This window comes from Phaethon lepturus, unplaced genomic scaffold (assembly GCF_000687285.1).
Source record: "Phaethon lepturus isolate BGI_N335 unplaced genomic scaffold, ASM68728v1 scaffold4015, whole genome shotgun sequence".
In the NCBI taxonomy this organism is placed as follows: Eukaryota; Metazoa; Chordata; class Aves; order Phaethontiformes; family Phaethontidae; genus Phaethon; species Phaethon lepturus.
In genome coordinates, this window is record NW_010538201.1 from 1 (window position 1) to 58,297 (window position 58,297).

The 58,297-nt window shown below is 37.9% G+C and overlaps 1 protein-coding gene across 1 annotated transcript; it reads left to right on the plus strand.

Moving 5' to 3' along the window:
* Positions 1–32,411: 32,411 nt before the first annotated feature.
* ZNF831 (zinc finger protein 831) lies at positions 32,412–42,455 on the plus strand. The gene is made up of 5 exons (XM_010286702.1): positions 32,412–36,665; positions 37,514–37,656; positions 39,384–39,547; positions 40,236–40,387; positions 41,601–42,455. Exons 1-5 carry the CDS (start codon positions 32,412–32,414, stop codon positions 42,453–42,455), a joined length of 5,568 nt encoding a protein of 1,855 aa, XP_010285004.1.
* Positions 42,456–58,297: the final 15,842 nt, after the last annotated feature.

The window sequence follows — 58,297 nt, forward strand, 5'->3', positions numbered from 1 at the left end:
GCTAGTCTTGTCTCGGCAGCCAGACGTGTGAGGGTGAAGTTAAGGCCACAGCTGTCACGTTTCTCGAGTTCTGCCCCCTGTAAGCTGAGGTGTGGATAAAAAGTACCGAGCGTCTTACGTCAGCTGAGCTTTAGTTACATTTAGTTACATTTGAAATCGTTTCAAGTTACGCAAGTGTGTTATAAGACGCTCATTTCGTAAATATAACCAGTTAGCTTTTGTAAGGCTTAAGCAGCTAAAATTCAATTAATATGCGTCTTATGCTTAACTCAGACCTTCAGGAGCCCTGCTTACTGCCTTGGGTAAGATAAGCCAACGTCACCCTTGACTGAGTACCACGTATTACACCGTTACGCCACTGTTTCGGGGTAAACCGTTACACCGTTGTTGGTCACGAGAGGGCGCAGAGATCCTCTGAGTCTCACTGGTGCAACAGTGGCACGTGCTGGGTTGAAAGACAGGACACGTATGTTACTTAACTGATACATGAGCAGTCATACCCGTGCCCCACCCAGCTTACTGGTGTCCTTAGACAACTTGTTTTGTAAGTACGCTGTCTGGAAGTTATTTTATAACCAACGGTTACAAAACAGCCTCTTTACTATTTACGTTAAGAAGCACCTTCTGTAACAGGCAGGCTGTTCCAGAATGGAAGGGTTTCAACTAACTGTCCTGAACTGTTTCTCTTACTCACTCTTGGAATAAAACAGAAGTGATTTACAAGATTAATAAAGCAGTAAGAAATCAGTTATAACAACAAACAAACCCACATGCATTTTGTGGCACATCATCAAGCATTCTCTTCTAAAATTCTCAAGATAACAATGTTGAAAATGCCTTGAGTTGTGTAGAAATTGTATTTTTTTCAAACAAGGAGACAGCAGGACAGCATTTAATGGACACAACTCTCAACCAGTGAGCGACTGTTATGTACTCATAACTGCACAGTGATGGCCTCACTGTGAGAGGTTGAAAAGGTTGAGAGGGAAATTTCCCAGAAACAGGTTAAACCGAAATTTCTAGCACCTTTCTGCAGTGCCAGAAATCATAGCCAGTCTGTGGAAAGACTCGGATTCAGTGAATATTCCTATGCATACTTGTTTGCACTGAACATCAAATACAGAAGCTATTATACAGAGAAGCTACTATTTAGTGATTAATGATCAATGATTAAACTACCAGATTCTGTCAGTAGCAAATACTTAAGTGAGAGCTGTTAAGAGAATAAAGTTTTGCTGAAGAGGCCTATCTTGATCTTATTTTTCCAGACTCTTCCACCTCACGGGAATATCCCTAGATATTGTTAACATGCTAGTAATCTATCATAGTGTACAAAATTATTTCTAGAAGATTGCAAGTCAGTTCTAAATCCATTGTAGTCTTAATGCACACTGAGTGATTTTGCAACTGGAGAGTTTTGCAAAGGATGTTAAAAATGCTAAGCATCTTGAGAGGTCTCAGAATGCACTATGTAGTTGTCAAAAATGGTGACCCTTAAACAGACATTGGCAATTCAGCAGATAGATACCCATCTCATATCCATTAGGCTATCTGTAGCCTCTCATCATTTTTTTCTGTAAAAGAAATATTAACTACTGGAAGCAAAGAAAAATGACATGTCCAAGAAGGAAGCACGCCAACATGTGGTGCAAATTAAGTGCTAGTTCAACAGCTCTTGCTCATATAACCTAGAGTTTATTTTAATGGGAGTTTTGTTCAAGTAAGTCTCTGTATTTGAGTGATACCAAGGGCTAAGCTACTTACAAACCTGACTTTTAAAAGGAATAATAAAATTATAAATAATAAAGCCAGACTTTAGGAAAATAAAATGCTCATTTGTAACTGCAGAGGAAAAAGTTGCACATCCTAAACAGTAGAATTCTTTGTTGGTGATGTTGCATCCTGAGAATATTGTGTCCATTTTTATGACCAAGAATTTAATACTATAAAGTTCGATACCTTTTCCCCTATATGTTGACAGTATACGTCTAATAATTGAAATAAAAGAAAACATTCCTTCAGTTAAGTCTGTGCAGTCCCAGGTGCTACCAAGATGATGATTAAGGACCATAATGGACATCTACAAAAAAATATAAAAATCTGTGGAAACCCATCATGAGATTACTTAGTTCATGTGTATCTTTCAGGAGCTGTGTGCTTATGACTCTGTTAAATGCAAGTGATGTGTGAAATGGGCCTTGTGATTATATGCTTCATAGAGATTTTGGCAGAGCAATCTCCTTGGCATGACTAAGAAAGTCTCTGAGGTTACAATGAATTTATTTGCAGAACAAGGCATCATGATTTTGTATTTTCAGACCCATGTTTGCCAGCAGGGAGACGCGAGTTGTCCCCTTTCAGTAGCCTCATAAAATATCCATCGTTTTGACTGGAAAGTATGAATGTCAGGAAAGAGCTCACAAACCAAAAGTTACTTTATCTCCACCGTTAGGTCCAGATCATTCATGCACTGCATAATGGTTACTAAAACCCCAGACTGTCAAACCCACTCAGGCTTAGACAATTGTGGTTTTAGCTTTCAGTAAGAAAAATACAGGTATTGTCTCACACTTAGAAAAGCAAACACCATCCTGGTTCAAAGCCCTAATCCCAGAGATCAACTAGACCACTCTGCAGTACAAAACATCACTAAATTCTAAACGGAAAAGGGATTGGTGACAATGGCAGTGATTCAAGCTGCACTTCTGAATGAAATGAATGCAGGTCAGAAGTGGCATTCATAATGGATCAGCACAACCAAATTTTATGGTGGTGAGATTGCAGATGGCTGACAGTGAAGAGTAAGTGGGTAAAGTTCCATATTTAACTGCTGCACTTCCTTGCAATAAGCAGGGTATGAGCTCTGGTTGCTTACCCTGCTTCATGTATCACAATGCTTCACATTTTTCAAAATAGAATGGAGGCAAGTTTACTATTTTACACATGTAAGAAAAATGTATTTGGTAGTGTATTTTTCCCCCATCATCTTCTGAAATATAGCTAACACTACAATAATACTGCACCAATTCCTTGACCTGAAATTAAAAGCTTTGATGTGTGTGAAATATTGGTATTTGCATGCAGTATTAATGAAAACCATTCAAAGGTCTTGCTCTTTTCTTGAGCTGGAAAAACAAGTTCCCACTCCCTTTGTCAGTCTGGCAGTTGTACTGGCAGAAAACTTAAATTATTGATGTTTTCTTTTCCAGACATACCTCTTCAATGACTTTCATTATACAATTCTTAATGAATACTCCAGATATAAACAATCTTTCACCCTAAGCAGTCAATTCAGCATATGAGGCTGTTAGCATTTGGCTGTATTTTCCTGTATGTACTTCTCAAAAAAAACTTTGTTGGATAGCAAAGCTCTCTTTTCAGTGCTTCCAGAATTTTGCAAGTCATTGGCTTGCAAGCCATACATCTCTGTGAAAAGGTCACCTCAAATTGTACGTTTAATAAGAAAATACCCTTGTTTTCAGAAAGAATGCACAGAAATATCTCAATGTAGGATAGTACCAACTCCTCTAATTTTTGCTTATACTTTAATAGGAGTTTTGTTCAAGTAATTTTGATCCTTCCAGATTTCTCATTAGTATTAAAAGGAGACAGTGATGGGGTAATGCCACCACTACACACTGTATCACATCCTGAAAACATGGTGGTAGCTGCAAATGAGTTTACATGATAATACACTACTAGGTCAGGACAGAGCTCAAACTATATCATGGATTAGCAGCTAGATGCTTCAGTGCATCTCTTTCTCTCTTCAGAGGAACATAGATGGAATAAAAATATATTCTCTTCAATACTGAAAATGTGGTTTCATCGAAACAGCCAGCATTCTTATGTTTTTTTCTCCTCTGCATGGCATTAGCAGTTCCACCACTGATGTTGAGTCCTAACAGCTGCTTCCCACTGCTTCAGCAACCTGGTCTCCCACTCCAAAACATTTCACCTTCCTTCTTCCTAACTGATGTAGTCCCAAATGCCTTGTCACAGCTAAGGTCTGGACTCATCATTTGACCCAGGGTAGAGGGAAGGGACAGGAATGCAGCAAGCAGCATTTAGGACCACTGGAGCTCTATACTAGTTTAAAGCTACATGCCTCAATCAAGGTAGCTGCACTATCAAACTACACTCTATACAACTGATTTCTCAACTTTTGTCAAAGCTGTTTAAGCTGGCTGGAACAGATGCCATCTAGGGTTAGTTACTCCCATTCTTGAACTGCTACTCATGTCGCACCGGAACAGCTGTTCATGTGGCCAGGATGAGCACTATAAGGGAACAATGCAGCTGAATTTCTGTTTTCTACACTATGAACCATAAATGGAGCTGAAAAATCACAGAAAGGTCATACTAGTGTTGCAGAGGAGTCAGGGAGGTTGCAAGGGCAAGTCGTCGGGGCTGATCAAGCAAATGCTGTGAACCCCCAGAATGCCTACTGGAATCATAGCTTGGTTTTAGCTAGAGATTCAAGTTTTCTAAGTTCAGTGCATTTGTTCTTCATCCATAAACAAACACTGACTTGGTATTTGTTAGTATCATGAAATTTGGTGCAACCTAAAATAAAACACAGATCAGCATAAGACAACCAAATGCCTGTATTTGTTTCTATACTTACCAGTCAACCAGGACAGTCTTTTTTCCTATCCTTTAGTAGTTAGGGCTCTTCCTCCCTCAATTTGAAGAAGAATTATATTATAGAAATAGCAAACGAATCCCTTTCCCTTAGTCCCCCATGTTCTGTTGAAAATGTAAAAAAAAATGTACATTTTAAATGAAATTTAATTTTTAAATTTATTTCATTTAAATGAAAATGTAACAAAAAAATTTACAGATTATCATTTTCTGTCCTGAGACTAGTACCTATATCCTGGTTTCAGCCAGGATAGAGCTGGTTTTCTTCACAGAAGCTAGTGTGAGACTGTGTTTTGGATTTGGGATGAGAACTGTTTGATAATGTGCTGATGTTTTGGGTTGTTGCTGAGCAGTCAAGGACAGTCTTGTGCTGGCCTGCTAGCAAGAAGGCTGGGGGTGCATGGGGAGCTGGGAGGAGACACAGCCAGGACAGCTGACCCAGGCTGGCCAAAGAGATATCATACCATACGACGTCATGCCCAGTACATAAACTGGAGTTAGCTGGGGGGCGGAAATCACTGCTCGGGGACGGGCTGCCTATTGCCGGGTGATGAGCAATTGCTGTATTGGGCATCACTTGTTCTTGTACATTCCTTTGTTGGTATTATCATTGTTGTTTCCTTCTCTCTTTCTGTCCTATTAAACTGTGTTTATCTCAACCCACAAGGTTTTTTTTTCTAACTCTCTCCCCCGTCCCACTGGGGGAGGGGGAGTGAGTGAGCGGCTGCGTGGTGCTTAGTTGCCGGCTGGGGCTAAACCACGACAACGTATCATTCCCTAAGAAGAGATGAAATAACAGTAACCATACCAACTTTCAGAGGAAAGATGCAGGTACATGTATTTTTATTCAGAAATGTTTGAATCAATTCATGCCTTCTGTGTGGAAAAACCGCAAGAGGGGGCTAGATTTCCACGAGGTTCTTTCTCTACGTGAAGACCTGTTGCTTGTTATTCCGTCAGAAGGAAAGGACTCGTACTTGCCGTCTCGCAAGCATAGTCACCTCGAAGTATCCACATCCCTAAGCATTGCCATATGAAAGAGGACAAGATCCTTACTCCTGATTCTGTGTCCCAGCAGCAACCACTCCCAAAGGGCTGCCCACATCTAAATCCAGAGCGTATTTTTCTGCAGAAATAAATTCTTCCCCTGCTTCCATGTTAAAATATGATCTAGACAGAAATTCCATGCTGGAAACAAATCAGAAAGATACACTCAGGCCCTTTTTTCCAGTACTTCAAAAATATTAGTGAAAACTCAACATAAAAGCAATGAAACATCCCTAAATAATAATAATAAAAAAGCTCCCTTTTATATCCCCTAATTTGGCAGAATCTTAAACCTACAAAAAAGACCTGACTCACTGCTGGGCCAGTTTACTGATACTACTGGCTGCTCAGCTGTGTGACTTCAGCAGCAGAAAAATTGAGGAGACTGGAACGTATGGCCACAAACTGTCCTTCTGAAAACAGCATGATCTCAGACCAGTTTAAGTCATTCCTGAAAGCACAGCCTACGTAGCCCTGCACATATGCACCACAGTATTTTACACCACAGGAGAGTGCTACCCCTCCAGCATGTCAGTGACGTATACTCATCTTCTGCTAGTGAAAGAACAAAAGGGACTGCAATTGGCAATCCGATCTCTGACACAGGTAGCCTACAATGAATAATAAACATATGCATCCAGAAATCCATTGCTTCTGTCAGTGCCTTCCCAAAAGGACTGAAAAAACCCAGAAGTTTTCACATAACATAAATATAAATAACAATCTTCTAGCATGTTTGTATGCTTACCTTCAACATTTGCCTTCATCACAAGGACAAGTGAAATATAGGCAGCAGGAATCCTGCGAGACTCTTAAGATTCAAAACATCTGGTTGTCTGGCCAGAAAGTTTCCAAACCACTTTTTTATGCCCAGAATTTAAATCACATGCAAACCTATGGAATGGAAATAAAGGACAAAGTCAATTGCTCATGGGGCAATATCAAACCCAGACTCGTTCAATTTGACTATTGCTCACATACGTGTCATTGCAGAAATGAAATTCAGTGCATGCAAACCGTATCATAGAAGCTTGTCTCAGACAGCTTTTCTTGTCTTTTTGGGGAAAAAAGGTGACACAAAGGGCAGTGTGTATAATGAGAATTATTCATTCTCAGCTGCCATATTCTACTTCCTACTTCCTATATCATAAAAAAAGGGGAGCTACACTTTCTTCCTTCTTAACTTAAAGAACTTAAACTTAAAGAATTAAGAACTTAAATTAACTTAAAACCAGTAAGGTACTAACTCTTCTCCACAGATTTATATGCAGATTCAGAATTTGTTTTCCAATACTGATTGCACTAAAAGGGTTCTTCCTGGAGTTTCTTAATATGTTATTTTTCTACCACTTAAATCTTTCATATATATGAGTATGCATGCACAACTGTTATACAAAGCCCATAGTCAAAAAGTGCTGCTGTTCTCTAGCATGGTGATACAGAGAGCTAAAAAAAATAGGGATGTAATTTCTTAACAATACTATTGCAAACCTATTTCCTCTTTCAAAGTTATGCTCATTTCCTTCTCAGACACATCTAAAACATTCTGGCTCCCAAAATAATTTCTAAGCTCTAAAATAACAGACAATCTTTCAGAAGCCATCTGAGATTTGCCTGTGGGAACGAGGTCTCCATACTGGTGTTTCCACTTACTCAGTAAAGCAGGCAAATTGCTAATTCATCAACTTTATTTACCAGGTTGCATAAATTACTTCAACACTGGACAACTATAGTAAATGTGGTTTGGTCACATTTTGCTGAGAGTCAATGAATCCCTCTGTGACAGCAAGTGAACAAAACAGCAGTACATCCTTCTCTGACAAGGCTGCAGACCTCTCTGTCGACTTCTTATCACCTACAATGATTGGCTGCATTTTGGATAGGTGCCAGCCCTAAAGAAAAGGCTAAGTTTGGAAGTCAGTCAGTCACACATGCTTTCTTTGTTCAGTTTTTACCCACTAACACATTTGCTCTGCTCACTACACAGAGAGTTGCATACACAAATCACAGGACTTTGCTGTCAAGGTTTGCATCAAGAAATCTAGAAGGGGTAGAAATTACATTTAATGAACTCACAAATATTTATTAATGCACATTTAGGTATCAAGGACCTGTTATGACAAGTATATAATAAATACCTAAAAATAAACAGATGGGTAATTTTTAACAAATAGTTTTAAAAATGTAGCTTTAAAAGTGTATATGGTAAGTATGTAGCTACTAGGAAGAGGGAACTTTTGAATAACTGGTAACATAGCAGTGCTTCAAAAAGCCGTTTGAAACTCTAATGAGGCAGAAAGTTGAAATTATTTTAGTGAATGAGTAGTGTCAATGGTCTTACATTATCTTGGCTAAAAAGCATTCAGAGCATCTTATTGATTAGGTTTGTAACCATAGCTGAAAAATGCAGCTATTTTCTGTTTTATGCTCTTTTTGTTCTTTGCAATCATAAAGCTAAAATCATATTCAACTTTGTTTAGCATGAGGCTGACCTCATCCATTGCTAAAAAGCATGCAATACCATTTTGCCCTTTCATTTAAACAGGTATCTGCATCTTCTCTATCCAGTCAAAAGAGAGCTGGTGCTACCAAGGTGATACTTTTTAAAGAATGTTTCTGAAGCAGTCAGCTTGAATGCATTGCTTGATAATTGTTTTTAAAGAAACAGCAGCATTTCTGTTCTATTCTTAAGCATCTGATTCCTGCACCAAAGGACTGTCTTAAGCTAAAATAAACACCACTCACAAGTGGAATATGTTGGATTACATGTGTGGTCTATGTATTCCACTTTCTATACATGATGCCTCACATACTCAAGAACAGTCTTTTAGACTTAATTTTCAGAAGTCCACACCTATGACGAAGTAGCTTTTCTTTCCTTTCCAGATACTTGTCACCCCATACACAATTCTACTACATAACTCTCAGTGACCCGATTTAAATAAAGCATGTACAATGTAAAGGCAGACTGAGATTTCAAGACAGAAAAACCTGAGTGCAAGCTTCTACTATAGTATACTGTTGTAGACATGTGCATTAAGTGTCAGAGAAGAGCACCAGGTACTGCAACTGTGGAAATAGAGAAGTGTGGCTAGGATGGCATTCATAGAATGTAATTTAGTAAGCTTTTAACAGAAGGTGACGCATATTTCAAAAAGATTTAAAGTAGTCTTTGGTTGAAGAGAGAATGGCCTCGTCATCTTGACCATGGAATTGACTTTTCTTGGAGAAACTCTGAAAGGCAGAGTTGCATTCAGAAACTGTATGTGAAAGAGATGTATAGAAGATGAGAAATCTTCCATCAGATTCTACCCTGGATCGCCCATGCTACCCACAGAGGGAATGACACACCCCAGAGAACCCCTTTTTATATTTACAGGATGTTCTGACTGCATGTCACAGGATCAGTAAGCAAATTCATTTACTATTCCACTTACACTTGAAGCCATTCTTAACAAGTAAAAAATGAAAAATTTGTGATAAGATCTTTGGAAACCTGTGGCCATCTGACTGTGAAATAATATCATTTTTAGCTAACTGAAGCTAAGAACATCAAGGAGAGATTGGGTTTTTGTTACCTCGCATTTAATATCTCTCCCTTCCCCAAATAACACCCACATCTTGAAACAAAACCCCAAGCCCCACCAGTATCCTCCCCCTGACACCCTCTTCCCCGAGAAAATTCAAATCCAGACATTATCTTTGCTTCAGGCCATTTAGTTTAAGTTAGGGTATATTAAAAATGTGCATTTAATACAATGATCTGGCAGTAGCCCTGGAACAAACATTTGATCACACGCAGCTGGCAATCTCATTGCCTCATCATTCGCATACTGGCCACTCTTAAGTTTAGGTCTTCCACCTGCTCTCTGTGGTGTTTTGTTTTAACATACTCAGATTGGCAGAGTGAAATGATATGCCGTGTTATACACGTGCATGTTTTGCAGCAGAGGTCTTAAACAGGTAGTACACGGCCCTTAAATGGCTTTTGGCTAGTGAATGATTTCAATTTAAAAACTGACTCAAAGTTTGTAACAAGGTGTGTGCTGTGTGACTCACGAGAACCATGAATTTTGACCTTTCCCCCCCCCGCCCCAATCCTGCAGTTTCCTTGACTTCCACAGTTCAGGGAGTTTGATTATGGCTATACAAACAGTTCCATCTTGTCCGTGTCATTAGTGGGAGCAGCAGCTGGCACCGGGTGTTTGACTTAAGTGCAGATAGACAATGGTGTTCAGTTCATGGATGCAATATAACTATTCTGTCGTCTGGGAAACAGTCTCTTAAACTCTGCATAATATGACAGTTACCAGCCAGATAATGTTTTTTCTTGCAAGCATCACAAATGTGCATGTGATTAAGTAGGCAGATGATAATCACATGTTATCACCCACAACTCATGAGCAAGCACAGTAACAGCACAATTAAAGACAAAACCACATATTTTAAAGTACTTCGAAATTGCTGATAATTTTGTGTTGTTTGGAAATAATCATGATTCTCCCCTACATCTGATCCTTGTTTAATTTTAAAGACGACAACATTTCTTATAAAAACATTCCATGCTATCAAACATTTGTTGAATGCAGCTTTCTAATGCAAAACCTTGAAGAACCAGCGATGACAGGTAGTGGTCATAACATATTACATGTTAAATCACAAACACAGAGTTATATATTCACTCATGGTCTTCAAACCTTGCTCCTGTGTCCAAAATTTATATAAAGCCCTTTGTTTCAGAAATCTTGTACTCGATCATCTATCTTTTGACATGGTTTAAAGAAACCGCAATCTGGAAATACAAGTTGAGAATTCTTCATACACAAACTACTGCATGAAAGTGGCTACTTAGTCATCAGTGCTCACATCTTAACTATCACATAGATAATTATCAGATCAATTATAAATCAGTCTTGAGACACCTCTAGCTTACATCTGTCAGTGGCTGACCACGGAGCTATGATGAAGGCAGGCCATTAAATCATTTTTGTTCAAAGTTTGTGGGCCAGAGAACAGGTAGATCCTGGATTTGTCCATTTATGCTGTCCTTAGTACTGGGACTGTATCTGCCACCTCTTTGGGAGGGGGAGGTTCCAGTCTCAGCAATCAAGAACACAAGACCTCATGTCTGGGATTACAGTCCTTGGACCTTTAATAGTAGCAGCAACTTAAGGCCCAGTCCCAACCTTCTCAGCTGGGCTTAACAGAAAAAACAACTCCAAGCTGAAGACATTCAGGTGTTTGGATGGAGTTGACAATCCACAGCGAAACAGATAGACTGAAAGTCAAAAATTGCCCCAGAAAATGGCCCTTCTCCTTCCTGGGATGAGGAACTTTGACAGTTTAAAAGTTTTGATATCTTATCAGGCCAGTGGTAGTTTCCTGCTTGTAGCTTCACTGAAAATACGTATCTTTTCACTGTAGTCTAGTGAGGGTTTTTCATGAGTTTATTTCACCAAACCCAAGGGATAAACTATAAAAGAAAAACAAATTAAATAATATTAATCAAATAGGAGAGTTTAAGATGGAAACATAATGCAAGTATGTTCTATTCAAATAAAGTAATAGAATACTCCTCATGTACAGTTGGGACCAAAGTATTTTCTTTCATGGAACTGTCTAATAAACACTTTAAACTAGTAAACAGATTCCATGAAATCTTCTTTATTGTAAAAATAATAGATTTCCATTTAGGAAAAATCAGAATCAAAATCAAAGGCAGCAGACGGTGTGATAAAAATTAAGTGCCAGAGTCCAGCTAGATAAAATGCCTGAATGTGCACTGTACTGTAACCACTATCTGACACTTACTACAGACTATGGATGTTTTCTTATATACTTAACCGTGAAATCTTAGAGCACTTAAGGAAAAGGAAAGGAATATGTGGGAAATCTTACAATCTTGGAAGTCCTGTGAGAGAACTCCACTACATTCTCCAGTACTGTCCTGATCCAAAGCCAAACACACTTAACAGGCTTGTACAAACCTGGTACATACAGAATAAGAAAATTTGAGTAAAATTTAGGCAACAACTTAAAGGGTATCTAAGAATTTAGTATTATAAGTACATACATGCTGTTAAAAATACATTTACAGAACAGTACTTGAAGTGTTGCATTTTGCGAAGAATAGCAAGTGAATGTCATCACAGCCTTAACTCCTACTTGTACAGGTATATACAGTATACCTGCAAAATCATACACTTCTTTTTCTCCCTACTGTTACGTCTTACTCTGTACCAAGGATGGGAAGTGTTCAGTGCACATGGCAGTTCTTAGATGTGGAATTTAGGCATGGAAACTTGGACTCTTCTAGGCCTTCCCCCACCACCATTATTGTTACTAATTGGTGCAGCTTCATTAGTGATGATTAGCTAGAGGGCACTTAGGGAGACAAAAGCTTTTTCAACATGGTACTACCTACACTTAATGCAATGCTGAAACTAAGCTGTATACTAAGCTGTCTGCAACTTAGTGTTTCAGCAAAAGCAATAATTAAAGAAATAAACAGCATGTATAAATGAAAAAAATGTTCAATTCAAAGCACTGAAAAAGCATCAAACTTACCATAGTATGATTAAGCCAACTTGGGTTAATGCCATCTATCTCTTCAGGATATGTTCTCTGTTATATGCCTATAGAGTCCCAAACTTAACTAACTGAAGTTAAAAATATTTTAAAAAGGAATAAATATTTGCAAAAAGTAATTTTAACAATGACCAGTCTTCTCACAAAACAACCATTGTAAATGCAATTTTTCATACCTAGTTTTTACATAGTGTACATTAAAGCACTTTCTTACTAGTTGCCTCAGTATATTTTTTTCTCTAAACTTGAGTCATTTAAGAACGACTTCAAGTTGCTGCACAAGTAAATAATATTTATATCAGTTCTACTGCACTCAATCAATAGGATATGCATTGTTTTTCCAGCAGGTTCATGACTAGTAAGATGGCAAAATTGGAGTTTGACCTTCTTGGTTAGTGTCAATGTACAGTTTTCATGCTCAGAAATAAGAATAGCTTTTATACACACTTTCTACTGGTGACAAACTCTGAGAATACAGCAGCTCTCTGAAAGACATAAAATACTGTAAATCAGTAATTATTAGAAAACAAGGTCTATAAAAAGGTAAGATGAAGAGTATAGGAGCTGCACCAGCTTTTCTTTTTAATCAAGATATGCATACTATGTATCTTCTAAGTAAGGGGCTCGCAAATGTACAGTGGTATGAGTATCATAGGAACAGAAAAAACAAATACTGTCTGAACAGCTGAACACTCCCTTGAGCATATGGACTCAAACAGGGACTGATGCTGCCAGATAGATTAGCAATGAAAGCAGCAGGCAAGGCAAGTTCTAAGTAAAACTATGATATTAATAAAAAACCTCCAAAAAGCTTAATTAAACACAGAACTTGGAGACAGCAAGCAACTAAAACTTACTTAATTTGGTTACTCCAAAATCAGTGTTTTTTCATTTTATAAATGTGTATTTCAGCGTGTCGTATGTATGTTAATCCTTGCTGATATACTTAAAATTAGAGTACTTTCAAAACCATCTGAACACTCATACAAGGGATCTGCACAGATTTAAACAAAAGTTAACTACAACTACCTTTAAGAAAGACCCTTCTTTATAAAGTGATGGTGAATATTCTTTTTAGTTCAATAATTATTCATCTGATTACTTCAATAATTATGAGAATCAAAAATATGAAAAAAAAAGTCTGCAGAATCAGGACTTAGGCAAACCTCAGATGTTGAATCTCTTCTATGCTTCACTTTCTTCAAGAAGTAATTCCTAGCTCATCTACTTGTAGGCTTTTTTTTAAGGCCTATCTTGAATTTATGGTATGTTGCCTGTTTTTTAATTACTATACTTTGTTGTTGCCTCTTAGAGAATTTAGTCAGCATGAGCACGCATTCCAAAATTGCAATGCTAAAAAATAAATAGCAGAGAAATCTGTTTTCTAAAAAACATGGCTATAAATGGATAGAAGGAGAACAACTGTTAGCCTAACTAAAACACAATTTTTGGAAGACGAACAAAATGGGATTATACCTGTCAGCTTTGTTAGTTAAATTGAGCACATCAATTTATTCTGTCTTTTCAGAAATAATATGAGAAAGCACTGAGAGCTCTGACAGTTCATAAAGAGTACTTATTAAGCCAGTGGAGAATACAGCACTGTGAAGATGGAGTCTTTCAGAGGTAACAATGTGGATTACAAACCCTTCCCTTTGGCAGTTGTGAATATAAGAACAAAATAAATTATGACACCTATCCCAAATAAGAAAGCTTGCAGAACCTAAACAGTTAAAGAAAAAGTTAAGAAAAGGTTACTTTTCTTCAGTATGTTATTTTTGCTTTATTGATTTTCCAAGGGAAGGATGTGAAAGTACTGAGCAATTGCTTGTCCTGACATTCTTTTTCACTTGACTTAAATCTACTTAAACATTTTCCTGGTTTTGTCACATTTGTTCAGTAATATTAGAGAGGCTGGAAATATTTTGAAGGAAAAAAATATCATTTTTGTGTGTTGACATATTAATTGGCCCATGACATATCCCAAAAGTGGAATGCCAACAAGTTTCCCACTGACTGAGAGTTTTCCCGTGAGTTTAGCGCTGGCCTACAAGCTGTGCCAGACCCGACAGCTCTTCATTTCTGTGACTGAGCTCTCAGACTGCAGACAGTCATGCCTGTGTCCAGGGCAGCACAAGCTGTAGTTTGAAAACCTTTTTTCGGGGGTGGAGATTCGATGGACTAATTTTTAATGTTCTTTAAGCTGAATTCAATCACATGGTCTTTAATAGCTTGGTTTAGGAAAGAAAAAGTGTCTAAGAAGTCAAATTCAAGGCTAAATTAGAAGGACTTTAACAAAAACATTGCTCCATTTAAATGATGATAAGAATATTGCTGGGGTATCGTTGCATCACTGGCCTTATGAGGGGAAATTAGCTGGGTTTCAAAACTGACATGTTTCTGAGTAGTTTTTGTTTTCCTGCTTCCCTGAAGCTCAGTGGAGGTACGTGAATTTTACCAATTATTATGTTTGGATGTTATACATGTTAAAATGCTAAAAAGAGATAACAAATGTAGTTGGCATCTCTTCAGATTTTCAATGTTTGGAAATTTTCCCAATACAAAACGTAATAACTAGTATTTTATGTAGGATTCAAGAGGTAGGACACAACCTTCTTGGTACAGATGGTTTTGATTTAAAAAAAAAAGATAAAAGGCAAAGATAAAAACTGCATTTACAGCCTTAAACTGCAGTAACTAAAGAGTATAGTCAATATAATTGGCCAGGAAACTATTTACATCTGACAAGTTAAATGATGAATGACCACTAACTCAAAAACTTGTAATTGTTTATTATATAATCAATCTTATATATCAAGATATATAAAAATCACAGATTCTTCAATGGCCTTATTAAAGAAAATTAAGAAGTACTTATGCCCACAAAGCTCTAGTGAAGTAAGTTAGTAGTAGTAGCTAAGATGTTACAAATACAAAAATGTTGACGAGATCTTCTAAAAGCTGTAAGATCAGCTAAGAACTCAATTCCCAGGAAAAAAATTAGTGGGAGCTGAGCTTCCAACTCACATTTACCTTTTTCAAGATCTGTCTTAGATGGCTTTCTCAAAAGAATGGTTCATCTGTGATTAAAATTTAAGAATTCACAGTTCTGAGTTCAGTCAACTAAGCCACATTTTCTCACTGAACCTTCTTACGTTTTTTCTTTCATTTCCATGCATGCATGCACATGGGAGGTGTATGCAAAGAAGTCCTTGCACAGAACACATGGCTTAAAAATTTGCTTTCCTGAAGTAGTGCTACTAATGTTTGTTGCAGTGCACAGACCATCATTTTCCCCAAACCCTTGCAGATGCTACAGATTTGGAAAGGTAGGTAATTATTGAGAGGGCAGTGTAATTTTAATATTCCTTTTGTTCTAATGCTGTATTTTTAGTTTGGAGCAGCCTTGAGGTGTTTATTAAACTGCTAAATACTTCAGAGACCAAGTTTTTTATTAAAATGGATCCTGAAAGGATAGTTTAGTAACGGACCTTTACAAACACAATAATTGAAATATATAACATGAGGACAGCTGTTAAGATGACTGTTTCCATAACAGCAAACATCTACAGTAAGTCCACAATGACACAGGATACTGTTTCTATGGTAATAGAATGTTTTAGCCTCAAGGATGCACAGAAATCCATTATGAAAAGTAGGAACTAATATTTTAGATTAAGGGGACTTCTTTGTTTATACTTACCTGTGTCTAGCCACTTGTCATCTTTTTCTTATACCTAGACTGTAAACTTTTTAGGTTGGTGACTCTCTTTAGCTTGTTTTTCTAAAGAAATAGGTGATATCTAGTCATTCTGTCTGTCCTCACCTTACCCCTTTATAAACTGTTGTTTTATTTTAATCAAGTTAGGCTGTGGGACTGGTGTATGTCTACTGACTGGGACTCAGTAGACAGAGCACGGAAACCTGGAGTGGTGACACCACTGGTAGGGAGTCCATACGGTGAATTCAGTTGCTTTTGGTTTGGCCTGCTGCTTGGTCAGGCAGCCACAACGGGGTCTGCCTCCTCATTAGGGGATATGGGACAAGCCTTTGCTGAGGCAGAGGCCAGGAGGAACTGGAGATACCAAAAAGGAAGGGTAAGGGAATAGAATATGCATTTATGGTGCTTTGTAGACACTTCAAATAGGCAAGTAAATGGTAACAATTAAGTTAAAAGTGTTAGAAGATGGCATGGTAACAATTTCGGCATGGTAGGAGTGTGCATACGGACACAGACAGACAGACACACACATCAGTCTGTCTAGGGGTTTCAGTTTTTGTCTTCAGAAAACATGAGTTATGCTCCTGCTGAGTACTACCAGTTCTTAGCAACATGGGTGCTCTCAATTCTTCGTGCTTTTTGCATGTTCCTGTATCCAAAGTATGCTAGATATTTACCTGTAAAAATTCTCCCAGTTTATACTTCTGGGGTCAGATTTACAGTAATACGTTAGATGTTGGGCTTAACATCTAGCAATTCGTAATAGAACCTCTGCACTTCTTTGCAGGCGCCCATCAGAAATTAAAACTAATACAACTAAAAAGCAGACTATTTTCAGTAATTTCAGCTTATATTTTATGCCAAGGTGAAGGCATTTTGGGACAGGTGTTTGGTAATTCAGCTTGTGCCAAATAGATGCTGATTCAGGACAGAGTAATTGGAGCTCTCTTCATTACCACCCTTTCACCTGGTACTTTAGAAGCAAAGTATGGTCAAGGAAACTTCCAATTAAAAGTTAATTGCCAAATTTCATTGTGGGTATTTAAGGAATCTTTAGTAACTTGTAACAGAAGAACAAACGGGCTAAATCTCCACAGTTTTGCATAAAACTTACTAGCATGGACAGAAAACTACATTTAAATATAATAACAGATTGCCCGTTCCTGTTAAGAACTCAGTAACTTAAGTTAGAGTACCATATACAGAGTCTGAGTCTGGGTGCAGTGAGTGTGTGGATGCTGAAGGCTTTTCTTAGAACGTACCCAGTATTTCAGGACAAGGAGATAACAAATGTTAATAGCTGAAAAACTGCTGGTACAGTTTTGGTGTCTGCTTTTGAAAATCGGAGCCATTAATGGTGTCAATAAATTACAAAAAGTCATGGTAATCCAATTACTGCTATTTTAAAACACTAAGGTTCCTTTGTAGCTATGGAAACAAAACCGCAGACATTAATGAGCAAGGGGGAAAAAACCCTGGTGTTTCCTTGACAACAGATAAAAGCATAGCTCCATGAAACCCAAAGGAGAGAATGACAGAAATACCTTTTACCATGACATACAACTGAAATACAAGTCCAGTGCAATAATATACTTCACTCTACCAGGAAGCTGCAAGTACTCTTTTCCACGCGACCACCTCCCATCTTTATATTGAAGTTAGCCAGTAGCATGAGGCGTTCTGTATGTGTCATTGATCATCTTCATGAGGGTAAGAATTAAAGTGGCATGTTAAAGCCTGTGATAAGAACTGGAATGCTTCTGTGGCATGCATGGAGCAGGTGAGTGTTGTATATAGCATGCTGAAAGAACATTTCAGACAACAGGTATAAGACGTAAACAGTAGGTGCCAACCCTGAGATTGACCTAGTGCCTTGCAGCGTGGATGCGACTAGTGCACTCTACAGAAAGCTACCCATGGACAGAGTGGGCAGTACTGCTTCACACCCAGGTGTTGAAGAGCAGTTGTTCCCTGGAATGATCATAAATTCTGTGTACATATATATAGCACCTCTTCTCCCACTGGAAAACAGTATAAATATTAGGTAAGATTATGACACAGAAAGAGGGTGCAACTTTAACTTAATTATTATCCCTCAAAATTTAGCTGGCAGCTCTCACACAATCCAAAAACATTTTTGTCAGAGGAAGTCAACATTGTTCAAAGATAATAAAATAAGAGAATTGTGATAGAGGTAAATAACAGGACACCAGTAAGATTACAGGGCTATTTTCCAGTGGATAGCACACAGCATAGCAGAATATTGATAGGTAAAATAATTTAATAAAATTAGTAAATAGAAGAGTTAATTGGCAAATTTCCCATAAGCATTTTGGAAGAACTAAATCTTCAAAAAAAGGTCTTCCTTCAACTCTATCCAACTTACGGTATTAAGAGTATCGCTTCATAGTGGGAAGGAAAGCATATCAATAAGTTCAAAATCCTACATTGTTTTGTGTCTATAGCAATAAAGTGCTGGATACTAAGCTACAACAATGTAGGGTTTCCTTGACAACATGTTGACAAAACACAACTACATAAAAGCTTATGGAGAAAATAAAAATTATGGTTGAGTTGGCTGAATGGTGTGGAACATGGGTTTACCTATGTGACTGGTACTGGTCTGGGGTCAGGGTGATGGGAATCCTGTGTTTCTACCGTTCTAGTTATTAATGCTTCATTTTGCTGTTTTTGACATTGATCTGAAAGTTGGTTCAAATGATCAGTGACCCTGTCAAAGTCTAGTCTCATTTTCTGTAAAGCATAGCTGGTGTTTTTTAGACCATTTCTGAATACTATCAGAAGTTCTGAAATTATCTGTTTTTCTACGACAAATAAGAAGCAGATGGAAAAATTAGTATGACTATACTCTAGTTAGTGCATTTGTAAAAAACAGCTAACCTTGCTGATTTTTTGAGTTGAAACAACTGTTCCTCTGAAGGCTGTATTGCTTTTAAGTGCATCATAATTGTAATTACTCATATTTATGATGTGATATGCCTGAAAATACTGTAGCTCATTACTCCAGCAGTCTAAAAGACCTGGACAGACCCTTCCTGCAAAACATCTATTTTGTAGAAGAGGCACCATAATGTCCTCCACTTTTTAGCCTTTTAACTGTCAGCAAAAGAATGACTTGATCGAGGAGGAGTAATTGGAGCTCTCTTCATTACCACCCTATCGCCTCATACTTTAGAAGCAAAGCTAGACTCACACATCTGCTTTTTCTCTCAGATGTGTAAGTTTTTTCTTGGGTTGTAGACTGTCCTTGTGAATTAATCCATAAAACAGTCCTTCACCAGACCTGCTTATGCTGAATTAACACTAAAAAACCAAACCACATAAAACCCCCAAACAACCCTGTATGATGATTCAGTATTTAGAGCCTTACCTGAAACACTTTAAATCTAAATTTGGAATAAAGGTCTGTGGGATTTAATGGAAGATGGTTTGAGGCTAGCATTTTGGTTTTTTTTTTTCCTTCAGGTGAGTGTCTACATGTACAGCCATGCTGTTGGGGCGTGAAAATAACGCAAGCACTTTAAGGAAGAAATTCAATTCTTGGTGAAACACTTAGGTTGTATGCACAACCAGCTGAACCTTTTCATTTTTGTGATTGCCTTAGCATTTTCTCAGCAGCCCTTGGGTCTTTTCCCTATGGGATCCATTACTTTTGTCTTGTGTTTTCGTTTTTTTCCTTGTACTGGCTTTTCTTTGGCAACTAGACCCATGTTTGCCTCTAGTGAAGCTGTGTCTCTCCCTTTTGCTGTTCAAGCACATTTTTGTCTTTAAGTTCTTTTCACTTGGACTGGTGTTTTTTTTTTTTGGTATGGCCTGACCAATATGTGAGGGATACACTCCTCTTTAGGGTGGTGGTTCTTGCTGTCTTGACAAAACATACAAAAGTACCATATATATCTTAGTAGTTGTTATGCATTATTGATAAGGGCAATATTTGGCTGTCCAATTTACTAGAATGCCTTCATTCATCCTGCTTTGAATATTTTTAAAAATATTCCAATTTTCCCAGATTTTTAATGCTTGCTTTAAAAGATTCTGTCAACTTAGACAGCTGTGATCTTTGGGGGAAAAGAATCATGTTAAGTACCTTGGTGGAAATGTGCCTTTGGTCAAATGAAAGTTGTGATTTCTGTACATTCAAACTTAAGAGTTCACATCTATAAAAGAAATATTGCTATTTGTTACAACTGATAGCAATATTATGTAATGATTCTTCATGGGGATTAGTCCTCAGAGGAGGATTAGGTGCAGTTAGACATTCTGCAGATGTTACTTTATCTGCAGCAAAGTGGCCAATACAATGGCAGAAATGATGAATGCTGCAGTGACTTGGAAATACGACTACTGCAGTCACTATACGTAGGTGTCCATGACATACTGAGACAAAATGAGCAACATACACCTTTCAGAGTTACTGCTTCAGGCTATGTATTTTGTTACTACGCTTTTCAAACTGTGTCAAGAAAATTGTAATTAATATTAAAAAAAAAAAAAAGAATTACAGTACAAGATTCAAATGATACTACTCATTAATAATGCACAGTGTTTAACTGGGCAAAAAGTGTCTTCATTGAGCAGACAGTACACAAAGATTAATTTAGACTTTAGAGAAAGACAAAGTAATAAAAAAGGTAAAACCCTGAATTGTAATTCTTAACATTGTAAGAATGTTGCAACGTTACACTGTAACATTGTAATTCTTAAAAAATTACAATGCTAGGAAAGGTAGTACCAGTTTTACTGAATTCACTTCCGTAATTTCAGTTTGCAATCTACATCACGTTGTACAGTTGCACTCAGTTTTCATGAATGTAACCCTGCTGGGAGCCATATTTCTTTCCTCTCTAAACATGCACTTTTCTGCATCAGCTGAGGCCGCAGACATTTCTCTGGCAAAATTTTCCTGGAGCTGACCTCAGCTGTTAGTTTATACATGAAAGAAGAATTCAAGCTTCTACTGTGGCTAGTAGCCAGACCCCACTGAGTACCAAGTCAGCCTGTACTTCTGTGTATTAGCAGTAACAGCTCTTTGACAGTTTTTCCAGATAGATACGGAATTGAAGATCGCTTTTCATTCACTGCAGTGTGATTCATTGTTTAGTTACCTTTACCAGATTCTTTGTTAAAGGTTGGCATTAGCCGTCTGAAGTCCTCAAGTCCAGTCTTGCAAATTCTGCGATTTGGCATTCAGCTCTAGATCCTCCACGCTGGAGCTCTCAGCTGCTTGCTTCACACTGTGCCAGTGCTAGTGATCCTATGCACTAAATAGCAATATGGGCACCATGCAGTGTCTTCTCTCTTTCCCACCCTCCTTTGCCTATGTATCCAGTTGCCCTGCTGTTCTTTATCAGCAGAATACTGAATGCAATAGAAATCCTGTTTGATTTGGGGCTCATTTGAATATTTGAAAAAATACACACCTAAACCATTACACTCAAGAATGCGTATGTCTTGCATGCAAGCACGTGATTTTCAAGCTGAATGTCTTCTCTCGTGCATACATGAAGATACGCATTTAACAAGTGCTAGTCCCTTACTGTCATGGAGCAGCCAAATCATAAAGGTTCCTTGAAGTTTTCAAGCTCCTTTCTAAAACTGTTTTGGCTCTGTTTCACTCTTCGTGGTCAAAAATATATTTGAGAAGTGTTCTCGCTTGTCTGACAAAAAACTCCCAACAACAGCATATTCATAACCTCTTACATTCACCTTCTCTTGTGCCAGCAATTATATTTCAGCTTAAATAGCATTTTCCTCTCATTCCCTATCATATCATAGAGAACAGCCCTTTTGTCTCACTCCTGCTGGTCGTCTTTATATCCTGTAGTTACAACAAACATCCAAGTCTGTTTTCTGTACGATTTAGATCAGTAAGCCTTATGAATTGCTAGTCTACTGAATAGAAATGGGCTGCCAGGATGTCCCTTTTTTTCTTGGCTGTGTTTTGTGGAATATTCAAGGGAATACTCATGGTCTAAGATTTCCTACCTGGCTGGTTGTGGAGTGACTGCTATGTCTCTCGTACCACGCTACTCAGTGCTACCAAGATTTGGGTACCTATTTAACATGTTCAAAGGCAGAAATATAGGTGTCCTCTGAAGACTTCTACTGTGGAAACCTGGATGCCTTTTGGAATATGGGTTCTTGTAGGGTAATTAAAAAATAGCAGCAAAAATCATAACAAAATATTCACACTACATAAAATCAAAAACCTTCCTAAATACTTAATTTACCTTTTTTAATTTAGAGACTGAGGAAGAAACTTGACTGGATTACATCTGTTAAGTTAAAAAAACCCAACAAACAAAGCTTAGAAAAAGATGAAAGAAAAAAGTAATAATTTTTCATTTTTAATTTCATTTCAGCCTGATGGGGTTGTGTGTGTGTTTTTTTTTTTTTAACTGTTTGCAAATCTTCAGTGTAATGGTTTGAAACCCAGTCGTGTCATTTCTTTACGCCCACACACAGAGCTGCCGTAGTGCAGACACTGTAGCAGGCAAACCATATTACCAGCATCGGCCATTAAAACTCTTCCCACACCAAGCGTGGGCTGACTTCGCCCCCTCCTCTCTTTGCACACACCCCACCACCCACCCTTCCATTTTCAAATGCTTAAAAAAAAGAGAAGAGAAAGACATTGAAAAAAGAAAACAGGATGCTGCTTTTGTTTCAGCGTTATTCCAGAGAGACCTGAACCTCTCCACCTGCCTGTGAATTGGCCACCTAAAGGTTAGCAAGTGTTTTGTTACCATTTTATATAGACAGAGATATAATTAAGACAGAAATTGTAAAGTTATAATTTTTTTAATGTGATGGTTCTTTCACTTAGCAATGAGAAAGATTTTTTCCTAAAACACAAAGCATTTTAGTACTGGCCCCACTTCTGTTTTTAAGAGGGCTTTAATCAGTATTTTTTCATCGTTTAGTCCAACCTCTGAAACTTTAAAAGATGGATTAGGGTTATTATTTTTTCTGCTAGAGCAACCTGTTGATTACAGACTGCTGGCTGGAGGTTGTTAACTCTTTCCTAACAAGGGAAATGCACAGGAATGAATTTGATGAAAGGAAAAAAGAATGGAAATACTTTGAGATTTTTAGATTTTTTAAGCACTAACAATCCTATTTTTTTTTCATTGTGAAGTCACCAACAGTGTTACAAAACCAACAGATGTGTTAGATATGTTTCTTTTTAGAAAGAAGTGGTGTAAATTTAAAATAAAGACATATAATAAACTAGAAAGCAGTTCTTATGACTGGAGCTGAGAAAAGCAGCAGCATGAGAAGTAGAATAGGAAATAATCTCTGATACAGATTGCATGAAGAGATCAAAAGGGCCAATACAATGTTTACTCACACACTAAAATATATTTTATCTAACAATGTTCTTACTGGTCTAAGCCTTTTGAATGTTTTCGTTTATGGATATTCAAGAAAAGGAGAATAAGAAAGATAGAAAACTGTATGTTTAATAATGATCAAAACAGTTCATGCTATTCTAGAATGAAGGAAAGGTATTACAGATCACATTCTTCTTAAAAGGTGTTAGTACTGTATTCTGGTACAGCGTTTACAAAAATAAAAACCCCCACAATTTCACTGATATTACACAGTCATTGGAAGTACAGTGTCAAAAATATTTGTCCTCAGCATAGGGTACAAGAATTTCAAAATTTCATCAGCATATTTGCTGCTTTGTATTTTTATAACATTTGAAGCAGGGCAAAACTTCAGAAACAATGACTTCTTAACGAGTAGCAAAAGATCCCAAAGTCAGAATTTGAGCAAGAAATGTCATTGAAGGGTTTCAGATGATTAGGGAATTACACATTTTCATCCTAATTCTGCAGGAGACTGAGTCTCTCAACTTCGTTGATAAGGTCATAAGCAGTCTGCACACTGCTGGTGGAACTTGCAGTCTTGTAAGTTCAAATTAAAAAGTGAAGTCAGTACTTCTGTTATGAGACATTTCAAGGTATGAAGTCAAACTGAGAAAAGAGCAAAGGCAGAAATAGTTTTAAAGTAAAACAAGGTTAACAGTAATTTCTCGGCTAATCAGGAAATGTATCAGATCTGTTTTGCTAGTTTGAATTGAGGTCTAGAAAGCGCCGGAATTAGGGTACACTCATAAACTTTTCTTTTCCATCAAACAAGTAGTGTTTAAAGTACCTGCACAAAATTTATTTCAGACCCTATGGTTCACTGTTACTTCATTATACTAATATTTAACTAGCAGTTTTGTCCAGTCAGTCAAGGGAGTTCTTCACAGACATTGGCACCTTGTGCTAGCCCTCAGTGATAGATTAGCGACTGGAAATGATAATTCCAGTATCTGCATCTTCTGCTGGCAGTAAGATGTTGTGTGCTGTTCATCATTGCCCTTATAAGAAAAACTAATATTTAACAGTCCTATAAGATACTTTCTTTTCATTTAAGTTTCTAAAGTACTTTAAAACACATAGTTCATAGGATCTTTGAAACCTATTTCGTTAGTAGTGTGAGAAGCATGCTTATTGCTACTTTCACTTGGTCACATCTTTGACAAAAACTTGTAGGTATCTTTGAAGGATACAGGGTTTTAGACACCTGGGAAGGAGCCCTTTCTGCAGATTCTTGGAACCTAGAAATGCATATACCAATGGTATGTGGGTTTATCTCCTCAAATCCTAAGACAGGAATTGAGAGTACAGTGCAATATAGCATCACATACTCCCTACTGTGTAGTTCCTGACAGTAGGCTTACCTTTATATGTAGTTAAAATAGATATTTTTCTGTATATTGAGCCAACTGAAGTTAAGTGGGTTTCTCTGAGCAGGATAATGTTTTGAACTTAAATGAATACAAATAATGTTGCATAGAGATCTTATAGAGGTGGTCGATGCTCCAAGCCTGTCAGCATTTAAAAGGCATTTGGACAATGCTGTAACAACATGCTTCAACCTTTGGTCAGCCCTTAATTGGTCAAGGCAGTTGGACTAGATTATAATTTCAGGTCCCTTCCAACTGAAATAGTCTATACTATTCTATTATATTCAGATTCCAGATTAGGAAGTGACACCCAAAAATAGATTGGTTAAAAAGAGAAAACAAGAATCACCTAAATTCAAATAGAACTAATGCAGTGTAATACTGGTCCTCTGTATTAACTGTACAGTTCAAATTACTTCTAGCCATTACAGCAATCTGTTCATCCATATAAACTGGAAGAAGCATAGGATCCTGTGGAGTCAGTCTGATTCCAGAGTCACTTATTCAAGATTTAGAGATTTCAGACCAAGCTTCAAAACATTCTGCTAAGCCCTGAAACCTGTGTGAGAGTGGCAAACATCCATGCAGTCACTTGCTTTAGTTGCAACTTGCTTTATTGAATTTTTGTTTCCTTAAGCCTCTCAGAGTAAGAAGTTTGCAGTTTTAGTATTTAGAATTCGATATGCTACTGAGGGTTCTAAACAGTGAATTTTAAAAGTATATATAAGTTTTAGAGTTGTTACTAGTTCCAGCATACTGATGGAATTATTAGTACTGTTCAAAATAAGTATTCCTTTTAAGTAAGTTCATCTTAACTTAAATCATAATAGTCAGTCTCAAAGTGAAATAAAATACAATGGACTTCAGATATGTGATAAAAATGAAGAGAAACTAATTTTGACTGGTTATGTAAAAAGCCCATAATCATCCATTTGTATGATTTGATTCATGCCAGTATTCTATTATAAGATGTGCATCTTTTTTTCACCGTTAGTTTGTTGACTGTAGCATGCAATAATCCTCCAGAAGGTCTCACTTATATGTGAGAATCCATTCCTTTAGGAAAGTGTCTCTCAGTAGGGCTGAAACTAGTTGCTGCATGTAGTTTTATCCATATGGACAGAATGAGTCTGTAGATCAGAAGCATGAGTCATTGTAAAGCAGTTCACAATGTCAAGTGGTTTTCTAAATTCACTGATTTTTAAGCATGTGTAGTGCCATTACCAATTACTGGGAGCATTTCAGGGTATAATAGAAGCTAGAAGGATTTTAAGCAAAAAGACTAGGCCCTGTTAAGAGCTTTTTTGCCCCCTGAATAACTAAATGACAGGCAAGAAAGATAGGAAGAGTATGACAGAAATATTTCTCCACCTCCAAAATTAGAGGCCTACTAAAATAGGGTCCAGAAAGGAACTGAAAGCAATACATACAACAAGCAAAACTCTCCAAGATCAGTAACGCTGCGTAGAACGAAAATTCATTCACACCTCCAGCATTAGTCTGTCGTCTGAATTACTAAAAGGAAGAGCTTCCACTGAAGTGGATATTGGACTAACAATCATAATATTCCCATTTCACCATTATCCAGTTTACAAGATACAGGCTGCAGCTCTCTGAATCGGGCAGATGCTCCTCGCAGGAAGTTAGAAACAGATTCAAAGCTACATCTTCCAAAATAGTGTTCCTAAGGAATTTTTACAGGCCAGATATGCTGATTTTGTAACATTATAGGGAATGCATATGCCAGTTTGAGATTGACTTAGTCCAGTGGCAGTGGGGGAAGCAGCCGTTCCAGTCTGTGTGCATAAGGAACAGCGGTCCCCCTGACAGGACACCTTGGCTCTGCCGAGTGCTTTATCTGAGGGCTCTTCATGAGGCCAAGCCACAAACCAACCCGAACTCTTAAAATCATCTTTTCACTTCTCTTGACTGTCCCCTATCCTGTTTTCCCTACCGCTTTTTACAAATTTTAGGGAGGTTTGTTGGGCATGACCTAAGCACTTTTAATGTTCTTGAAGTATTTTCCCTCCTGGTCACTGCCTTCTACCCTCCGCAGGGCACCATTAGAAGAAGCTGGTGGGTAATACCCACATGGGATGAGTTTACCATTTCATACGTAGCAAGTGTCTTCTCTCCAGCACTCTTTTCTTTTCCAACACATTTTAAGAGAGATCTTCACTGTGAAGTTATAAGCAAATTACCTTTAGGGGTATAAAGATCTACCATTGTGTCAGTGTGTTTCACTTAACAATACAATTGCGTGCAGTGTACAAAATGGCTACGTTTTGAAGACAGCTGATTCTGCTTACAGGTTCCTACATGCATAATGATAAAGGATACGAGGAAGATTGAAATGCTACTTCATTTTCTTCTGTTTCACCTCTTCCTGTTTTCTGAAGGTTGTTACTGTGACACCAATGTAAAAAAAAAAGAAAAAACCCAACTTCCTACTTGTAATCTGTTTCAAGTCTTTGTCCTCGTTTCTCTCTGCTTGCATCAAGTATTGACAGGAATGAGACTTCCTTCGCTGAAATGCTTGGCTCAATAAAAGGTATGTAAGCTAAAATTATTTACAGACTAAAGAGGATTGACTTCTGTGTGCTCCCTGGTATTATATTTAAGGTAGGGCTCACCAAAAGATTTTAAAAAAGGCAAAGACTTCTAGTATAATATAGCATACTATGTATGTTCAGAATGTTGAAAAGCTACTTCTGTGGGGTTACAAAAATAAACTATCATGTCTACAGATTATACCTGTAGACCAAGCCAGTGGGCTGAGCACTGCATCTGCTTAAAGACTATGGTGCTCCACTCAACGGTCTTTCAAAAGATTTTATGTAAGTGCAGGAAATAAGTAGTTACATGTTTATTTAATGATTTTATTAATAATGATGGGCAGTTGACAGTGCATTTACATGTGCCATGCAGAAGACAAACATCTTCTGGGTGTATAATCCAAGATAATTATAACAGTGCTGATAAAATGAAGCAAATTCTATAAAAATATATTTGAAATTAAGGAAAAAATTATATAGAAGAAAAGAAGAACACATGGGATTTAAAATGAGTTTTTTATACCAGCCCGCCTTATTAAAATACTTTATACTTATTGTTATATACAGAATAAGACAGTTTCTGCTGTGCTGAAACTACTCCACTTTTTGATTTTTCAGCATTCCACAGACCTAACTCTGGTGTGTACCTGAGGGTATAATTCAAACTAGGAACAAAATAATTGTACTGCGATGGAATTTTATTGACCAGTTTTGATAGCTTAAGAAACTAATTTAGAAAATTTTGGACAGGCCAAATCTTGCTTTCAGTTTTGTTTGTTGGAAATTTTTCCTCTTCTAATTAGAATCAAGTTTTTATACTAATAGTTCGATGCTACAAGTTATAAACTGAGTTCAGAACATCAGGTAGAGGCTCAGTAACAGAGCCTGGAGGGTAATAACAAAGGAAGTTTTTCTGCTTTAAGCAAGGACTACCCAGAATTAGCCTTGCAGTAGAATTAGTTTGAGATAAGCTATTTTCGTCAACGTACGAAGAAATATAGTGGCTTTTTTGTGTATAAACGACAGATGTGAAAAGTGTGATCACATTCGCTACAGTAGAATACAAGCCACAGAAGTTTCACTTAGGAAGAAAGTATCTTTTGTTTGCTGTGAAAAGCAGCAAACTACCACAGCTGGTAGAAATGTATTCTTAAACTCTTAGAAGTAATAAGATTCTGTATCATAATTTAGTTTAATTGTTTAGCATTAGTTAAAACTTTCCTTTAAATTTTCTGTAGTAATTTAAGTATTTTCTTTGTAGAACGTTACAGAGCACTGAAACGATTCTCAGAATTATACTGTATTTTGGGCCCCAGAAACTTAACAGAGTAAGCGAAATTACAGAGTCTGGTACTTTGGAGCCCCAGGATTCACATGAAAAAAACCCTGTCCACTGCAAGTCCTGCTGACTTACAGGTGGGCCTTGAAGGGCCCATCAGCTACGTGTGCGCATGAGGATGTTCAAAGGCAGGATGTAGTTTGTGACACTGGAACAGGCTTATTGGGTGCAAATGTAAATTCCGCATTTCCACACTTCTCTGACGGGGAAGGAGGAGAGCATGGATACTATGACTTGATTAGACGTTCTAGCTGCATGGTATTCAGACTTCGCTTTTCTTCTTTGAGTCTTGTCTCCACAGCATATTTTTTTCCCCTCCACTTTTCTTTATTTTCACATCTTTGGAAAAACTACTGGATGCTCAATTTATGAGTACCATTGGCCTATGTCTTACCACTTGCTGCTGTTTTTATTGTATGCTGTTTAAATTACTATAAATAAAAGTGACTGTATAGCTTAAGAACCATCTTAAATGGACTTGAAATGTCTCTAACCTCACTTTGCAGATTAGAGAAATCCACTTTTATCCCATAATGTTAACCACATTGCAGAATACGGATAATAACTTAATTGCTTTAACAAGCCATATTCTTTTAACATTCTTTTATCAATACAGTCAATACCTATATTAAAAAGCCACTTAAGCAGTTGTTCCATGTAGAAATCTCTGAAGTGGACAATAGAAGTCCATGCTTGATAACTCAGCTTGATTTATAAAATTCATGAGAAAGGCGAAAAGGCAAAGTCTACCACATTGCTATGCGCAGATCAGTTAATTTTACAGGTTGTTTTCTGGGATTTTTATTACACTAAAATCTTTGGGTGAAGAGAAAGAGTCCCAACAGGCACTGATACCTTTCCCATAAATGGTCTAACCCTGAGCCTACTGCAGTTGGTAGCAAGCTTCTCAGTTACTTCAGTGGCTCATCAGCAGTTTTGTTGATGCATGTAATGTATGCAGAGAAGCTAATGGCTTTGCTCGTGACCGGAAGGAAAGTCAGAGCACACCTCCCAGGGACTGCGTTGCTGTTTGTTCCTCCACTTTTCCAATTCGTGCAATAAGCAAAGCAGATCAGAAAGAAACTGGAAGAAGCGTTGGCTGTAAAACATAAGCTTCCAGCCAGCAACAGAACTTCCAGAAGTGGTACAGAGTGAGGAGTGCAGAGTAATAGGCACCGGGTTCTTGGTGTGTTAGTTTTCTGTTGCTCAGGGAGACAAGTATTTACAGTTGCACTGTGACCTACACATAGGGATGAAATAATCAGTGGGATTAAAGGCAATACCCCAGTATGCAAAGCCTTTTCTTTCGCACAAGACTGATAACCAAGAGGGTTGTTCTATCTTTCAGTTTCAATGGTGCACACATTTAATATGAAAACTACCTGAATTCCTACCCTATTTATTGAGGTGCTAATTACATTTATGACGGAGCACATAACTCGTTGACCTTAACCTGTTCCATCTGATCATTCATAGAAAGTTATTTTCCCATTTTTTCATGTGACATGAGTGAGATGCTATCATTTTCAGCTGTGAAGTAACAGAACTTCTCTTGGATCTCCATCCAACTTTATATCAATTTGCCAGCTTTATTAACTGCTCTAACAGTAACTGGGGAGTACTCAAAAACAATTGCTTTGAGTTTGCCATTGCTCCTTTATGTGAATTATTTGCAAAATTCTCAGTAACTACATGCAACACAGATTTTGCTTTGAATAACAGTAACATAGTCTGTGTGTCATATGGAACCAGTCCAAATTTCAAACAACATTTCTAGGTAAATTTTTTTACTGTTTCCCAGTAATGATTATGTATAAAAATGATCTAAGGAAGGTACAGAAACACCACTACAGGTTATGCATTAAGGCAAGAAATTGCAGATTTTTCATTTAGCCACCGATTATATTATTTCAAATGGGGGTTTTATGACTGTTTCAGTGAGAATGGCCTATTATTTATAACAGCCAATGGATACAGAGTTGTGAATATAGCTGAATAAGAATTTGAATAAACATTCACAGATCACCTTCTAATTTTCATCCAAACTATAATTACAAAAGGTTATGCTGATGCCTCTAACTGCTCTTACAAAAATAATTTTCAACTAGCTTATTTTGATAGTATCGTAGTTTGCTTCTAAGAAACAAAAAGTCAAGACAAATTTTTCTTAAAGTAAGAAGTAGTCTGGACCAACACCAACCCTGAATATATTTGGACACAGTTCTAGGAAAAGGTTAACTTTTTCCAAAAACTGTGTCTACAAAATGTTTTCATCTGGGATTGAAAGCATCTAAAAATAAGTAGTATACGATAATATTGCCTTTAAGTAGATAAAATTAATTTGGGCTACACAAAAGACACTTTATCCCACTATTTTGCTCTGATACCATCTTTTCTATTTTGCACATATTTATGTAAATCTCACTTGTAAAACAGGACATCAGGGGTTTTTTGTTCACATATTTTCACTTTGTACCACTCATTGCAATGTGTTTAGCCTTAGCTCACTTCAATTGGGTAAGCACAGATAATATGCAGCCGTGTTTAATGTCCTCTGTTTGTGTCGTGGTTTAGCCCTGGCCGGCAACTCAGCCCCACGCAGCCGCTCGCTCACTCCCCCACAGTGGGACGGAGGAGAGAATTGGAAGAGTAAAAGTGAGGAAACTCATAGTTTGAGATAAAGACAGTTTAATAGGTAAAGCAAAAGCCGCGCACGCAAGCAAAGCAAAACAAGGAATCCATTCCCCACTCCCCGTGGGCAGGCGGGGGTTCAGCCATCTCCAGGGAAGCCGGGCTGCATCACGCGTAATGGTTTCTTGGGAAGACAGACACCATCACTCCGCACGTCCCTCCACCCCTTCCTTCTTCTTCGTCCCAGCTTTATATATGGAGCATGACATCATATGGTATGGGATACCCCTTTGGCCAGCCTGGGCCAGCTGTCCTGGCCGTGTCCCCTCCCAGCTCCCCGGGCACCCCCAGCCTGCTCGCTGGCCGGCCAGCACGAGAAGCTGGGCTGTCCCTGACTACTTAGCAACAACTCAAAACATCAGCACGTTATCAGCATTTTCTCATCCCAAATCCAAAACACAGCCTCACGCTAGCTTCTGTGAAGAAAATTAACTCTATCCTGGCTGAAACCAGGACACTCTGGAACAGGTTGCCCCAAGAAGCTGTGCAGTTTTTATTCTCAGAGACTTACAAAACCAGACTGGATAACATCCTGAGGAACCTCATCTGACCTCAGTGCAAACTCTGCTTTGAGCAGCAGTTGGACTAGAGACCTCCTGAGGTCCCTTCTAACCTTAATTGTTCTGTGCTTCTGTATTAACATTTATTAATGAAAATTCTTAAATTAAAAAATATGGTATAAATATGTAATGGGAATATGGTTCCAGAAAATTAAAATTCTATTATTTCTGGGGTGCTGAGCACCTCCATTTGCAAATCTGATACTCAGATTTATTTCTGTTTGGATACTCACTGTAGGTTTTAAGTATAATCTTCAATGTTCTTTACACTGTACTGAACTTCAATTCCTAGCTAAGAAAGGAAAGATGAATCAATTTAATTGGAAAATGAAGTAATTATTGTCTGTATAATGCCTCTATATAAGATTTGTGATATTCTTAATTGCTAACTCTCCCAGTCTTGCAGGTGAAAGTGTTTATTTTATTTGGCTATCTGAAGACTCCTACTTGTTTTGTTTCCCCTCCCTACAGATACATGAGCATATGGCAGATAATCTTTGAAATGGGGGCGCAGAAGCAGCCTGGTTTTACAGTTGCGCTAGCAGATCGACCAGTTCCAAGCTCTTCTCTGCAGCCCGCACAGGGTTCTTCAGATCTCAGCCAAGGCAGTGTGATTCCTCAACGGGAACAAGCGCTGTCCCAACCTGTGTATCTAAAGGCCCTTACCATACCACTGTATCAGCCTGTCCAGACAGGATGCTTTCAGCCAAACAGCCAGTTAGTGACTGGCAGGAGCTGTGTAAATCTAGAGAACAGTAACATACCTCTAATCCTGAATCCTCTTGTTCCTTCTGAAGGCACAGATCAGCCTCAGTCAGCTTTTCATAAACAACTTGGGCAAACTCTAACATTGAACATAGTGAGCACTTTTCCAGTTTTATCACCACAAAATTCTTGTGTAAATGCATCTATTGGAAGCCCAGGGAAATCAAAAAAAGCTGGGAAATATATCTGCAAACACTGTGGACGAGATTGTTTGAAGCCAAGTGTCCTTGAGAAACATATTCGCTCTCACACAGGAGAGAGGCCCTTTCCGTGCACCACTTGTGGTATTGCATTTAAAACTCAAAGCAATTTGTATAAACACAGAAGAACTCAAACACATGTCAACAACACCAGGCTGCCCTCAGACTCTGACAACAGTGGCATATTGGAGCAAAATGAGAAATCAACAGAGAACATCACGTCACATCAAGGTAGCAAACTACTTAGTAGCACCTGTGAAGACAAGGGGATACAGATAAAACAAATGAGTTCAGAGACCAGTGCTGTAACAGACACTAAGAAACTTCTTAATGACCTTTCACTGCTGGCAACAAGCAATTCACCCTTTGCCTCAGCAAATCGAGAAACGACGAATCGGTCCTTTAGTTCAAAGGCTAATCAGGGGGTTCCTGAAAGGGAACCTCGAAGTTTATCATCTCCAGGAGCCTTGCCAAATGGTCAGTGCCAGAGAAAGAAGATACAGGAGCAAAGAACTCCAACTGCCAATAAGCATATTCAGTTGCAAAGGCAGCAAGCAACCTCTTCAGAAAAACAGTGGGATTACAAGCCATTTGACTGCAAACTAAAGAAGTGTGAGAGCACTGACTCAGGGTATCTGTCACGCTCCGATAGTACAGAACAACAGATGGCATCATCCAGCCCGTTGCACAGTCTCTGTGAACACAGCACAGAACTGGAAAATGAAACTGCCTTCAGCAGCCTAAGGTGTACCTCCGGAAGCAGCGCAAAGCTAGATGCAGCTGAGAAAGCTACAGCCTTGATGCTAGAGAAAAAAAGGCTGGAAGAACACATTTCAAAACTTATTTCTCATAACAAAAGCGTGGTGGATGATACCCAGTTAGACAATGTTAGGCCCAGAAAAACTGTCCTTTCTAAACAGGGAAGCATTGATCTGCCAATGCCTTATACATACAAAGACTCTTTCCACTTTGACATCAGAACTTGCGATGTAAATAGGAAAAAGAATCTTTCCCTTTGTTCAGCAAAATCTACCTTTGCACCCCTAGAAAAATGCAAGCCAATGTTTTTTCATTCCGTCCCCACCCAGTTCTCCACAACAATAGATACCGTGCCCGTTACACGCAGCAACTCTTTGCCATTTGTGGAGGGCACAAGGATGGTACATGACAAAGCAGGTTGCTCAAAACCACTTTCTCTTACTAAGCAGTCTGTAAATACAGGCGCTGCTAGTCTGCTGCCTAGCAACAATCTTGCTGCAAATTCAGTGGATTTTGCTAATAGCCATCCCCGAGCTCTAGTCAGACAAACAGCAGTGGACGATCTGCCACTAAGTAATGTGGTTGATCATCCTCCTCCCTCGGAGGAGTTGCAAGGAAGTAAAAAGCTTGGGGCTGGAGAAGTAATCAGTAGTAAAAAGAAGAAACACAATCAGAGGAAATTAAAGATGTTCTCTCAAGAAAAATGGCAAATGTATGGAGATGAAACATTTAAGAAAATCTATCAAAAAATGAAAAGCAGTCAAAATGCCAAGAAAATGAAACAAAGGGGGAATAAGATTACAGATATTACAAGCTTCACTCCTGATTCAAAGGAATCAGTCAGCAGTACTGAAATCACTGAGGAAAGAGATGGCAGGAGCTCTGTAAGTGACAGTGTTTCCTCCCTTGTGACAACAGGTTTAAACACTGGTAAATCAGAAACCTGTACTAATGGTAATCATCTTCTACAGAATGTGTCCTCCGAGGAAACTGCAGACAGTGTCACCTACGTAATGGAGACATCACATTCAGCAAACGCTAGTGCACGTACTGTAAGGAGCAAAACTTCCCAAGACCTCAGTGGCAGCGACACAGACAAATACGCCGGTGGCAACAGCACAGTACTAGCTCCAAGCAGTTGTGAGCTCAGGCTTCCAAATACTCCGTGTCAGCTGAACACTAACAGAAGGAATGATGACTGCTTGCCAGTACAGAGTAGCAAGTGGGAAAAACCATGCCCTGGGAAAGAATCTAGTACATTTGAATCAGATTGTAAAAGCACTTCAGACAATTATGGAAACCATAGCAGGAATAAGGAAACTGGCCAGCGTGCCCTGACGCCCCCGTGGGTCCATTGCAACAACAACAGAGAAGCTGCAGGGAAATCCCAGAACTTACCATCAGAAAGAAAAAAGCTGAAATTTGAAGTGGAGAAGATACAAAACATTATTTCGAAGTCCTGCCCTAGTCCCAGTAGTGAAAACAACACAGTAAATGAGGCAGAGAGAGTCTGTTGCGCTAGCACTCAGTGTCTTTCCACAGCACTGGTGAAATCCTCCAGCAAAGCAGAGGAGAAAAAATTAAGCACGGGAATTAATGAATCCACTGGAGGTACTGAGAATGTGGAGTATATGAAAACAATCAAACTCCTCACAAAAGCTCATAATGATAGTGATGTTAACCTTCTTTCACACTCAGCAGGTGTGTCAGAAGCTTCATTTGTGGGATTTTTGGGGCCAGAATTAAGGGGAAGTGATGGCAATTCTTTTGCCTTGCACGATGCAACAGACGAAGATGTCAAAACATGTCTTGTGAAAACAGGAGCAAAAGTACCACTTCTCAGTGACAGTGCTGATGACATGTCTTCTAGAATTCATTGTCTGCAATCTGGTCATTTAACTCCAGTCCCACAACAAAATGCCTTTTCTCCAAAATATATCCTTAAATTGCCGCAAGACAAGGGAGCCTCAGATTTGTCGCTTTTGCTTAGATCAGAACAGAAGATTCTACCTTGCACATCGGTGACAGACACCCTAACCAATCCCCCCCGCTCTTCCAACAGCGGATCACTCAGTTCTTGTTCTAATGATGCATTTTGGTCCCCTTTAAAATTTGAAGTGAGACAAAAGGCCAGCAAAGGAGAGCTACGATGGAACGTACATGCAAACTGGAAAACTCCGGTATTTTGTGCACCAGTCAGTTCCGAAAAAACAAGTATCTTAACCACAGCAGATAACACCTTTTATAACCAAAACTTCAAGCAGCAGGATATTGTAAGAGATGCTTGGAAAAACAAACGGAACAAAAAGAAATTAAATTATCAAAGGCAAACAGAAGAGAAGTGGATGAGCATAACTACTTCCTCTACACAGACCCCAAAGAAGAAAATATGCTTTACTTCTATGTATACAAGTGGTTTTTTCATATCAGCTGACATCAAAGAAGAGAGGAAGGTTTTACATCATCTTTGCTCAGGAAGTGACTCTTTGATAATGACGTCAGCTTCTAGCAAGGCTGCAGAGCCAACAATCATGGGGTGGGACGGAGGTGGAAGTCCATACGTTCTTAAGGACACTTCACCACCACTGCAGGATACGCAGCATTCTCAGAGCTCAGCAGACAACCCCACTTATTTTTGCCATTCTGTTGGCACTTTTTATTGCCACACTCTCACCACTCACTGTAAAGAATTCCCAGCGCTGCCCCACAAGAATCTGACTGGCTGCTCTGGAAGTTTAACAGTATCAAGCACAAAGAGCACCTTCCCATCACTAAATGCTGAACCTCGATTAACTTGGTGTTGTTTAACAAGAAGCCTTCCTCTGCCTGCTGAGCAGAAGGGGAATGCAGACTCCGCTTACTCCTCCATGCACACCTGTGACAAGGAGTCTGGCAATGAGTGCACACTGTCGAAATACGATATTTCTATTTTCAAAATGAAAAATATTAGCAAGACTGTGGCATATGGCTTAACAAATGGGAGTTTAACAACACTGGTTTCATCCTTTTCTAAAGGACAACAGATGCAGGAGGTAATATTAATAATCCTATTTCCTTCTGAGAGAGGGTGTAATTGGCTGACACCCCCCCATTAGAAAAATAAAAGAATTACCAAAAGTATATTTATAGACATCTACAGGCATTTGTCGATATAGAATTTACAATTTTTGTTTTTATAAGATAAGCTACATATTCATTTGATGCATGAAAAATACATACTTTTCTATGAATATTTAAGTTTCTTTCACTTAGGAATTTCAGTAGGAATGCTGTCTAGTGAGAAAAGTGTATTTCTATTTCTTGATGCATATGTATTTCACTTTTTTATATGTATTTTCATTTTAAATGAGTATTTGAATTAGAGTAGGACTTACGTAGACAATTAATGTCAAGGCTTCACTGTACTTGGAGATACTTGGAATCAAAGCCAGACTGTGGACTAGATCTCTCATTGTTTAGATACACTGAAATGTCAACAAAACTAAATTGCATTAATACCCAATAAAGTGTTTAAGGCTTGAAAGCTTTTCATTTTTAGGTAAGTGAAGACAGACTAATCTCTCTGTACAGAGCCTAGAACAGCTCTGTAAGACTAAGCTTACTTTTTATATAGGAAGAAGAATACAAAAGAACATACACTAGTTCTATATAGATCCACAAAAGCAGTGAGTTATTTTAATTTTATTTTATAAAAGTAGATGGACAAAGTGATTAGAAAAAACTAACATACAAATTCTAGGAAAAATTCAGAATTGTGCTATTTAACTACTATGCTATTCAGCGCTATTTAAAAAAGTATAGATTTCCAATCTCTCAGTTAATGTAATTCCCAATTTTCATGTACTTCATGTACTTCATTTTTTTCTGATATTCTCAACAGTTAAGCTCAGCATCTCCTGGTGGTGCTTTCAAAAATATTTCAGAGCAAAAGAAGAAAACAGTAGTTTGCAAAAAGGAAAAACTCTCAACAAATAAACTCAAGAGGAGCCACAAACAGAAAAAGATTAAAGTCACTCCAAAATGGTAAGGAATATGGTTTTCAGCTTTCCCAGATACAGACGTAATTTTGCTAAAGTGGGTGTAAAAGGTCTACAAAAAATAAAAAGTCATCCCCAAAATTCAACCATGTCAAAATTGGGGGAAAAAAATTAAATCTCTCCAAAAGAGCTACTTGCACATTGCAGCAGTTCCACAAAGGTAAATTATTAGAAATATCAATATGTTGTTTACTATCAGGAACAGACTTTTCTAAGCAAAACAGATATATACCAAAGAAACATGATGACTGGTCAGTTGACTCTCACTATGCTATAGAAATTATTCTTATCTGCCAAAATTGTCAGCATTTACTTTTATTTTAAGGGAACCCAAATAATTAAGTTTTTAATCCTGTTACAGCTAATAGCAGTGTGTGAGACCCTTTTGTCCTCAGAAGATCTATATCCTGAACTTGTATTCACAAGAGAATGCAGAAGAATAAATATCAAGTTCAAACCCAAACTAACAAAACCATCTGCAGTTTAAAGGATCTTTCGGTTTAAATAAAAAGCAGGAAGAATTTGAGTATAAAACTATCAAAGGCACATTGTATCAATCAGCACAGTTTCTCCGTATTTAATGGGAGTTCATATCAGTGGAAGATTTAGCCTCTAATCTTTCAAGAGTGTGGGGTATCAGAATGTCTGATGAATTGCTTCAATAAGAAACACATATTGTGTGCATACATCCTTCTTATTTTATTTCATGACCAAAATCAGACAGAATGACTCCCCTGGGGACAAATCAGTGTCAGTAACTTAATCACCGTGTCTGGTTTGGCAAACAGCACTGCCATTTTGAAGGATTATAAGAACAAAAATAGATGACTCAGGTCTATGTTATCCAGTCTAGTGACATTCCTCTGGGACTTCTTTCTGCTTTGGTTTTTGGGTGGTGGTGTTCGGTGGGTTTTTTGGTGTTTATTTTTTTTCCTTTGGTTTTGTTTGTTTGTTTTTCCCCTGCTGGTCTCAGGTTTATTTATTTGGCTATATCGAAAAAGTAGAGAGACTCAATTAAGTACAGGGTCCTGAAAGCTCAGGTCATACATATTAGTAGCTTACTGGCCAAACTATTAATCATTAAATGTAATATATATTTCTAATACACCAAACTTCTGAATAAGCATGTCCTTTTAGATTTACTTATTACTCTGTGTATAGTGGCTGATTCTAGCGATACAGGAATGGGACCGTCCAATGTACTTTACTCTCCATCATTAAGAGTTACTGAAAGATCTAGCCAGAGTAGAAAACAAAACAGAGTTGGGTTATCCAGCATGAGTTTTCTAACTAACTGAAGTAATTACAGTGTTCGTTAGTGATGATGAACAGGTAGCACATAAGCAGTGAAATGAAAAGTAGAAAAGCCAACAACTATGCAATCTCAGGTGACTCCTGTGCAATTCAAGTCATTATGAAGTATGTTGTTTTAAAATTCCAGCTATAGGAAAAAGGATCTGTTATTCCTGAACCCTTTTCTCTTAGCAAACCAAGGATTTACCGAATCCTACTGAGGAAAAATGTAATAAAATAATTGTGTGTCTCTTACCTAAAATCCTGATTTTTCTTTTGAGTTGACATAAATGAACATCTCCTTCACAGTAGTAAATTGCCGTTAGACTTAAATTTACCTGATGATGTGGTATTTTTCTACTCTGGCTGCTTTTAGATAGCACATACTTGTTTACCCTTCCAATGCCATTGGCATTGCAGGTACAGAGGGAGGCACGTCCATGGATATGCTCAGTTGAACCGATTAAGCAAGCGGCATTGTTTTCCAAATAGAACACTGGATGCTTTGAAAAAAGGCTACTCATCACAACCCTGTAAATTTAATAAGTATAAGAAGTGCCACTCTCCTCAATCAAAGGTACAAGGTAAGTGTTTTGAGTATTTTTTAATGAATGTTTATTTTTTAAGAGAATGAACGTTAACAGTATCTCTGATAGGCACCTGTTCCACATGGAACCGCAAAACCACTTTTGTCCTTCAGTATGTTCCGTGAGTAAAAATACAAACATCTCACACATTTTCAGAACTGAATGCACCATGATTTTCATACACATACTTACATATGCAAATCTGACAATTAGGAGGGCATTTTAAAAAGAAGTAGTTCAAAATAACCTTCCACTAGAAGCCTAAACAGTTTTAAGATGCATCTTTATCAGTTTCTGAAACAAGATTGTATGTCTGCAGTGTGAAATGAGCTTGGTGTGTTGACTTTCTTCCGTGTTTCAATTACCACCTCTCCATTTAATTAGTGGTATTAATGCAAGTGATGTTTATGCCACAACCATCTTGGAAGCCAGGACAATACCTTGTGTTTGTTCACAGCGGATATGAATAGCTATTACTTTGTGGGACAGTAATGGCCAATAAAAAACCACAAAACCCAAACACACATATAGTAAATGAGAAAATGTGTCAGGCTTAGAATAAAAATTTACAGAAAATAGTAAAAACATAGAAGTTAGTTCAGTGATATGATGAGAAATTTAGTAAGTTTTAGCATGTTGGGGAATAAAAATAAAAGTAAAAATTTCTTCAACCTCTGTTCAATAGGAAATTACCTACACCAGCAAAAAGACACATCTTGTTCCACTTCAGACAAGCCACTTTGCAGAAGGAAAAAAGAAGGAAAGAATAACTCAGGAATATTTTCCCACACTGAAAATCTAAACCATGTTAAACAAAAAGACAAAATGGATAAAAAAGTAGGTATTGTATTTTAATTCATCTATTACTTTTTATTAAAACAAAAAAAGGTATTGGTAATTAAAACTTGAATTATATTCAGCTGTTTTAAAGTTCAAGTTGAGACAACTTTGTATCACAGATTTTGTTTAAAAATGTGCTAAAGGTATTTTTGGGGTTAAAATATAATGAAAACTTACTAATGTTAGAATTAGCTTTTTTAAAAAAACAATTAAACCTGCATCACTTAAAAAGGGTATTTCTCATGCTTGCTGTCAGAGGATCGATTACCACTGACATCGGAGGTGCCAGTAGGTGCAGCACAGAGTATCCTGAGACAGAGACAGGAAGTTTGAAAGCAGAAACGTGGCGAGCGTAGTAAGGGCCACGTAGCGGTGGGAAGAATGTGTCCAGCATCGCAGCTGAATTTCTTTAGCCCTTTGTGGAAGCCAGTGAAAGGGGCCTTAGACACATCTGCACGTGCTGCAAACAATGCTGTTGTATGCAGTGTGGGCACAGCTCCTGGGAGTATTCCGTGCTTATCCTAAGCCTCACACGTTTCCCTAGACTTCTGCTTGGCCACACTTGAAGACAAAAGCTACTGAGCCAGACCGCTGTTACGTAGCATGAGCACCGGTTCTTCCTGCATAAGCAGGAACCGAGTCCTTAAAATGTTTTTACTAAGTAATTTTATTTTCTACACATATCTCACCACTTTGGACATTGTAATATTTCTTACAGACTCGTCACAAACCTTTCCCCCTGCATTGCACAAACATCGTTGCAATACATATATTAAAATATCTTAATGAAAAGAATGTCATCCTAGACAGTACATACAAATGCAGCTCCAAACCCCTAACCCCTATCATCCATAAATTATTAGCATGGTCTGTCACCTTACCAGGAAAAAAGAAACACCTGAGGAAAAAATACATTCTTTACTGCACCTCCCACGCACACTGGGAGGGAAAAAAAAGTTTTCTCATCAAAAGAGGGATGAGTAACTTGGTCTGCAGTAATAAAAAAAAAAAAAGATTGCAAATATAATCACAGTTGCATAAATAAAGGTTGACATTATCCTTAATTATTCAGGATATGAGTTACAGCAGACACAAATGTGTTTTATTGATATAGTCAACTTAGTTATCACTGCACTTTTATAAAGGATGGAATTGTGCTGGATTAAAAATTTTAAATGTAAATTTATTTTTCCCCCCCTAATTTCTACAGGATATTTCTGAGCAAATCAGGGAACACACAAGAACAAACTTCTCTTTTCAGAACATTACAGCTCCTCTGGAAATATCTGTGACAGCTCATTCCTTTTCATCCACAGTTAATACAGCCATGCAGCAAGCCAGCAGTGATGTGGAAATCTGCTGTTTAGTGACACAACCGCTTGTGCTTCAGCGATCAGGCCCAGCGGAGTCACAGCCAAACCTTCAGAGTGACTCCGTGGCATCTCCTTTTTGGTCTTGCCCTTCTGATTTTACAAATACAGGCACAGGTCACCAACTTGACAGCACACACTCAGAGACTACTGGTCCTCTTTCCTTACATCTAGAAGCAAGCCAGGAGAACATACTAAATGTAGAGTCAGAGAGTCAAAGATTTGGTACATTAGACCCGGCGATCCAGGCCTCAGGAAAGGAGAAACCTCCAGCTGAAGAAAACACATATTCATCTCCAGAGGACAACTCAACTCCCGGTTCCCAGCCTGGATGTTCATGTTTATTCGGATCAAAAGCAGAGTCTCTTCCCGAGTCAGTCCCAAGGGCTAAATCACCCAGTGTAGAATACACAGTGCAGGCAAACATTTCTCAAAAAATCCTTGACCTTCACGGAAGTGCAGACAAGAATGGAACCCACCTGCAGTCAGATAGCTATGGAAGGCCACACGAAACAGCTACTACTACCTTTAAAAAGACCCCAATTACTCTCAGGTCCCCCGAGTTCAAGACTTACTCTGCCACACTTTCCAAGACATACAAAAAGAGAGGTTTAGAGATGATGAGGAAGCAAACCAGAGTCGAGTATGATGACACTAGTAGTGATGATGAAGATAGGCTTGTTATAGAAATATAGCAAATAGGCTGCTAACAAGATGCTTGTATGGTGGCCCGTTACAGAAGGAAATACCATAGATGTTTGATCTATAATTCTGAAGCACCTTAAAATCAGAAAAGCCATTCTTCTGTGCAATAGGCAGCATTCTCTTCTGAAGAGTCCATTCTTTCAAGGATTCAAACTTTAAGAAAACTTATTTGAAGCAAAGAGGGAGCTGGCATCACACATTTAAATGCAAGTGGTAAACCTGTGTTTATGAGGGGTTTCCAGCATTGTTAACCTTCTTACAAGTGCTAGCTGCCAGTTATTACTAAAAGGCTGCAGTGTATTTATTTACTACTGACAATACTATAGCAGCAGCTTCCTCAATATATGAGCAAAGATCTCTTGGAAGGGTATGGAACGTATTCTCTTCTGTATAATCCTCTTTTCTTGTCGTCACTGCCATCTGTACTGGGAGTGATACACTGGCATTAAGGGGAAGATCTGCTCCCTAAGCATCCATGATATTGGAAGAGTCTGGAAAAATGCTGATCTTTTTCCATGTTGCACAAATGTCAATGCTTCTTTGTGACAAATGACACAAGCATGCTTTGCTTTGTGTTTTGTGCCTTTTATGCCAAGTTCTACGCAAATATTCTTGATTTCTAGTTGGAGAATATGGGTGTTAGCTATTGATACTTCCTTGTGGTAAAATTTCTGACAAGGAGTTTCTGATAATATGCATCACATTGTGCTCCAACTGATGTCATCTGGAATGTTTCATTTTTATTGTAATCTTAAGTTTAACTGCAATGATGCTATTTTATTGAGAGTGAAGAAGCTATATGGCATAGCTTGTTTTCTTTTTTTAAGAAAACGTTTTGTGCTATGAACCCTAAAATTTACTGGTTTCTATGTGAATAAATAATTAGATATTTTAATTTGACCAAGTGTATTCACTTGCTTGATTAAACTGATAAACATTAAAAACATTCCACTTCTATGTTATAGTCAAATTCTATACTTAAACTTCTACCATTCTTAGAGTGTGAATCGTACATAGGGCTTAATGGATTAACCTACATGGGATATTTAGAGTTGCTTTTACTTTAATCATGCATAGGTAAGCATATATACATCATACTCACAAAGAAATCTAGTACACTACATGAGAAAAACAAATGTATATGTGCAAAAAGATGCCAAAACAGCTAACAGAGTTAAAGCAAGTGTTAAGTCCTATGCAATTCCTGTGTTTTCAGATGTCTTACAAACATGACAAGACTTGAGGTCATCCATACAGAGCTTCACCTTTAGCCTAAAATTCTGTTCATAAATTTATTACTGGCACAGAAAACAAGAACTGTGATCAAAATATTGCACCAATTCCTAATTCTAATGTGTAAAAAAAAAAAAAGCTAAGAAAAAAATCTACTCTTTCAGAATAGAGGATGAACCATGAAATGTACTTTTCCCTTTCTAAAAATGTTACAATATTACACAAATTACACCAATAATTGGTGTCAAAACTGCAAGGAAAAAATCTAGGAATAACAGTTTAAGGAATTATGCATTTTTATTCTCCCGCTTCATTTCTCACTTACGAAGTGCTGGGGTTTTATAGCAAAAGTATTACTACTAATCGTTGGGTTGTGATCAGAATTTGCAGCTCGGACATACAGTGAACCAGTCTGTTCCTTTGCTACACTTTACGGTCAACTTCTGTAAACCTGAGCTTTATCTCCCCATACCACACAATGAGAGGGTAAGGTGACAGCCTTAATGTTACTGAATGATACGTAACAGCCTCCTTAACTTGGGAAACTTGGTATTCAGAGCTCAGCAAGCAGAGGCGTACCATTGAAGAATGAATGGCATCAACAATGGTGGATCACAAGACACTGCAAATTGCATCTTTTGTTGACCGATACAGTACAAACCCCACCATTTTATTTAGAATGATACCACTGAAAAGAATGATTCAGCTGTAGATTGGGTTTATATTAGATTTTTCTCATTATATTGCTAAATTATTTTATCTTAATAAAAATGAAACATGAAGATCTTAGTACATGTACTACTATTATATTTCAAGCACATTAACATTTAATTTTTAGTAGCAGTTATGCTAAATTTCTTAGTCTACCTCAAACCTTAGCAGAAGAACTAACATGTTACTCAGGAAACTTCTGAGTGAGATTATTAGCGAGGAAAATGTTGATACCATCACTAATATGACAGGTTTCACTAGGTTTGGCATTACAAGGACAAGAAAGATCAAAGAAAAAAAGTCTTGACATCTTTCTTGCTCTGTTCAGTATCTATGCTCCAAGACAAACCAGAGAGGTATTTAGGTGAATCCCAGGTACAAAGAATTTAAATAGTGTGAATTCAAAGTAGTACACTAATATAGCTCCAATTTGGGAGAAAAAGAGGAAAAGAAGAGGGATGCGGAGGAGATGCCATCAATGTTGCCACAACGTTAAACCATTCAAAGTTTTGGAACATTTTTCTGATGGAACCACTGAAAATTACATCTGGATTCTGAATCCGTAGAAAAAGCAGGAGAAAAAGAAACGCGGTGCTTACGGAGGTACACGAGTCGCAGAGTTCCCAGCAATACTGCTGGCCAAGCTTTATTAATTAAAGGCCACAGGACTGCTGTCACACGGGTACTTGCATGAGTATGTTCATTAGATAATCGTACTAACAAAAAAGCACATGCCTGATTTCATCTGCTTTAGCTTCAGATCTTTCTCCACCTTCGTTTTCAAACTTCCTACATACCTTTGTTAATAGTAGTGTGGATGACAAGAAAGTATTTTTCTTAATTTTTAATCAGAATTTTCAATTCTGTGCCATTCCATCAAAAATTTGACAAAGTAAAATTTCAAATGCTTCAAACTTCTGAAAAGTCTCTTAAAAATGTAGTCTTTTAGAGCTAATGGAAGATTTCCATACCTATTAAATCTATCTGATCCAGCTGTAAAGAGAAGCTTTGAGAAGCACCTTTAGAAAGCAAAGTACAAGAAAGCCATTACATCAAACCACACCAGCAGTCTCCACAGCAACTACATTCACCTCTTGCTTGTGCAAGAGTTCTATTTTTATAATTTATGGACATGTAATGAATATGCTATATAAAGTTGTTTGCATGATGTTTGTGGCTAAATGATGTCTTTTAAAATGGAATTTCTAGATCAGTAATTTAGAAATATTCTAATGACAGACTCAGAAGTGCTGTGCAAAGAAGCATTTCTCCTGTGCGTATTTTACAGCATTAAATATAGAAATTTCTTTGTCATACTGCAGTTGTAGCTGGAAGAAAAATGAGACAATTTTAAGTTAGCTGAGAAAGAACATTTTAAACCCTGTTTCCTGACAGAAGTAATCCTTGACATTTTAGCTCAGTATACAGTATAGAAATTTGACCTAACATTAAAGCTGAACACCAAAAGTCGTAGTTCTTACAAGCACTTTTAACAATATCACTAAAGAAGGTGGTGACTCTAGCACAAATCTTTTTAGCCATAACAACCCTTGGAGGAGCGAGGTCTGAATCACTTACACCAATGTGTGAAGACTGTGAGAAATGCTCTTGGTTTAAGTTAGGGAACTCGAGGCGTTTGCATATTCAAATCCAACTGGCCATATGGCAAACGGCGTATTTTGACTTTCCAGAAGATGATGTATTCACAGAAGAACATACAAGGCCATACGGGCAAATGATTCTCTACTTTTTGCACAGCAAAAGTGTCAGCCATGCAGTGATCTATTTAATTAATTCACAGGAAGCTGAACATCAAAGCCACATGAGGGCACCAGGCACAGAGAAAAAACTGTGTTTCTTTATCCTTCAAAGTCAGCAGCACTTCTGATGGAACATTGCTTTGCTAGAAGCAAATCTGAAATTCCTTTGCACATGAATGCATCTCATCAACTTTTTCCTCCTTTTATTGAAGGAAGCAAATTAATTAAGGAATGCCAATCACCGATAAGATCTACATTCAACACCTACATCTACCCAAATAGACTGTAAATAAGTGTATGTTTCAGATTTTCCCTCTTTAGATGTGAACTATTTCTTATTGTTTCAAACTTCTATATTAGATCTTCTTAATTATTGATACTTCACTGATCGGCCTGGCAAACCCCAACTCATACACAAGGGTGGATGAGAGGGGTGCAAACCAACCAGAGCAAGTCCAGAGATCACCAGTAAATATAAAGATAGGCCTTGAATACATAATTTATGAGAAAAGATAATGAGAGCTGGCTAGCTATCAGAAGAGAAAATTAAGGGAATATGCACAGGGAAGTTCAGCAGAAGAATGTGCGAAGACTATCACAACCATCTATCTTCCACATCCATTCTGGGAGGATATGAAACGATGGGCTTAATTTGCAGCATATAAACTAGATATTAAGAAAAGCTTCTATGTAAGGAGCAACTAAGCATGTAAAAAATAACCCATATATAGACTCTTCATCACTTGGAAACTTCAGTGACAGTTAAAGCAAGTATTTTTTATTGTAAGTACAATATTATTTAGGGCTGGAACAAACTTTCTTTCCAGCGTTATTTTTAATTCATAAATCATTGTTTGTCAATAGCTTCCCCAAAACACAATGCCTAAAATATTTAGTACTCCTGTGGCTGTATATGCACTACTGACACACACGGAGTGGTATCTAAGCATGTTTGTTTTGCATTACTCGCAATGTATGTCTGGTTTTGTATGTTGCTTATGTTTTATTTACACAACCAAATTTGTTCCCATTCATCAGTGTTTATATTATAATCATTTTCATGTAGTTAAGTAGCTTTGTTAAGCCATTAATTTTACTGTAAGGATTTGTGTGGAATTATGGCTGCAGATTAAGACTCCTGGCCTGTATTTTTAATTTACCATCAGCATTCCACAAAAGTCACGTGGATGAAAAGGTCAACGTTATTTTTTTTTCAGAGTTTAGAATACTGTGAGATTGTAATAGCACATTTAGAGTGTCCTGGTGGAACTGGATAAATGTCACGTAGAAGCACATAACTTAAAAGCTGTGTCTTCCAGGGAACCGTAATGTTATCATAATTTCGTTATAAGCCAGCGGTACTTAAATATTTCTTTCTCACAGTTGAAGTCAATGTACCTATTGACTACTCCAGACAACTGCCTAAATATGTTCTCTATTTATGTAATGCTTGAGTTTAGAAGAACTACAAGAGCCAGTTAAACAAGGGATGGACTCACTTGAACATATTTGTGAGTCCTTTCCAAAGCAGTCAAAAAGGACTCTTGTGCCATGGGTGTATAGACCATTTTGGCTTTAAAAAAACACTTTATAGTCTCATTATCCGTCCCTAATGATTGTTAGAGTCTAAAAAACAAAACTAAACAAGGTGATTCTAATATAGTCAATTAATTAATCCATAATCCAGTTTTTAAGCATCACAGGTTTTGTGTATATGCATTTGTATCATGTTTTTGTTTCACTCATTGACAAAGCAAGCAATTCTAAGTACAACGTTGGATATAATATTAGGAGTATGTACTTAATCCAGCGATGATTGAAAGTGTTTCAGAGTGAGCTAGTTGAGATATATTAGACTCTGATTCTTTTCAAAGATTCTTATGCCATTAACAAAACGAGCAATTGGATGAAAGCCTTGGGAACTGTGTTTCATAACCTACTGTGGTCTTGTTTTCCAGATGTCTTTAAAGCTACTTAGGTTCAGTAGTACTGCTGATGAGGTCAATCATTCTCGACAAACGTAGGCAGCTAAGCCTTTATGGAGTCAGGCTTCAATGTATCTTTCTGATTACACTTAACCTCTGCAAAGCCAAGCCTCTTACACATTACAGAGGTATTCACAGGGCAAAAGTAAGGTCACATCAACAGCCCTCCCCACTCTTTTTACACAGATAGAGCTACAGTCAGTGTTTATATCTAAAAATGTTTCTATGATTTATCAGTCTTTATTATACATATCATATTCAGATATTTCTTGAAAACATCCTTCTCACCTCATCGTACACTCCCAAATAAAACATTTTGTCTCAAATACACAGCTGGGAGTGTGACAGTGTCATTCAGATGAGCTGTGGTTGTCCTCTCTCCTCTGTAAAAAGGAGCCACTACAGAAACTTCCTCCTCACCATCAAAATGGTTAATGCAAAAAGAAAAGATCAAGATTCATTTCCGTAGCATGCTTTGGCAGAAACCTAGGTTAGCAACTAAATAGGGGAATGGGAGCCAGGGTTGTTCCTACCTATGTTAGGAAACCACAGTCTGAGCAGAGGAATACTTTACTGGGAAGCTAAGCCAGGACTATAATAGCTCAAATCTCAAAACCTGTACGTACAGATGCAATTACGAGATGGGCACAACTAGCAATTTAGATAGCTATGTGCACATACACGTTTATGTGTGTTGGCTGGAAGGAGGAACAGAGAAAATTACACCTCTTAAAAAGTAATTTGACCATTAACTCTACAATGCCTCTTAATGTTCTCATTGCTTACAGAGAATAATTTGCATTGAGCTCCTCAAATGGAAGGCATTACAGGCATAAAACACATCATCACGGCCTCTGCAGCCCACGGGTGGCTTTTATTCCAACTCACTCCTCATATGAAGAAGTTTTGCATAACTTTGTTGATTCTAGTTATGGGTTATGCTAGCTCCAAATGGAGCAAATATTCAAAAGGGAAATGATACAAAGGTCTCAGACCTCAAATCACTACTTGTCCAGGAGCAAGAAAGTAAATATAGCTAAGTAAAGCACAAAAAAGCTGCTTCATCCTGTGCAATATTATAACGCTTAAGAGATTATATAAAAAGGATTTACAAACTTTGATTTAAAAATAAGAACAAAAGCAAAATGGTCATTATTACATGTTTAATATAAAAAACACAAAACCTTTTTTTTATTTGTACCAGATGTGGATATGCAGATGTGAACTGTTGGACAACAGTCAGAAAAGTGGAATTAGGAAAATATCCATAATTAATAACATGCCTGCGGAAACATGTTCTGTACTTCAAAAAGAATTCAGGTGCTATTAGAACTGGGAGGACCTCCTTACCCTGAAGATGTTGACAAATTTGAAGAAATTCCCAAGCAAGGGGGAAAAAAAAAACGATTGGGGAAATAGATTACTTATGCAGAAAGTTTAAAGCAACCAATCTTCTGCTCTCAATTACACCAATGGGGTCCAATTAAATTCAGTGACAATGTACCAATATAACCAGGAGAAAAGCTTGACTGAAACAAATGATATGAAGAATTTGCTTAGAAATGCTCAGAGGAAGAATTCCCTTTAGGAAGGAAAGGAGTTGGTAAAATATTTTAGGGAAACAATAGGTCATGTAATAAGATTTAAACTAAGAAGAACGAAAACACAGCCACAGAGTGTTCCACTACAGTTACATCTACTAAGTACCTCCTCTGGGATATTTAACATGAAACTAGAACACAGGCACTCACTGTACAAAATAATTATACACAGGAGGTCGCTAGAGAATGCGACCAAGCAGTTCTTCTCTTAGAAATATCTGTCATTCATAGAATCAGACACAATGCCTACATCCATTGTTTCTCTCCACCTTAATTCACATAGTAGTGACTAATGCATTATGAAAATTTATCCAAGCTGGATCAGTTACTAAAAAGTAATTGCATTACATTTATTGCTAAGTCTACCAGATGTTCCATTTAGTATTCATTAGGAACGCACTGTGTAAGAAGAGCTCATAAAAAAAAAATAAAATTCACTATTCTTGGTTGAATTACAATGCCACTGCAAAAAAAAAAAAAGTGACCAGAAAGAGAACAATATTACCACTTACCCTTGCCTCCTGGATAATATGATCGAGAGAGAGTTTCTAAGATAGATCTGAAAATACATTATTTGCTGGTATTTTGCTTTTGGAAGCAACAACAATCCTTGCCAATATTTTAATTTACTAACCGCTATGCAAAGGGATTCAGAGCACTTGCACTTATGTCCAAAATGCATCAAAATTCTGCAAGTGGGAGTCCAGATAGAAATACAGAAGGCAGAAAAATGTTTGCAAACAATCATATTACTGTCATGTTCAGGGTTAACAGTTGGAAATCTAGCCTTGTTGTTAAAAGTACCCTGGCAGCAATCACTTAAACCTATTGTTCATGATTAAAAGTATCTGCCAAACCTCTGAAATCAGTCAGTCACAGTTCAGACGTGTGACTATGTTCTTGACTGTATTCTTCCTCTTCCAAATTCTAGATCTTCCCCTTAAAATTCCTTACTCCAGTCTTACAACTAAAATCTCTGTGTAGAGATAAGAGCTTTTAGACAGAATGACTGAATCATTCTGTACACTGGTGTGATGAAACTCGTAATACAAATGTGACTGTCTCACTATATTTCTTAGTGGATGAACATTCAAGATCCACATTCTGGTGGTAGTCTCTGTAGACAGAATAAAGCCCTCCGTGAGGAGACAAATGGACTGGATTACTTTTATTTGCTTAGATGTTATTTCATAGAATCATTCAGGTTGGAAGGCACCCAAGGCCTTTGTCCAGTCAGATTTTGAAAACCTCTGTGAATGGAGGTTCGAGAATCTCTCTGAGAAACTTGCTCCAATGCATAATTAGCCTCAGAATGATTTCCTCCCCCTTCTGTATGCAGCTGGAATCTCCTGTTTCAACTTATGACTATTGTGTCTCATTCTCCCAACATGCAGCTCAGTAAAGAGCCTGGTTCCACCTAATTGGTAACTGCCTCAGAGCTACCGGCATGCTGGTATTCAAACCCAAACACATATTCTCTTCTCCAGGTGAACATTGTCTCAGCCTCACCTTACTCATCACGCACTCCAGCCTCCAGATCATCTTGGTGGCCCTGCACTAAACTTACTCGTTTGCCATCTTTCTTGTATTGGGGAGCCTAAAACTGGACACAGTAACCAGGATGGGGTCTAATGAGTGCTGAGTAAAGGGGGACGATCACTTCCCTCAATCTACTAGTTATGTTCCTGTTGACACAGCCCAGGATACTGCTGGCTCATGTTTAGCCCACCAGAACTCCTGATGCTGTTCAGAAGAGCTGCTATCCGTTGAATGAGGTCAGTCTGTCCCAGGTTCAGGACTTTGCATTTGTCCTTGCTGAATTTCATGAGGTTCTGGTTGGTCCATTCCTCCAGGCTATCTAGGTCATTCTAAACAGCAATGCTACCTTCACATGTATTGACTGCTCCCTCCAATTGGTGTCATGCAAATTTAATCAAGCTGCATTCTGTCTCCTTCTCCAGGTCATCAATAAAGATATTAAATAGGATATTACACAGATAGGTCCAAGAACAGACTCTCAGGAACTCCACTGGTAACTGGACTCCAGGTACAGTACCGGCTATTCACCTCTGAGCCCAACAGTCCAGCCATTTTTTGCATCCACCTAGTATGTCACCTGTCTACAATAAGATTCCAAACTGGACACAAGGATGCCATGGGAGACCATGTCAAAAGTATTGCTAAAGGCAGACAGCATCTGCTGCAATCCCCTCATCCATAGATATAGTCATTTCATCGGAGAAGGCAATGAATCCATGCTGACTATTCGTAATCATGACCCTTTTAGTGTGTCCAGGAATTTCTTCAGGATATAACTGAGGTTCACACGCCCAGCAAGAGATGTGCTTTACTCATCTTACCCAAACAAACCTGAAAGATGTAGATCTGCTATTAAGTGGAACAAAGAAAACAGGTAGCAAGTTAGCTTGATGCTATCTACGTATCAGTACCCATATTGCACAAATAGGAATTCCAGAAGCACTGTGTTCATTGTACTTTTAATTCAGATTAGCTGAAACAAAGTTAGACTAATACCAAACATTTTAAAAAAATACATGTCTTAGTCTACACACAAAGTGCACATCCCATGCCAAGTTACTTGAGCCATTCAGATGACCATGCTACCCACCTCTGCAACTCTATAATGTCTCTGGGTTCAGAAATCAGTAGAAATCTTAAGCCAAAAAGGTTACAAAAACAAATCTGGTCTTTAGCATAGCAAAGAATCCATTGAAAATTAATGGGATTTAATTTGCTTCCCAAGCTCTAGATGTGACAAATTTCAGAACAATGAGATATGAAACATTTAGAAGTCAGTACTCAAAATAGCATTTCTGATGGAAAGGTTCCAGATTGGACTGTAGCAACAGTAACTATGTTGCTGTAAGGCCAAGTCTAAAAAAGCCACTAAGATATACAAAGAGAGAGAGCCATTTCTTCACGCTTCCTCACATGCATATTTCCACCACCCTTGATCCCATGCTGCGTGACAATAAGAAAAAGAGTGCTTGAGTCAACAGAAAACTATTTAGTTGACTATCCCTAAGCTCTTTACATAGCTTGTATTGCTTTAAATATCTTTGCCCCCTGAAAAGTTAAATTCATTCTACATTCTTCTGGGAAGACTCAGGGCTAGCATTCCAACAGGCAGTTAACTCAGATGTCGAATTCCCTCTTTTTAAGTGTGTCAGATAATTTTGTTGAAAAAAAAGAGTATGTTTAAATTACCCATGAATGGACCTTTCAGTTATTTCCCATAATCTACATGCATGATAACACAGTAGCAAGCTACATGCCTTGTTTCAAACATCTTCCGAAAGAAAGCCAAAAAAGGCAGTTACGTTCAATAGTTATTTAACTAGTGCCTGACTTCACTTAAAAAAAAAAAAAAAATCTTTTTGATATATATACACCAGTGGCAGAGCATATTTATAGCTTACTCTTCTTTCGTCTCACTATATGCATTCTACTACTCTAAAATCTGCAATTTGATATTTTAATAAAGTAGTTTCACTGGAGACAGCCAAAACATTTATTACTAAAAACAATCATAAAACTTAGCAAGTTTTTCTCAAGTAGTCTGTTCACAGCAAGTACTGCATCTTCTGGGCAAGCTTTTCAGGAACATGTTGATTTCTCACTACCACGTGCCTGTGCACTTCATTCCATTGTTCTCACTTCTCGAGGCTCCGTTTACATGCTGGTTTTCTCCGTTTACATGCTGGTGTACGTTCCTACGTGCTTTCGGGTTCAGGAAGAACTAAGCTGGCTCTGTCCAAGCTCTCTTAACTCAGGTTAATACTGGAAACATGGTCAATCAGAACAGACATATCAAGTTGGCTTGAAGTAAACTGATTCAGAGTCTAGTCATGCTTATGGGGATCTACACCTAAGCAAATAAGCCCTGTTGAGAAGCCCTGGAACTTACACAAGTGATAAAAAAAGGAATTTCAAAGCATTTAATGAAGAGCTGTGTCATCAGTCTACTTCCAACATATCCTCGAAGACTGGTTTCAATGCAAAATATCAGGACTGAGTGTTTCCAGTCTACTCACAAAATCTCTAATTCACCAAGACCATCTTCACTTCCCAAGTTAACAAACTTGAGAGAATTGAAGAAAAAGCAGCAAGGGGACCCAGTCAGGTAGAGCTTTAATTCATTCATTGGTTCTTTATTTCCAAATTCAAATGGGTGAGGAGGGAAGTGGCTATGCTGTGGGTCATTGTGGAAAAAATACTAGAGGAAGGATAGCAAGAGCTATCTGCCAGAAGACAACTCTGTTATTCAAGCAACCAAAGAGAGGAAGCGTCATCCTGGAGCACAGGAATTCAGGACAGGAAACGAAGCACAAGAATGCAACAGCGGTGGGATGCTGAAGGGAGACTGGGGGTAGCTGAAGAGCAAAGTTCAGATAGAAAAACTTCTTATCCAGCCATGGATGTAGTTTCGAGGGTTAATGCTGAAGAGCTACATTTTTAGGACAGAGAGCATCAAAGGGACCTCTGGTGCTTTCCCTTGCTGCGAAAGATGGCAGAGGCTCAGGGGATTAGCCGATGAGCAGGTACGGGAACCAACAGAGATCACTGCCTGAAACATGGGCACGGGAGCAAGATCAGCGGCAAACAAAGGCAAGCCGTGAACGTGAATTAGGAGGAACGTTGCCCTGACACAAGGGAATGTGTAAGTTTGTGAAGCCGCTCTCTCAGTGGCAGTACAGGCAGTGCCAGGAGGAGACTCAGAGCACCACAGCGATATCAGGCCACAGGGTAAGACCCTCCTCTGTCTCCCAGAGAACTGAGTGGCATATATTAGTATATATATTAGTAGCCATTTGCATGCAGCACCTAAGAGGAACCTTTGAGAACTCCAGTGTATTCGCAGGTACTTTCCCTTCCTCCACCAAGTCAGAAATCAAAATTGTGCAATGTGGGGAGAATTAACATCATTTGAGAGACAAAGGCTTCATAGAATAGCACAACTTAAACCAGACCACAAGTCTGCATTAAACACACTCAACTAAAAAAAAAAAAAAAAATACAGATCAGCAAATTGCTCCAAGGGTTTCTAAGCCTACAAGTCTTTTTTGTGTGTGGGAGAACACTAGCTATTCTGCAAAAAAGCAGAAATACAAAGAAGTCCGAAGAGTAATGAAATCCCAATAGTCCTATATCAGACTGAAAGGATTTAAGTTCTTCCACCAAATCAATCAAGTCATAAGATTAATTCAGAAAAATTTATACTTTACCAATGATGGCCTGCAGGATTGCACGATCCTGGCAAACATAACTGTTCTAGTCAATGAAAATAAGACTTGTTCTTCCACTCAAAGCTACAGATCTGATGATGCTTCAGGCTGTTTGTAGAATTCGCATGTTCTGGTATGTTTTAGATGAAAGTGAGTCTGAACGTAGAGTGTGGGCTTACAGAATCGAACATTACTTGCAAATCGTGATTTAGTGAAAACTGCCGTTTTCCAGTTTTCTAATTATATTTTGCCAAAATAATGCATTTAGCGTAATATTTTCCTCTAAGCACTGTCTGAAGGAGGTATGAGATACAAACAAACATATATGGAAAGATTTTCAGATGGGAAGTAGGTACTTTTCTGTGTAACCAATAATTACTTTAATAGATCTCATCTCTTCGGGATCGCACAGAAGTCCTGCCTCCCTGGAAAGCTCTCAGTGTGTTGGCAAGGTTTAACTAGCTAATATCTTCACTTTACCAATGCAGCTTAGGCTTCACCAGTCTAGGTGGCACGTGTACAGTAAATTTGATGTACTCTGCCTAATTTCTATTACATTCATATTAAACAAAAAATGACATGCTTTTCTATGCTTCTTTCCCCTAAACGGGGATGAAAGGGAACTCTGGCAACGGCACATTTCAAAAGGAAATGTAAATTGCATTGTTTGTGAATTTTACTAGCCCATTTTGTTTAACAGTGGAACAGAAATACTTCTCAGTCATTGCAGTTAAACCACTTTATAACTGGCCTAGTCAAAATTGCTAAGAAATCAATTCCTAGTGCCAGCTGCATAATTTCATTCACAATTATACTTCACCTTTTAAGTAATCTCAAAAGCCCTCAGGCCCTCCCCAGATGCAGAAAGAAGGAAGCATACATTATTTTGTTTCGAGAATACCCTCAATTGCTAGTTCAATTTAACACATTATGGATTTGAACATTAAGTGTTCAAGAAACGTGTGGATGTGGCGCTTCAGGACATGGTCTAGGGGACATGGTGGCGCTGGATTAATGGTTGGACTTGATGATCTTGAAGGTCCTTTCCAACCTAGTGTTTCTGTGATTCTGTGATTTCTGTACATCCTATTTTTTTAGGCTGTCATTGCAAAGCAGGTACTTTTACTCATAGAGCAAAAGTACGTGTTACAATGCAGGCCAACTGACTTGCACACCAGGTTGCAGAGTAATTCTAAAATTTTCTATAAATATTTCTTTATTGTACAACCTCTTCTTTCAGATAATGCTGTGTACAGAATGATTATAGCTAGTGGTATTTGCAGGCTTTTTATCTACTTGGTGAGCATGTCTAGTTCTACCTAACAGTGCATTTCCTTCCATGAATAGTTCACGTCACATGCATCAGCTTATAAGTTTCACCTTTACCTTAGTCATATAGGCCTTAGCATCTTCTATGGAATTTTATTACATGGGAAGAATATGAAACCTTATGAAAAATATAAATTAATTACTTAATCCTTAATTCCAAAACTATAAATGTGCAAAAAAGAATGCTCCTTCAATTGGGAGTGAAGGTTTTAGGCTTCTTTAAAGGATAAAATAAAAAACCCCAGCATGACATGACTATAATACTGTCCGACAATTCACATACAAACCACAGGTTTCCAGTTTTCTGCTGATAGAGAACAGCCATCCATAGTGTTAAAAAAGCAGTTTCCCCATTTGGTGCCCTAACAAAGTTTTCAAACTATTCAAACACAGAGGCATAAATCAAGAAAACAACGCTGGTGCAAGATGTTACATGTAAGTTATACTAAGACGTTAAAGAAAACCATCTGGGCGTAAAATGTAAATAAAGCCAGCATACAAAAATTAAGAGGAAAATAAAACCAACCACCCATTTCAAAAGGCACAAATACAGAGCCTTTATTCTGTAAGACCACTGAATTTTAACTCCAAACATCTCTCTCAATTTCAAAATCTCACTGAAACAGAATACTAAAGCTTATGCAAGATGCAGTTTTTTTCAACTTTTTGGCTTAATTAAGATATAGTTCTTTAGGATGGGGAATAATCAGCACGTCCTCAGTGGTAGTTATGGATCAAAGCTGGAGCTTACCAGAGGGACTTACCATTACACATTCGATATTTCAGTTGTACTTAGAGTCAAAATGCAAACGCCAAGGCAGTATTCACACAAAAGATGCGGAGAATTTGCCTCCAACGGTTTATAACCTGAACAGTCATGCCTGAAGAACACCACTGGCTCAGCTTGTAAGATACTACTAGAAAGAGATGGTGAGTTCCTAAATCATAATGGAAAATTTATATCAGAATAAAAGCTAAAAGGTTTGGTTCAGCTTCCTATATTGATGTATCTTCAGTTTCTGAATGGTAAAGCAACCCGGACATGCTTTATAGACCCGAGAGGTTACGAGTAATCCTGAGAAACAGAAAGAAAGAGAAAAAAGCAAATGGCTAGAGACGCACCCCAAAGACAGAAGACAACTGCGGTATAGGAGGAAGGTTAGAAAATAAACCTCAAAAAGTACTGTATCGGTAAAGAACTCTTTTTCAGAGGTGTCTGAAACAAACCAAAACAAAAAAGATCTTTTTAAAACCCAAACCGAGATCTTAAGAGGCTAAAATACCAGAACTCTGGATTTTTCATGCTGACTTAGTTCAGATCACTTGCATAAGCAACATACTTGAGATTTGATTACATAGCTAGATTTTTTGTTTATTTATTTACTTTTAAACAGGATGCTTGCTTGGGTTTAACTTAGTTTGGGGAAAGGGAAGTAATGAAGATTTTGAAAACAAACAAATTACTTACAAACAGACAAGTTTAAAAAAAAAATAAATCTGTTATGCCAAAGTCCCCCCGTCTAGAGGCTGGTACCTTTGGACTCCCAGCACATTCCTCTTCCTTCTGCACTCACTCAGTAACTGGTAGCGACCAGCAGCCTCTCACCCTTGGCAGAGCCCAGCTCACAGATGATGAGACTCAGTTTATCACTGATTTCTGAGATAACTATCGAGATAGGGAATCCTGGCTTCAGTTCCCGATTCAAGAAGGGAGTACGTGATCCCAATTATAAACCATACTGTGAGCAGCAAATGATGTCTTAGCAGCATTTATAGCTGAAGTTTAAAATACTCATGCAGTTTGTATAAAACAGATGTGAATTTTCAAACTAAACAACAGATTTTTACTAAGAGGGAAGAAGATGAGACAACAGGAGAAAGCACTGTGTCCTCCTCTGCTTCTGAGGAATCAAAAAGTGAATGAAGGGTCTCTGGCAGCTAATGTACGAAGTTTCAATTTTCCTGCT

Bases quoted from the DNA above. Each gene is read 5' to 3' on its own strand.
- ZNF831 (XM_010286702.1), top strand. From the start codon at position 32,412: ATGGGGGCGCAGAAGCAGCCTGGTTTTACAGTTGCGCTAGCAGATCGA. The intron at 36,666-37,513 runs GTAATATTAATA...TATTCTCAACAG, and splicing joins AAGGACAACAGATGCAGGAG to TTAAGCTCAGCATCTCCTGG. The intron at 40,388-41,600 runs GTAGGTATTGTA...TAATTTCTACAG, and splicing joins AAGACAAAATGGATAAAAAA to GATATTTCTGAGCAAATCAG.